This window comes from Narcine bancroftii, chromosome 8 (assembly GCF_036971445.1).
Source record: "Narcine bancroftii isolate sNarBan1 chromosome 8, sNarBan1.hap1, whole genome shotgun sequence".
Taxonomy (NCBI): domain Eukaryota; kingdom Metazoa; phylum Chordata; class Chondrichthyes; order Torpediniformes; family Narcinidae; genus Narcine; species Narcine bancroftii.
Window position 1 is genome coordinate 81968688 of NC_091476.1, and position 66470 is coordinate 82035157.

The following is a 66470-nucleotide window of genomic DNA, read 5'->3' on the forward strand; positions in this document are numbered from 1 at the left end:
CTCCTCGTGACGGGACCGGGCTTCGCTCCTCTTGACGGGACGCGGCTTCGCTCCTCGTGACGGTACGGGGCTTCGCTCCTTGTGACTGGACGGGGCTTCGCTCATCGTGACGGGACGGGGCTTCGCTCCTCGTGAAGGGATGGGGCTACGCTCCTCGTGACGGGACGGGGCTTCACTCCTCGTGACGGGACGGGTCTTCGCTCCTCGTGACGGGACGGGGCTTCCATCCTCGTGACGGGACGGGGCTTCCCTCCTCGTGACGGGACGGGGCTTCGCTCCTTGTCCCTGCCATGGGAATGTGTGACGGGAATTGGCTTCGCTCTGTGTGAAGGTATGGGGCTTCACTCTGTCTCCCCGCCCCTGGAGTGTGTGAAGGGTTCGGGTTTGCTCTGAGTCCCTGCCCCAGGTGTGTGTGAAGGGACGGGACGGGGCTTCGCTCCGTGTGACGGAAGGGACTTCGTTCCGTGTGACGGGACGGGGCTTCGCTCCGTGTGACGGGACGGGGCTTTGCTCCGTGTGACGGGACGGGTCTTCGCTCCATGTGGGACGGGACTTCGCTCGTGTGACAGGACGGTGCTTCGGTCCGTGTGACGGAAGGGACTTCGTTCCGTGTGACGGGACGGGGCTTCGCTCCGTGTGACGGGACAGGGCTTTGCTCCGTGTGACGGGACGGGTCTTCGCTCCGTGTGGGACTTTGCTCGTGTGACAGGACGGTGCTTCGGTCCGTGTCACGGGACGGGGCTGCGCTCCATGTGACGGAACGATGGCTTCTCTCCTTGTGACGTGACGGGGCATCTGTCCTCGTGACGGGACGGGGCTTCTCTCCTTGTGACGGGACGGGGCTTCGCTCCTTGTGACGGGACAGGGCTTCGCTCCGTGTGACGGGACAGGGTGAGACTTTACTCTGTGTGACGGGTCAGGGCTTTATTCTGTGTCCCTGCCTCGGGAGAGTGTGACGGGATGGTGCTTCGCTCTGTGTGACTGGACAGGACTTCACTCTGTCTCCCCGTCCCTGGAGTGTTTGACGGGACGGGGCGACCCTTTGTGTGACGGGACGTGGCGACGCTACGTGACTCCGCTCCAGCATTGTGTGATGGGATGGCGCTTCAATCTCTGTCCCTGCCCCGGGAGTGTGACGGGACGGGGCTCCAGTCCGTGTAAAGGGTCGGGGCTTCGCTCCGTGTGACGGGAGTGGACGAGGCTTTGCTCTGTGTGACGGAATGGGGATTTACTCTGTGTCCCTGCCCCGGGAGTGTGTGAAGGGTTGGGGCTTTGTTCTGTGTGACGGGATGGGTCTTCACTCTGTGTGAAGGGACGGGGCTTCTCTCTGTGTGACGTGACGGGGCTTCGCTCCTCGTGACGGTACGGGGCTTCGCTCCTCGTGATGGGACAGGGCTTTGCTCTGTGTCCCTGCCCCGGGAATGTGTGAAGGGTTGGGGCTTTGCTCTGTGTCTACACCCCAGGTATGTGTGAAGGGACGGGGCTTTGCTCTGTGTGACGGGACGGCTTTGCTCTGTGTGACGGGACGGGGCTTTGCTCTGCCTGACGGGATGGGATTTCACTCTGTGTGACGGGAAGGGGCTTCTCTCTGTGTGAAGGGACGGGGCTTCGCTCTACGTGACGGGACAGGACTTTGCTCCATGTGACGGGTCGGGGCTTCGCAGCGTGTGACGGGACGGTGCTTTGCTCCGTGTGACGGGATGTGGCTTCGATCCGTATGACGGGACGGGGCTTCGCTCTTCGTGACGGGACGCGGCTTCACTCTGTTTCACCGCCCCTGGAGTTTTTGGCGGGACGGGGCGACGCTTTGTGTGATTGGACGGGGCGATGCTACGTGCCTCCGCCCCAGCATTGTGCGACGGGATGGTGCTTCACTCTCTGTCCCTGCCCCGGGAGTGTGACGGGACGGGGATTCGCTCCGTGTGACGTATAGGTGCTTCGCTCCGTGTGACGGGAGAGGACGAGGATTTGCTCTGCGTAACGGGACAGGGCCTCGCTCTTTGTGACGGGACCGGGATTTACTCTGTGTCCCGGCCCCGTGAGTGTGTGAAGGGTTGGAGCTTTGCTCTGTGTCCCCACCCCAGGTTTGTGTGACGGGATGGGGCTTTGCTCTGTGTGACGGGACGGGGCTTTGCTCTGTGTGACGGGACGGGGCTTTGCTCTGTGTGACGGGATGGGTCTTCACTCTGTGTGAGGTGACGGGGCTTCTATCTGTGTGACGAGACGGGGCTTCGCTCCACGTGACGGGACGGGGCTTTGCTCCTCGTGACGGGACGGGGCTTCGCTCCTCGTGACGGGACGGGGCTTCGCTCTTTGTGACGGGATGGGGCTTCGCTCCTCGTGACGGGACGGGACTTCGCTCCTCGTGACGGGACGGGGCTTCGCTCCTCTTGACGGGTCGGGGCTTCGCTCCTCGTGACGGGACGGGGCTTCGCTCCTCGTGACGGGACGGGGCTTCGATCCGTATGACGGGACGGGGCTTCGCTCTGCGTGACGGGACGCGGCTTCACTCCGTTTCACCGCCCCTGGAGTTTTTGGCGGGACGGGGCGATGCTTTGTGTGATGGGACGGGGCGATGCTACGTGCCTCCGCCCCAGCATTGTGCGACGGGATGGTGCCTCACTCTCTTCCCTGCCCTGGGAGTGTGACGGGACGGGGCTTCGCTCCGTGTGACATATAGGGGCTTCGATCCGTGTGACGGGAGAGGACGAGGATTTGCTCTGCGTAACGGGACAGGGCCTCGCTCTTTGTGACGGGACCGGGATTTACTCTGTGTCCCGGCCCCGGGAGTGTGTGAAGGGTTGGAGCTTTGCTCTGTGTCCCCACCCCAGGTTTGTGTAACGGTATGGGGCTTTGCTCTGTGTGACGGGACGGGGCTTTGCTCTGTGTGACGGGACGGGGCTTTGCTCTGTGTGACGGGATGGGTCTTCACTCTGTGTGACGGGACGGGGCTTCTCTCTGTGTGACGAGACGGGGCTTCGCTCCACGTGACGGGACGGGACTTCGCTCCTCGTGACGGGACGGGGCTTCGCTCCTCGTGACGGGACGGGGCTTCGCTCCTCGTGACGGGACGGGGCTTCGCTCCGTGTGACGGAAGGGACTTCGTTGCGTGTGACGGGACGGGGCTTCGCTCCGTGTGACGGGACGGGGCTTTGCTCCGTGTGACGGGACGGGTCTTCGCTCGGTGTGGGACGGGACTTCGCTCGTGTGACAGGACGGTGCTTCGGTCCGTGTCACGGGATGGTGTTCGCTCCGTGTGACGGGACGGGGCTTCGCTCCGTGTGACGGGACGGCGCTTTCCTCTGTGTGACGGGACGGGGCTTTGCTCCGTGTTACGGGATGGGGCTGCGCTCTGTGTGACGGGACGGGGCTGCGCTTCGTGTGATGGGACGGGGCTGCGCTCCATGTGACGGGACGATGGCTTCTCTCCTTGTGACGGGACGGGGCATCTCTCCTCGTGACGGGACGGGGCTTCTCTCCTTGTGACGGGACGGGGCTTCGCTCCTTGTGACGGGACAGGGCTTCGCTCCGTGTGACGGGACAGGGTGAGACTTTACTCTGTGTGACGGGTCAGGGCTTTATTCTGTGTCCCTGCCTCGGGAGCGTGTGACGGGATGGTGCTTCGCTCTGTGTGACTGGACAGGACTTCACTCTGTCTCCCCGTCCCTGGAGTGTTTGACGGGACGGGGCGACCCTTTGTGTGATGGGACGGGGCGATGCTACGTGCCTCCGCCCCAGCATTGTGCGACGGGATGGTGCCTCACTCTCTTCCCTGCCCTGGGAGTGTGACGGGACGGGGCTTCGCTCCGTGTGACATATAGGGGCTTCGCTCCGTGTGACGGGAGAGGACGAGGATTTGCTCTGCGTAACGGGACAGGGCCTCGCTCTTTGTGACGGGACCGGGATTTACTCTGTGTCCCGGCCCCGGGAGTGTGTGAAGGGTTGGAGCTTTGCTCTGTGTCCCCACCCCAGGTTTGTGTAACGGTATGGGGCTTTGCTCTGTGTGACGGGACGGGGCTTTGCTCTGAGTGACGGGACGGGGCTTTGCTCTGTGTGACGGGATGGGTCTTCACTCTGTGTGACGGGATGGGGCTTCTCTCTGTGTGACGAGACGGGGCTTCGCTCCTCGTGACGGGACGGGGCTTCGCTCCTCGTGACGGGACGGGGCTTGCTCCTTGTGACGGGACAGGGCTTCTCTCCTCGTGACGGGACGGGGCTTCGCTCCACGTGACGGGACGGGGCTTCGCTCCTCGTGACGGGACGGGGCTTCGCTCCTCGTGACGGGACGGGGCTTCGCTCCTCGTGACGGGACGGGGCTTCGCTCTTTGTGACGGGACGGGGCTTCGCTCCTCGTGACGGGACGGGGCTTTGCTCCTCGTGACGGGACGGGGCTTCGCTCCACGTGACGGGATGGGGCTTCCCTCCTCGTGACGGGACTGGGCTTCGCTCCTCTTGACGGGACGCGGCTTCGCTCCTCGTGACGGTACGGGGCTTCGCTCCTTGTGACTGGACGGGGCTTCGCTCATCGTGACGGGACGGGGCTTTGCTCCTCGTGAAGGGACGGGGCTACGCTCCTCGTGACGGGACGGGGCTTCACTCCTCCTGACGGGACGGGTCTTCGCTCCTCGTGACGGGACGGGGCTTCCATCCTCGTGACGGGACGGGGCTTCCCTCCTCGTGACGGGACGGGGCTTCGCTCCTTGTCCCTGCCATGGGAATGTGTGACGGGAATGGGCTTCGCTCTGTGTGACGGTATGGGACTTCACTCTGTCTCCCCGCCCCTGGAGTGTGTGAAGGGTTCGGGTTTGCTCTGAGTCCCTGCCCCAGGTGTGTGTGACGGGACGGGACGGGGCTTCGCTCCGTGTGACGGAAGGGACTTCGTTCCGTGTGACGGGACGGGGCTTCGCTCCGTGTGACGGGACGGGGCTTTGCTCCGTGTGACGGGACGGGTCTTCGCTCCATGTGGGACGGGACTTCGCTCGTGTGACAGGACGGTGCTTCGGTCCGTGTGATGGAAGGGACTTCGTTCCGTGTGACGGGACGGGGCTTCGCTCCGTGTGACGGGACGGGGCTTTGCTCCGTGTGACGGGACGGGTCTTCGCTCCGTGTGGGACTTTGCTCGTGTGACAGGACGGTGCTTCGGTCCGTGTCACGGGACGGGGCTGCGCTCCATGTGACGGAACGATGGCTTCTCTCCTTGTGACGTGACGGGGCATCTCTCCTCGTGACGGGACGGGGCTTCTCTCCTTGTGACGGGACGGGGCTTCGCTCCTTGTGACGGGACAGGGCTTCGCTCCGTGTGACGGGACAGGGTGAGACTTTACTCTGTGTGACGGGTCAGGGCTTTATTCTGTGTCCCTGCCTCGGGAGAGTGTGACGGGATGGTGCTTCGCTCTGTGTGACTGGACAGGACTTCACTCTGTCTCCCCGTCCCTGGAGTGTTTGACGGGACGGGGCGACCCTTTGTGTGACGGGACGTGGCGACGCTACGTGACTCCGCTCCAGCATTGTGTGATGGGATGGCGCTTCAATCTCTGTCCCTGCCCCGGGAGTGTGACGGGACGGGGCTCCAGTCCGTGTAAAGGGTCGGGGCTTCGCTCCGTGTGACGGGAGTGGACGAGGCTTTGCTCTGTGTGACGGAATGGGGATTTACTCTGTGTCCCTGCCCCGGGAGTGTGTGAAGGGTTGGGGCTTTGTTCTGTGTGACGGGATGGGTCTTCACTCTGTGTGAAGGGACGGGGCTTCTCTCTGTGTGACGTGACGGGGCTTCGCTCCTCGTGACGGTACGGGGCTTCGCTCCTCGTGATGGGACAGGGCTTTGCTCTGTGTCCCTGCCCCGGGAATGTGTGAAGGGTTGGGGCTTTGCTCTGTGTCTACACCCCAGGTATGTGTGAAGGGACGGGGCTTTGCTCTGTGTGACGGGACGGCTTTGCTCTGTGTGACGGGACGGGGCTTTGCTCTGCCTGACGGGATGGGATTTCACTCTGTGTGACGGGAAGGGGCTTCTCTCTGTGTGAAGGGACGGGGCTTCGCTCTACGTGACGGGACAGGACTTTGCTCCATGTGACGGGTCGGGGCTTCGCAGCGTGTGACGGGACGGTGCTTTGCTCCGTGTGACGGGATGTGGCTTCGATCCGTATGACGGGACGGGGCTTCGCTCTTCGTGACGGGACGCGGCTTCACTCTGTTTCACCGCCCCTGGAGTTTTTGGCGGGACGGGGCGACGCTTTGTGTGATTGGACGGGGCGATGCTACGTGCCTCCGCCCCAGCATTGTGCGACGGGATGGTGCTTCACTCTCTGTCCCTGCCCCGGGAGTGTGACGGGACGGGGATTCGCTCCGTGTGACGTATAGGTGCTTCGCTCCGTGTGACGGGAGAGGACGAGGATTTGCTCTGCGTAACGGGACAGGGCCTCGCTCTTTGTGACGGGACCGGGATTTACTCTGTGTCCCGGCCCCGTGAGTGTGTGAAGGGTTGGAGCTTTGCTCTGTGTCCCCACCCCAGGTTTGTGTGACGGGATGGGGCTTTGCTCTGTGTGACGGGACGGGGCTTTGCTCTGTGTGACGGGATGGGGCTTTGCTCTGTGTGACGGGATGGGTCTTCACTCTGTGTGAGGTGACGGGGCTTCTATCTGTGTGACGAGACGGGGCTTCGCTCCACGTGACGGGACGGGGCTTTGCTCCTCGTGACGGGACGGGGCTTCGCTCCTCGTGACGGGACGGGGCTTCGCTCTTTGTGACGGGACGGGGCTTCGCTCCTCGTGACGGGACGGGACTTCGCTCCTCGTGACGGGACGGGGCTTCGCTCCTCTTGACGGGTCGGGGCTTCGCTCCTCGTGACGGGACGGGGCTTCGCTCCTCGTGACGGGACGGGGCTTCGATCCGTATGACGGGACGGGGCTTCGCTCTGCGTGACGGGACGCGGCTTCACTCCGTTTCACCGCCCCTGGAGTTTTTGGCGGGACGGGGCGATGCTTTGTGTGATGGGACGGGGCGATGCTACGTGCCTCCGCCCCAGCATTGTGCGACGGGATGGTGCCTCACTCTCTTCCCTGCCCTGGGAGTGTGACGGGACGGGGCTTCGCTCCGTGTGACATATAGGGGCTTCGATCCGTGTGACGGGAGAGGACGAGGATTTGCTCTGCGTAACGGGACAGGGCCTCGCTCTTTGTGACGGGACCGGGATTTACTCTGTGTCCCGGCCCCGGGAGTGTGTGAAGGGTTGGAGCTTTGCTCTGTGTCCCCACCCCAGGTTTGTGTAACGGTATGGGGCTTTGCTCTGTGTGACGGGACGGGGCTTTGCTCTGTGTGACGGGACGGGGCTTTGCTCTGTGTGACGGGATGGGTCTTCACTCTGTGTGACGGGACGGGGCTTCTCTCTGTGTGACGAGACGGGGCTTCGCTCCACGTGACGGGACGGGACTTCGCTCCTCGTGACGGGACGGGGCTTCGCTCCTCGTGACGGGACGGGGCTTCGCTCCTCGTGACGGGACGGGGCTTCGCTCCGTGTGACGGAAGGGACTTCGTTGCGTGTGACGGGACGGGGCTTCGCTCCGTGTGACGGGACGGGGCTTTGCTCCGTGTGACGGGACGGGTCTTCGCTCGGTGTGGGACGGGACTTCGCTCGTGTGACAGGACGGTGCTTCGGTCCGTGTCACGGGATGGTGTTCGCTCCGTGTGACGGGACGGGGCTTCGCTCCGTGTGACGGGACGGCGCTTTCCTCTGTGTGACGGGACGGGGCTTTGCTCCGTGTTACGGGATGGGGCTGCGCTCTGTGTGACGGGACGGGGCTGCGCTTCGTGTGATGGGACGGGGCTGCGCTCCATGTGACGGGACGATGGCTTCTCTCCTTGTGACGGGACGGGGCATCTCTCCTCGTGACGGGACGGGGCTTCTCTCCTTGTGACGGGACGGGGCTTCGCTCCTTGTGACGGGACAGGGCTTCGCTCCGTGTGACGGGACAGGGTGAGACTTTACTCTGTGTGACGGGTCAGGGCTTTATTCTGTGTCCCTGCCTCGGGAGCGTGTGACGGGATGGTGCTTCGCTCTGTGTGACTGGACAGGACTTCACTCTGTCTCCCCGTCCCTGGAGTGTTTGACGGGACGGGGCGACCCTTTGTGTGATGGGACGGGGCGATGCTACGTGCCTCCGCCCCAGCATTGTGCGACGGGATGGTGCCTCACTCTCTTCCCTGCCCTGGGAGTGTGACGGGACGGGGCTTCGCTCCGTGTGACATATAGGGGCTTCGCTCCGTGTGACGGGAGAGGACGAGGATTTGCTCTGCGTAACGGGACAGGGCCTCGCTCTTTGTGACGGGACCGGGATTTACTCTGTGTCCCGGCCCCGGGAGTGTGTGAAGGGTTGGAGCTTTGCTCTGTGTCCCCACCCCAGGTTTGTGTAACGGTATGGGGCTTTGCTCTGTGTGACGGGACGGGGCTTTGCTCTGTGTGACGGGACGGGGCTTTGCTCTGTGTGACGGGATGGGTCTTCACTCTGTGTGACGGGATGGGGCTTCTCTCTGTGTGACGAGACGGGGCTTCGCTCCTCGTGACGGGACGGGGCTTCGCTCCTCGTGACAGGACGGGGCTTGCTCCTTGTGACGGGACAGGGCTTCTCTCCTCGTGACGGGACGGGGCTTCGCTCCACGTGACGGGACGGGGCTTCGCTCCTCGTGACGGGACGGGGCTTCGCTCCTCGTGACGGGACGGGGCTTCGCTCCTCGTGACGGGACGGGGCTTCGCTCTTTGTGACGGGACGGGGCTTCGCTCCTCGTGACGGGACGGGGCTTCGCTCCTCGTGACGGGACGGGGCTTCGCTCCACGTGACGGGATGGGGCTTCCCTCCTCGTGACGGGACTGGGCTTCGCTCCTCTTGACGGGACGCGGCTTCGCTCCTCGTGACGGTACGGGGCTTCGCTCCTTGTGACTGGACGGGGCTTCGCTCATCGTGACGGGACGGGGCTTTGCTCCTCGTGAAGGGACGGGGCTACGCTCCTCGTGACGGGACGGGGCTTCACTCCTCCTGACGGGACGGGTCTTCGCTCCTCGTGACGGGACGGGGCTTCCATCCTCGTGACGGGACGGGGCTTCCCTCCTCGTGACGGGACGGGGCTTCGCTCCTTGTCCCTGCCATGGGAATGTGTGACGGGAATGGGCTTCGCTCTGTGTGACGGTATGGGACTTCACTCTGTCTCCCCGCCCCTGGAGTGTGTGAAGGGTTCGGGTTTGCTCTGAGTCCCTGCCCCAGGTGTGTGTGACGGGACGGGACGGGGCTTCGCTCCGTGTGACGGAAGGGACTTCGTTCCGTGTGACGGGACGGGGCTTCGCTCCGTGTGACGGGACGGGGCTTTGCTCCGTGTGACGGGACGGGTCTTCGCTCCATGTGGGACGGGACTTCGCTCGTGTGACAGGACGGTGCTTCGGTCCGTGTGATGGAAGGGACTTCGTTCCGTGTGACGGGACGGGGCTTCGCTCCGTGTGACGGGACGGGGCTTTGCTCCGTGTGACGGGACGGGTCTTCGCTCCGTGTGGGACGGGACTTCGCTCGTGTGACAGGACGGTGCTTCGGTCCGTGTCACGGGACGGGGCTGCGCTCCATGTGACGTAACGATGGCTTCTCTCCTTGTGACGTGACGGGGCATCTCTCCTCGTGACGGGACGGGACTTCTCTCCTTGTGACGGGACGGGGCTTCGCTCCTTGTGACGGGACAGGGCTTCGCTCCGTGTGACGGGACAGGGTGAGACTTTACTCTGTGTGACGGGTCAGGGCTTTATTCTGTGTCCCTGCCTCGGGAGAGTGTGACGGGATGGTGCTTCGCTCTGTGTGACTGGACAGGACTTCACTCTGTCTCCCCGTCCCTGGAGTGTTTGACGGGACGGGGCGACCCTTTGTGTGACGGGACGTGGCGACGCTACGTGACTCCGCTCCAGCATTGTGTGATGGGATGGCGCTTCAATCTCTGTCCCTGCCCCGGGAGTGTGACGGGACGGGGCTCCAGTCCGTGTAAAGGGTCGGGGCTTCGCTCCGTGTGACGGGAGTGGACGAGTCTTTGCTCTGTGTGACGGAATGGGGATTTACTCTGTGTCCCTGCCCCGGGAGTGTGTGAAGGGTTGGGGCTTTGTTCTGTGTGACGGGATGGGTCTTCACTCTGTGTGAAGGGACGGGGCTTCTCTCTGTGTGACGTGACGGGGCTTCGCTCCTCGTGACGGTACGGGGCTTCGCTCCTCGTGATGGGACAGGGCTTTGCTCTGTGTCCCTGCCCCGGGAATGTGTGAAGGGTTGGGGCTTTGCTCTGTGTCTACACCCCAGGTATGTGTGAAGGGACGGGGCTTTGCTCTGTGTGACGGGACGGCTTTGCTCTGTGTGACGGGACGGGGCTTTGCTCTGCGTGACGGGATGGGATTTCACTCTGTGTGACGGGAAGGGGCTTCTCTCTGTGTGAAGGGACGGGGCTTCGCTCTACGTGACGGGACAGGACTTTGCTCCATGTGACGGGTCGGGGCTTCGCAGCGTGTGACGGGACGGGGCTTCGCTCTTCGTGACGGGACGCGGCTTCACTCTGTTTTACCGCCCCTGGAGTTTTTGGCGGGACGGCGCGACGCTTTGTGTGATTGGACGGGGCGATGCTACGTGCCTCCGCCCCAGCATTGTGCGACGGGATGGTGCTTCACTCTCTGTCCCTGCCCCGGGAGTGTGACGGGACAGGGATTCGCTCCGTGTGACGTATAGGTGCTTCGCTCCGTGTGACGGGAGAGGACGAGGATTTGCTCTGCGTAACGGGACAGGGCCTCGCTCTTTGTGACGGGAGAGGAATTTACTCTGTGTCCCGGCCCCGGGAGTGTGTGAAGGGTTGGAGCTTTGCTCTGTGTCCCCACCCCAGGTTTGTGTGACGGGATGGGGCTTTGCTCTGTGTGACGGGACGGGGCTTTGCTCTGTGTGACGGGACGGGGCTTTGCTCTGTGTGACGGGATGGGTCTTCACTCTGTGTGATGGGACGGGGCTTCTCTCTGTGTGACGAGACGGGGCTTCGCTCCACGTGACGGGATGGGACTTCGCTCCTCGTGACGGGACGGGGCTTCGCTCCTCGTGACGGGACGGGGCTTCGCTCTTTGTGACGGGACAGGGCTTCGCTCCTCGTGACGGGACGGGGCTTGCTCCTCGTGATGGGACGGGGATTCTCTCCTCGTGACGGGTCGGGGCTTCGCTCCACGTGACGGGACGGAGCTTCGCTCCTCGTGACGCGACGGGGCTTCGCTCCTCTTGACGGGACGTGGCTTCGCTCCTTGTGACGGGACGGGGCTTCGCTCCTTGTCCCTGCCATGGGAGTGTGTGACGGGAAGGGGCTTCGCTCTGTATGACGGTATGGGGCTTCACTCTGTCATCCCGCCCCAGGAGTGTGTGAAGGGTTTGGGCTTTGCTGTGAGTCCCTGCCCCAGTTGTGTGTGATGGGACAGGACGGGGCATCGCTCCGTGTGATGGAAGGGCTTCGTTCCGTGTGACGGGACTGGGCTTCGCTCCGCGTGACGGGACGGGGCTTCGCTCCGTGTGACGATACGGGGCTTCGCTCCGTGTGACGGGACGGGGGTTCGCTCCGTGTGACGGGATGGGGCTTCTCTCCTAGTGACGGGACGGGGCTTCGCTCCTCGTGACGGGACGGGGCTTCGCTCCGTGTGACGGGACAGGGTGAGACTTTGCTCTGTGTGACGGGTGAGTGTTTTATTCTGTGTCCCTGCCTCGGGAGAGTGTGACGGGACGGTGCTTCGCTCTGTGTGACCTGACAGGGCTTCACTCTGTCTCCCCGTCCCTGGAGTGTTTGACGGGACGGGGCGACCCTTTGTGTGACGGGACGTGGCGACGCTACGTGTCTGCGCCCCAGCATTGTGTGACGGGATGGCGCTTCACTCTCTGTCCCTGGCACGGGAGTGTGACGGGACGGGGCTCCAGACCGTGTAAAGGGTCGGGGCTTCGCTCCGTGTGACGGGAGTGGACGAGGCTTCGCTCCGTGTGACGGGACGGGGCTTCGCTCCGCGTGACGGATCAGGACTTTGCTCTGTGTCCCTGCCCCGGGAATGTGTGAAGGGTTGTGGCTTTGCTCTGTGTCTACACCCCAGGTATTTGTGACGGGACGGTGCTTTGCTCTGTGTGACGGGACGGGCTTTGCTCTGTGTGACGGGACGGGGCTTTGATCTGCGTGACGGGACGGGGCTTTGCTCTGTGTGACGGGAAGGGGATTTGCTCTGTGTGACAGGACGGGGTTTGCTCTGTGTGACGGGATGGGTCTTCACTCTGTGTGACGGGAAGTGGCTTCTCTCTGTGTGAAGGGACGGGGCTTCGCTCTATGTGACGGGACAGGACTTTGCTCCATGTGACGGGTCGGGTCTTCGCAGTGTGTGACGGGACGGTGCTTCGGTCCATGTGACGGGTCGCGGCTTCACTCTGTTTCACCGCCCCAGGAGTTTTTGACGGGACGGGGCGACGCTTTGTGTGATGGGACGGGGCAATGCTACGTGCCTTCGCCCCAGCATTGTGCGACGGGATGGTGCTTCACTCTCTGTCCCTGCCCCGGGAGTGTGGCGGGACGGGGCTTCGCTCCGTGTGACGGATAGGGGCTTCGCTCCATGTGACGGGAGAGGACGAGGATTTGCTCTGCGTAACGGGACAGGGCCACGCTCTTCGTGACGGGACCGGGATTTACTCTGTGTCCCGGCCCCGTGAGTGTGTGAAGGGTTGGAGCTTTGCTCTGTGTCCCCACCCCAGGTTTGTGTGACGGGATGGGGCTTTGCTCTGTGTGACGGGACGGGGCTTTGCTCTGTGTGACGGGACGGGGCTTTGCTCTGTGTGACGGGACGGGGCTTCGATCCGTATGACGGGACGGGGCTTCGCTCTGCGTGACGGGACGCGGCTTCACTCTGTTTCACCGCCCTTGGAGTTTTAGGCGGGACGGGGCGACGCTTTGTGTGATGGGACGGGGCGATGCTACGTGCCTCCGCCCCAGCATTGTGCGACGGGATGGTGCCTCACTCTCTTCCCTGCCCTGGGAGTGTGACGGGACGGGGCTTCGCTCCGTGTGACATATAGGGGCTTCGCTCCGTGTGACGGGAGAGGACGAGGATTTGCTCTGCGTAACGGGACAGGGCCTCGCTCTTTGTGATGGGACCGGGATTTACTCTGTGTCCCGGCCCCGGGAGTGTGTGAAGGGTTGGAGTTTTGCTCTGTGTCCCCACCCCAGGTTTGTGTAACGGTATGGGGCTTTGCTCTGTGTGACGGGACGGGGCTTTGCTCTGTGTGACGGGACGGGGCTTCGCTCATCGTGATGGGACGGGGCTTCGCTCCTCGTGAAGGGACGGGGCTACGCTCCTCGTGACGGGACGGGGCTTCACTCCTCGTGACGGGACGGGTCTTCGCTCCTCGTGACGGGACGGGGCTTCGATCCTCGTGACGGGACGGGGCTTCCCTCCTCGTGACGGGACGGGGCTTCGCTCCTTGTCCCTGCCATGGGAGTGTGTGACGGGAATGGGCTTCGCTCTGTGTGACGGTATGGGGCTTCACTCTGTCTCCCCGCCCCTGGAGTGTGTGAAGGGTTCGGGTTTGCTCTGAGTCCCTGCCCCAGGTGTGTGTGACGGGACGGGACGGGGCTTCGCTCCGTGTGACGGAAGGGACTTCGTTGCGTGTGACGGGACGGGGCTTCGCTCCGTGTGACGGGACGGGGCTTTGCTCCGTGTGACGGGACGGGTCTTCGCTCGGTGTGGGACGGGACTTCGCTCGTGTGACAGGACGGTGCTTCGGTCCGTGTCACGGGATGGTGTTCGCTCCGTGTGACGGGACGGGGCTTCGCTCCGTGTGACGGGACGGCGCTTTCCTCTGTGTGACGGGACGGGGCTTTGCTCCGTGTTACGGGATGGGGCTGCGCTCTGTGTGACGGGACGGGGCTGCGCTTCGTGTGACGGGACGGGGCTGCGCTCCATGTGACGGGACGATGGCTTCTCTCCTTGTGACGGGACGGGGCATCTCTCCTCGTGACGGGACGGGGCTTCTCTCCTTGTGACGGGACGGGGCTTCGCTCCTTGTGACGGGACAGGGCTTCGCTCCGTGTGACGGGACAGGGTGAGACTTTACTCTGTGTGACGGGTCAGGGCTTTATTCTGTGTCCCTGCCTCGGGAGCGTGTGACGGGATGGTGCTTCGCTCTGTGTGACTGGACAGGACTTCACTCTGTCTCCCCGTCCCTGGAGTGTTTGACGGGACGGGGCGACCCTTTGTGTGACGGGACGTGGCGACGCTACGTGTCTCCGCTCCAGCATTGTGTGATGGGATGGCGCTTCAATCTCTGTCCCTGCCCCGGGAGTGTGACGGGACGGGGCTCCAGTCCGTGTAAAGGGTCGGGGCTTCGCTCCGTGTGACGGGTGTGGACGAGGCTTTGCTCTGTGTGACGGAATGGGGATTTACTCTGTGTCCCTGCCCCGGGAGTGTGTGAAGGGTTGGGGCTTTGTTCTGTGTGACGGGATGGGTCTTCACTCTGTGTGAAGGGACGGGGCTTCTCTCTGTGTGACGTGACGGGGCTTCGCTCCTCGTGACGGTACGGGGCTTCGCTCCTCGTGATGGGACAGGGCTTTGCTCTGTGTCCCTGCCCCGGGAATGTGTGAAGGGTTGGGGCTTTGCTCTGTGTCTACACCCCAGGTATGTGTGAAGGGACGGGGCTTTGCTCTGTGTGACGGGACGGCTTTGCTCTGTGTGACGGGACGGGGCTTTGCTCTGCGTGACGGGATGGGATTTCACTCTGTGTGACGGGAAGAGGCTTCTCTCTGTGTGAAGGGACGGGGCTTCGCTCTACGTGACGGGACAGGACTTTGCTCCATGTGACGGGTCGGGGCTTCGCAGCGTGTGACGGGACGGTGCTTTGCTCCGTGTGACGGGACGTGGCTTCGATCCGTGTGACGGAACGGGGCTTCGCTCTGCGTGACGGGACGCGGCTTCACTCTGTTTCACCGCCCCTGGAGTTTTTGGCGGGACGGGGCGACGCTTTGTGTGATTGGACGGGGCGATGCTACGTGCCTCCGCCCCAGCATTGTGCGACGGGATGGTGCTTCACTCTCTGTCCCTGCCCCGGGAGTGTGACGGGAAGGGGCTTCGCTCCGTGTGACGGGAGAGGACGAGGATTTGCTCTGCGTAACGGGACAGGGCCTCGCTCTTTGTGACGGGACCGGAATTTACTCTGTGTCCCGGCCCCGGGAGTGTGTGAAGGGTTGGAGCTTTGCTCTGTGTCCCCACCCCAGGTTTGTGTGACGGGATGGGGCTTTGCTCTGTGTGACGGGACGGGGCTTTGCTCTGTGTGACGGGACGGGGCTTTGCTCTGTGTGACGGGATGGGTCTTCACTCTGTGTGATGGGACGGGGCTTCTCTCTGTGTGACGAGACGGGGCTTCGCTCCACGTGACGGGATGGGACTTCGCTCCTCGTGACGGGACGGGGCTTCGCTCCTCGTGACTGGACGGGGCTTCGCTCCTCGTGACGGGACGGGGCGTCGCTCCTCGTGACGGGACGGGGCTTGCTCCTCGTGATGGGACGGGGATTCTCTCCTCGTGACGGGACGGGGCTTCGCTCCACGTGACGGGACGGAGCTTCGCTCCTCGTGACGCGACGGGGCTTCGCTCCTCTTGACGGGACGGGGCTTAGCTCCTTGTGACGGGACGGGGCTTCGCTCCTTGTCCCTGCCATGGGAGTGTGTGACGGGAAGTGGCTTCGCTCTGTATGACGGTATGGGGCTTCACTCTGTCTTCCCGCCCCAGGAGTGTGTGAAGGGTTGGGGCTTTGCTGTGAGTCCCTGCCCCAGGTGTGTGTGATGGGACGGGACGGGGCATCGCTCCGTGTGATGGAAGGGCTTCGTTCCGTGTGACGGGACGGGGCTTCGCTCCGCGTGACGTGACGGGGCTTCGCTCCGTGTGACGGGACGGGGCTTAGCTCCGTGTGACGGGACGGGGGTTCGCTCCGTGTGACGGGATGGGGCTTCTCTCCTAGTTACGGGACGGGGCTTCGCTCCTTGTGACGGGACGGGGCTTCGCTCCGTGTGACGGGACAGGGTGAGACTTTGCTCTGTGTGACGGGTGAGGGTTTTATTCTGTGTCCCTGCTTCGGGAGAGTGTGACGGGACGGTGCTTCGCTCTGTGAGACCTGACAGGGCTTCACTCTGTCTCCCCGTCCCTGGAGTGTTTGACGGGACGGGGCGACCCTTTGTGTGACGGGACGTGGCGACGCTACGTGTCTGCGCCCCAGCATTGTGTGACGGGATGGCGCTTCACTCTCTGTCCCTGGCACGGGAGTGTGACGGGACGGGGCTCCAGACCGTGTAAAGGGTCGGGGCTTCGCTCCGTGTGACGGGAGTGGACGAGGCTTCGCTCCGTGTGACGGGACGGGGCTTCGCTCCGCGTGACGGATCAGGACTTTGCTCTTTGTCCCTGCCCCGGGAATGTGTGAAGGGTTGGGGCTTTGCTCTGTGTCTACACCCCAGGTATTTGTGACGGGACGGGGCTTTGCTCTGTGTGACGGGACGGGCTTTGCTCTGTGTGACGGGACGGGGCTTTGATCTGCGTGACGGGACGGGGCTTTGCTCTGTGTGACGGGAAGGGGATTTGCTCTGTGTGACAGGACGGGGTTTGCTCTGTGTGACGGGATGGGTCTTCACTCTGTGTGACGGGAAGTGGCTTCTCTCTGTGTGAAGGGACGGGGCTTCGCTCTATGTGACGGGACAGGACTTTGCTCCATGTGACGGGTCGGGTCTTCGCAGTGTGTGACGGGACGGTGCTTCGCTCCGTGTGACGGGACGTGGCTTCGATCCGTATGACAAGACGGGGCTTCACTCTGCGTGACGGGACGCGGCTTCACTCTGTTTCACCGCCCCAGGAGTTTTTGACGGGACGGGGCGACGCTTTGTGTGATGGGACGGGGCGATGCTACGTGCCTTCGCCCCAGCATTGTGCGACGGGATGGTGCTTCACTCTCTGTCCCTGCCCCGGGAGTGTGACGGGACGGGGCTTCGCTCCGTGTGACGGATAGGGGCTTCGCTCCGTGTGACGGGAGAGGACGAGGATTTGCTCTGCGTAACGGGACAGGGCCTCGCTCTTTGTGACGGGACCGGGATTTACTCTGTGTCCCGGCCCCGGGAGTGTGTGAAGGGTTGGAGCTTTGCTCTGTGTCCCCACCCCAGGTTTGTGTAACGGTATGGGGCTTTGCTCTGTGTGACGGGACGGGGCTTTGCTCTGTGTGACGGGACGGGGCTTTGCTCTGTGTGACGGGATGGGTCTTCACTCTGTGTGACGGGACGGGGCTTCTCTCTGTGTGACGAGACGGGGCTTCGCTCCACGTGACGGGACGGGACTTCGCTCCTCGTGACGGGACGGGGCTTCGCTCCTCGTGACGGGACGGGGCTTCGCTCCTCGTGACGGGACGGGGCTTGCTCCTTGTGACGGGACAGGGCTTCTCTCCTCGTGACGGGACGGGGCTTCGCTCCACGTGACGGGACGGGGCTTCGCTCCTCGTGACGGGACGGGGCTTCGCTCCTCGTGACGGGACGGGGCTTCGCTCCTCGTGACGGGACGGGGCTTCGCTCTTTGTGACGGGACGGGGCTTCGCTCCTCGTGACGGGACGGAGCTTCGCTCCTCGTGACGGGACGGGGCTTCGCTCCACGTGACGGGATGGGGCTTCCCTCCTCGTGACGGGACCGGGCTTCGCTCCTCTTGACGGGACGCGGCTTCGCTCCTCGTGACGGTACGGGGCTTCGCTCCTTGTGACTGGACGGGGCTTCGCTCATCGTGACGGGACGGGGCTTCGCTCCTCGTGAAGGGATGGGGCTACGCTCCTCGTGACGGGACGGGGCTTCACTCCTCGTGACGGGACGGGTCTTCGCTCCTCGTGACGGGACGGGGCTTCCATCCTCGTGACGGGACGGGGCTTCCCTCCTCGTGACGGGACGGGGCTTCGCTCCTTGTCCCTGCCATGGGAATGTGTGACGGGAATTGGCTTCGCTCTGTGTGAAGGTATGGGGCTTCACTCTGTCTCCCCGCCCCTGGAGTGTGTGAAGGGTTCGGGTTTGCTCTGAGTCCCTGCCCCAGGTGTGTGTGAAGGGACGGGACGGGGCTTCGCTCCGTGTGACGGAAGGGACCTCGTTCCGTGTGACGGGACGGGGCTTCGCTCCGTGTGACGGGGCGGGGCTTTGCTCCGTGTGACGGGACGGGTCTTCGCTCCATGTGGGACGGGACTTCGCTCGTGTGACAGGACGGTGCTTCGGTCCGTGTGACGGAAGGGACTTCGTTCCGTGTGACGGGACGGGGCTTCGCTCCGTGTGACGGGACAGGGCTTTGCTCCGTGTGACGGGACGGGTCTTCGCTCCGTGTGGGACTTTGCTCGTGTGACAGGACGGTGCTTCGGTCCGTGTCACGGGACGGGGCTGCGCTCCATGTGACGGAACGATGGCTTCTCTCCTTGTGACGTGACGGGGCATCTCTCCTCGTGACGGGACGGGGCTTCTCTCCTTGTGACGGGACGGGGCTTCGCTCCTTGTGACGGGACAGGGCTTCGCTCCGTGTGACGGGACAGGGTGAGACTTTACTCTGTGTGACGGGTCAGGGCTTTATTCTGTGTCCCTGCCTCGGGAGAGTGTGACGGGATGGTGCTTCGCTCTGTGTGACTGGACAGGACTTCACTCTGTCTCCCCGTCCCTGGAGTGTTTGACGGGACGGGGCGACCCTTTGTGTGACGGGACGTGGCGACGCTACGTGACTCCGCTCCAGCATTGTGTGATGGGATGGCGCTTCAATCTCTGTCCCTGCCCCGGGAGTGTGACGGGACGGGGCTCCAGTCCGTGTAAAGGGTCAAGGCTTCGCTCCGTGTGACGGGAGTGGACGAGGCTTTGCTCTGTGTGACGGAATGGGGATTTACTCTGTGTCCCTGCCCCGGGAGTGTGTGAAGGGTTGGGGCTTTGTTCTGTGTGACGGGATGGGTCTTCACTCTGTGTGAAGGGACGGGGCTTCTCTCTGTGTGACGTGACGGGGCTTCGCTCCTCGTGACGGTACGGGGCTTCGCTCCTCGTGATGGGACAGGGCTTTGCTCTGTGTCCCTGCCCCGGGAATGTGTGAAGGGTTGGGGCTTTGCTCTGTGTCTACACCCCAGGTATGTGTGAAGGGACGGGGCTTTGCTCTGTGTGACGGGACGGCTTTGCTCTGTGTGACGGGACGGGGCTTTGCTCTGCCTGACGGGATGGGATTTCACTCTGTGTGACGGGAAGGGGCTTCTCTCTGTGTGAAGGGACGGGGCTTCGCTCTACGTGACGGGACAGGACTTTGCTCCATGTGACGGGTCGGGGCTTCGCAGCGTGTGACGGGACGGTGCTTTGCTCCGTGTGACGGGATGTGGCTTCGATCCGTATGACGGGACGGGGCTTCGCTCTTCGTGACGGGACGCGGCTTCACTCTGTTTCACCGCCCCTGGAGTTTTTGGCGGGACGGGGCGACGCTTTGTGTGATTGGACGGGGCGATGCTACGTGCCTCCGCCCCAGCATTGTGCGACGGGATGGTGCTTCACTCTCTGTCCCTGCCCCGGGAGTGTGACGGGACGGGGATTCGCTCCGTGTGACGTATAGGTGCTTCGCTCCGTGTGACGGGAGAGGACGAGGATTTGCTCTGCGTAACGGGACAGGGCCTCGCTCTTTGTGACGGGACCGGGATTTACTCTGTGTCCCGGCCCCGTGAGTGTGTGAAGGGTTGGAGCTTTGCTCTGTGTCCCCACCCCAGGTTTGTGTGACGGGATGGGGCTTTGCTCTGTGTGACGGGACGGGGCTTTGCTCTGTGTGACGGGACGGGGCTTTGCTCTGTGTGACGGGATGGGTCTTCACTCTGTGTGAGGTGACGGGGCTTCTATCTGTGTGACGAGACGGGGCTTCGCTCCACGTGACGGGACGGGGCTTTGCTCCTCGTGACGGGACGGGGCTTCGCTCCTCGTGACGGGACGGGGCTTCGCTCTTTGTGACGGGACGGGGCTTCGCTCCTCGTGACGGGACGGGACTTCGCTCCTCGTGACGGGACGGGGCTTCGCTCCTCTTGACGGGTCGGGGCTTCGCTCCTCGTGACGGGACGGGGCTTCGCTCCTCGTGACGGGACGGGGCTTCGATCCGTATGACGGGACGGGGCTTCGCTCTGCGTGACGGGACGCGGCTTCACTCCGTTTCACCGCCCCTGGAGTTTTTGGCGGGACGGGGCGATGCTTTGTGTGATGGGACGGGGCGATGCTACGTGCCTCCGCCCCAGCATTGTGCGACGGGATGGTGCCTCACTCTCTTCCCTGCCCTGGGAGTGTGACGGGACGGGGCTTCGCTCCGTGTGACATATAGGGGCTTCGATCCGTGTGACGGGAGAGGACGAGGATTTGCTCTGCGTAACGGGACAGGGCCTCGCTCTTTGTGACGGGACCGGGATTTACTCTGTGTCCCGGCCCCGGGAGTGTGTGAAGGGTTGGAGCTTTGCTCTGTGTCCCCACCCCAGGTTTGTGTAACGGTATGGGGCTTTGCTCTGTGTGACGGGACGGGGCTTTGCTCTGTGTGACGGGACGGGGCTTTGCTCTGTGTGACGGGATGGGTCTTCACTCTGTGTGACGGGACGGGGCTTCTCTCTGTGTGACGAGACGGGGCTTCGCTCCACGTGACGGGACGGGACTTCGCTCCTCGTGACGGGACGGGGCTTCGCTCCTCGTGACGGGACGGGGCTTCGCTCCTCGTGACGGGACGGGGCTTCGCTCCGTGTGACGGAAGGGACTTCGTTGCGTGTGACGGGACGGGGCTTCGCTCCGTGTGACGGGACGGGGCTTTGCTCCGTGTGACGGGACGGGTCTTCGCTCGGTGTGGGACGGGACTTCGCTCGTGTGACAGGACGGTGCTTCGGTCCGTGTCACGGGATGGTGTTCGCTCCGTGTGACGGGACGGGGCTTCGCTCCGTGTGACGGGACGGCGCTTTCCTCTGTGTGACGGGACGGGGCTTTGCTCCGTGTTACGGGATGGGGCTGCGCTCTGTGTGACGGGACGGGGCTGCGCTTCGTGTGATGGGACGGGGCTGCGCTCCATGTGACGGGACGATGGCTTCTCTCCTTGTGACGGGACGGGGCATCTCTCCTCGTGACGGGACGGGGCTTCTCTCCTTGTGACGGGACGGGGCTTCGCTCCTTGTGACGGGACAGGGCTTCGCTCCGTGTGACGGGACAGGGTGAGACTTTACTCTGTGTGACGGGTCAGGGCTTTATTCTGTGTCCCTGCCTCGGGAGCGTGTGACGGGATGGTGCTTCGCTCTGTGTGACTGGACAGGACTTCACTCTGTTTCCCCGTCCCTGGAGTGTTTGACGGGACGGGGCGACCCTTTGTGTGACGGGACGTGGCGACGCTACGTGTCTCCGCTCCAGCATTGTGTGATGGGATGGCGCTTCAATCTCTGTCCCTGCCCCGGGAGTGTGACGGGACGGGGCTCCAGTCCGTGTAAAGGGTCGGGGCTTCGCTCCGTGTGACGGGTGTGGACGAGGCTTTGCTCTGTGTGACGGAATGGGGATTTACTCTGTGTCCCTGCCCCGGGAGTGTGTGAAGGGTTGGGGCTTTGTTCTGTGTGACGGGATGGGTCTTCACTCTGTGTGAAGGGACGGGGCTTCTCTCTGTGTGACGTGACGGGGCTTCGCTCCTCGTGACGGTACGGGGCTTCGCTCCTCGTGATGGGACAGGGCTTTGCTCTGTGTCCCTGCCCCGGGAATGTGTGAAGGGTTGGGGCTTTGCTCTGTGTCTACACCCCAGGTATGTGTGAAGGGACGGGGCTTTGCTCTGTGTGACGGGACGGCTTTGCTCTGTGTGACGGGACGGGGCTTTGCTCTGCGTGACGGGATGGGATTTCACTCTGTGTGACGGGAAGGGGCTTCTCTCTGTGTGAAGGGACGGGGCTTCGCTCTACGTGACGGGACAGGACTTTGCTCCATGTGACGGGTCGGGGCTTCGCAGCGTGTGACGGGACGGTGCTTTGCTCCGTGTGACGGGACGTGGCTTCGATCCGTGTGACGGAACGGGGCTTCGCTCTGCGTGACGGGACGCGGCTTCACTCTGTTTCACCGCCCCTGGAGTTTTTGGCGGGACGGGGCGACGCTTTGTGTGATTGGACGGGGCGATGCTACGTGCCTCCGCCCCAGCATTGTGCGACGGGATGGTGCTTCACTCTCTGTCCCTGCCCCGGGAGTGTGACGGGACGGGGATTCGCTCCGTGTGACGTATAGGTGCTTCGCTCCGTATGACGGGAGAGGACGAGGATTTGCTCTGCGTAACGGGACAGGGCCTCGCTCTTTGTGACGGGACCGGAATTTACTCTGTGTCCCGGCCCCGGGAGTGTGTGAAGGGTTGGAGCTTTGCTCTGTGTCCCCACCCCAGGTTTGTGTGACGGGATGGGGCTTTGCTCTGTGTGACGGGACGGGGCTTTGCTCTGTGTGACGGGACGGGGCTTTGCTCTGTGTGACGGGATGGGTCTTCACTCTGTGTGATGGGACGGGGCTTCTCTCTGTGTGACGAGACGGGGCTTCGCTCCACGTGACGGGATGGGACTTCGCTCCTCGTGACGGGACGGGGCTTCGCTCCTCGTGACTGGACGGTGCTTCGCTCCTCGTGACGGGACGGGGCGTCGCTCCTCGTGACGGGACGGGGCTTGCTCCTCGTGATGGGACGGGGATTCTCTCCTCGTGACGGGACGGGGCTTCGCTCCACGTGACGGGACGGAGCTTCGCTCCTCGTGACGCGACGGGGCTTCGCTCCTCTTGACGGGACGGGGCTTAGCTCCTTGTGACGGGACGGGGCTTCGCTCCTTGTCCCTGCCATGGGAGTGTGTGACGGGAAGTGGCTTCGCTCTGTATGACGGTATGGGGCTTCACTCTGTCTTCCCGCCCCAGGAGTGTGTGAAGGGTTGGGGCTTTGCTGTGAGTCCCTGCCCCAGGTGTGTGTGATGGGACGGGACGGGGCATCGCTCCGTGTGATGGAAGGGCTTCGTTCCGTGTGACGGGACGGGGCTTCGCTCCGCGTGACGTGACGGGGCTTCGCTCCGTGTGACGGGACGGGGCTTAGCTCCGTGTGACGGGACGGGGGTTCGCTCCGTGTGACGGGATGGGGCTTCTCTCCTAGTTACGGGACGGGGCTTCGCTCCTTGTGACGGGACGGGGCTTCGCTCCGTGTGACGGGACAGGGTGAGACTTTGCTCTGTGTGACGGGTGAGGGTTTTATTCTGTGTCCCTGCTTCGGGAGAGTGTGACGGGACGGTGCTTCGCTCTGTGAGACCTGACAGGGCTTCACTCTGTCTCCCCGTCCCTGGAGTGTTTGACGGGACGGGGCGACCCTTTGTGTGACGGGACGTGGCGACGCTACGTGTCTGCGCCCCAGCATTGTGTGACGGGATGGCGCTTCACTCTCTGTCCCTGGCACGGGAGTGTGACGGGACGGGGCTCCAGACCGTGTAAAGGGTCGGGGCTTCGCTCCGTGTGACGGGAGTGGACGAGGCTTCGCTCCGTGTGACGGGACGGGGCTTCGCTCCGCGTGACGGATCAGGACTTTGCTCTTTGTCCCTGCCCCGGGAATGTGTGAAGGGTTGGGGCTTTGCTCTGTGTCTACACCCCAGGTATTTGTGACGGGACGGGGCTTTGCTCTGTGTGACGGGACGGGCTTTGCTCTGTGTGACGGGACGGGGCTTTGATCTGCGTGACGGGACGGGGCTTTGCTCTGTGTGACGGGAAGGGGATTTGCTCTGTGTGACAGGACGGGGTTTGCTCTGTGTGACGGGATGGGTCTTCACTCTGTGTGACGGGAAGTGGCTTCTCTCTGTGTGAAGGGACGGGGCTTCGCTCTATGTGACGGGACAGGACTTTGCTCCATGTGACGGGTCGGGTCTTCGCAGTGTGTGACGGGACGGTGCTTCGCTCCGTGTGACGGGACGTGGCTTCGATCCGTATGACAAGACGGGGCTTCACTCTGCGTGACGGGACGCGGCTTCACTCTGTTTCACCGCCCCAGGAGTTTTTGACGGGACGGGGCGACGCTTTGTGTGATGGGACGGGGCGATGCTACGTGCCTTCGCCCCAGCATTGTGCGACGGGATGGTGCTTCACTCTCTGTCCCTGCCCCGGGAGTGTGACGGGACGGGGCTTCGCTCCGTGTGACGGATAGGGGCTTCGCTCCGTGTGACGGGAGAGGACGAGGATTTGCTCTGCGTAACGGGACAGGGCCTCGCTCTTTGTGACGGGACCGGGATTTACTCTGTGTCCCGGCCCCGGGAGTGTGTGAAGGGTTGGAGCTTTGCTCTGTGTCCCCACCCCAGGTTTGTGTAACGGAATGGGGCTTTGCTCTGTGTGACGGGACGGGGCTTTGCTCTGTGTGACGGGACGGGGCTTTGCTCTGTGTGACGGGATGGGTCTTCACTCTGTGTGACGGGACGGGGCTTCTCTCTGTGTGACGAGACGGGGCTTCGCTCCACGTGACGGGACGGGACTTCGCTCCTCGTGACGGGACGGGGCTTCGCTCCTCGTGACGGGACGGGGCTTCGCTCCTCGTGACGGGACGGGGCTTGCTCCTTGTGACGGGACAGGGCTTCTCTCCTCGTGACGGGACGGGGCTTCGCTCCACGTGACGGGACGGGGCTTCGCTCCTCGTGACGGGACGGGGCTTCGCTCCTCGTGACGGGACGGGGCTTCGCTCCTCGTGACGGGACGGGGCTTCGCTCTTTGTGACGGGACGGGGCTTCGCTCCTCGTGACGGGACGGGGCTTCGCTCCTCGTGACGGGACGGGGCTTCGCTCCACGTGACGGGATGGGGCTTCCCTCCTCGTGACGGGACCGGGCTTCGCTCCTCTTGACGGGACGCGGCTTCGCTCCTCGTGACGGTACGGGGCTTCGCTCCTTGTGACTGGACGGGGCTTCGCTCATCGTGACGGGACGGGGCTTCGCTCCTCGTGAAGGGATGGGGCTACGCTCCTCGTGACGGGACGGGGCTTCACTCCTCGTGACAGGACGGGTCTTCGCTCCTCGTGACGGGACGGGACTTCCATCCTCGTGACGGGACGGGGCTTCCCTCCTCGTGACGGGACGGGGCTTCGCTCCTTGTCCCTGCCATGGGAATGTGTGACGGGAATTGGCTTCGCTCTGTGTGAAGGTATGGGGCTTCACTCTGTCTCCCCGCCCCTGGAGTGTGTGAAGGGTTCGGGTTTGCTCTGAGTCCCTGCCCCAGGTGTGTGTGAAGGGACGGGACGGGGCTTCGCTCCGTGTGACGGAAGGGACTTCGTTGCGTGTGACGGGACGGGGCTTCGCTCCGTGTGACGGGACGGGGCTTTGCTCCGTGTGACGGGACGGGTCTTCGCTCCATGTGGGACGGGACTTCGCTCGTGTGACAGGACGGTGCTTCGGTCCGTGTGACGGAAGGGACTTCGTTCCGTGTGACGGGACGGGGCTTCGCTCCGTGTGACGGGACAGGGCTTTGCTCCGTGTGACGGGACGGGTCTTCGCTCCGTGTGGGACGGGACTTTGCTCGTGTGACGGGACGGGGCTTCTCTCCTTGTGACGTGACGGGGCATCTCTCCTCGTGACGGGACGGGGCTTCTCTCCTTGTGACGGGACGGGGCTTCGCTCCTTGTGACGGGACAGGGCTTCGCTCCGTGTGACGGGATAGGGTGAGACTTTACTCTGTGTGACGGGTCAGGGCTTTATTCTGTGTCCCTGCCTCGGGAGAGTGTGACGGGATGGTGCTTCGCTCTGTGTGACTGGACAGGACTTCACTCTGTCTCCCCGTCCCTGGAGTGTTTGACGGGACGGGGCGACCCTTTGTGTGACGGGACGTGGCGACGCTACGTGACTCCGCTCCAGCATTGTGTGATGGGATGGCGCTTCAATCTCTGTCCCTGCCCCGGGAGTGTGACGGGACGGGGATCCAGTCCGTGTAAAGGGTCGGGGCTTCGCTCCGTGTGACGGGAGTGGACGAGGCTTTGCTCTGTGTGACGGAATGGGGATTTACTCTGTGTCCCTGCCCCGGGAGTGTGTGAAGGGTTGGGGCTTTGTTCTGTGTGACGGGATGGGTCTTCACTCTGTGTGAAGGGACGGGGCTTCTCTCTGTGTGACGTGACGGGGCTTCGCTCCTCGTGACGGTACGGGGCTTCGCTCCTCGTGATGGGACAGGGCTTTGCTCTGTGTCCCTGCCCCGGGAATGTGTGAAGGGTTGGGGCTTTGCTCTGTGTCTACACCCCAGGTATGTGTGAAGGGACGGGGATTTGCTCTGTGTGACGGGACGGCTTTGCTCTGTGTGACGGGACGGGGCTTTGCTCTGCGTGACGGGATGGGATTTCACTCTGTGTGACGGGAAGGGGCTTCTCTCTGTGTGAAGGGACGGGGCTTCGCTCTACGTGACGGGACAGGACTTTGCTCCATGTGACGGGTCGGGGCTTCGCAGCGTGTGACGGGACGGTGCTTTGCTCCGTGTGACGGGACGTGGCTTCGATCCGTATGACGGGACGGGGCTTCGCTCTTCGTGACGGGACGCGGCTTCACTCTGTTTCACCGCCCCTGGAGTTTTTGGCGGGACGGGGCGACGCTTTGTGTGATTGGACGGGGCGATGCTACGTGCCTCCGCCCCAGCATTGTGCGACGGGATGGTGCTTCACTCTCTGTCCCTGCCCCGGGAGTGTGACGGGACGGGGATTCGCTCCGTGTGACGTATAGGTGCTTCGCTCCGTGTGACGGGAGAGGACGAGGATTTGCTCTGCGTAACGGGACAGGGCCTCGCTCTTTGTGACGGGACCGGGATTTACTCTGTGTCCCGGCCCCGTGAGTGTGTGAAGGGTTGGAGCTTTGCTCTGTGTCCCCACCCCAGGTTTGTGTGACGGGATGGGGCTTTGCTCTGTGTGACGGGACGGGGCTTTGCTCTGTGTGACGGGACGGGGCTTTGCTCTGTGTGACGGGATGGGTCTTCACTCTGTGTGAGGTGACGGGGCTTCTATCTGTGTGACGAGACGGGGCTTCGCTCCACGTGACGGGACGGGGCTTTGCTCCTCGTGACGGGACGGGGCTTCGCTCCTCATGACGGGACGGGGCTTCGCTCTTTGTGACGGGACGGGGCTTCGCTCCTCGTGACGGGACGGGACTTCGCTCCTCGTGACGGGACTGGGCTTCGCTCCTCTTGACGGGTCGGGGCTTCGCTCCTCGTGACGGGACGGGGCTTCGCTCCTCGTGATGGGACGGGGCTTCGATCCGTATGACGGGACGGGGCTTCGCTCTGCGTGACGGGACGCGGCTTCACTCCGTTTCACTGCCCCTGGAGTTTTTGGCGGGACGGGGCGACGCTTTGTGTGATGGGACGGGGCGATGCTACGTGCCTCCGCCCCAGCATTGTGCGACGGGATGGTGCCTCACTCTCTTCCCTGCCCTGGGAGTGTGACGGGACGGGGCTTCGCTCCGTGTGACATATAGGGGCTTCGATCCGTGTGACGGGAGAGGACGAGGATTTGCTCTGCGTAACGGGACAGGGCCTCGCTCTTTGTGACGGGACCGGGATTTACTCTGTGTCCCGGCCCCGGGAGTGTGTGAAGGGTTGGAGCTTTGCTCTGTGTCCCCACCCCAGGTTTGTGTAACGGTATGGGGCTTTGCTCTGTGTGACGGGACGGGGCTTTGCTCTGTGTGACGGGACGGGGCTTTGCTCTGTGTGACGGGATGGGTCTTCACTCTGTGTGACGGGACGGGGCTTCTCTCTGTGTGACGAGACGGGGCTTCGCTCCACGTGACGGGACGGGACTTCGCTCCTCGTGACGGGACGGGGCTTCGCTCCTCGTGACGGGACGGGGCTTCGCTCCTCGTGACGGGACGGGGCTTGCTCCTTGTGACGGGACAGGGCTTCTCTCCTCGTGACGGGACGGGGCTTCGCTCCACGTGACGGGACGGGGCTTCTCTCCTCGTGACGGGACGGGGCTTCGCTCCTCGTGACGGGACGGGGCTTCGCTCCTCGTGACGGGACGGGGCTTCGCTCTTTGTGACGGGACGGGGCTTCGCTCCTCGTGACGGGACGGGGCTTCACTCCTCGTGACGGGACGGGGCTTCGCTCCACGTGACGGGATGGGGCTTCCCTCCTCGTGACGGGACTGGGCTTCGCTCCTCTTGACGGGATGCGGCTTCGCTCCTCGTGACGGTACGGGGCTTCGCTCCTTGTGACTGGACGGGGCTTCGCTCATCGTGACGGGACGGGGCTTCGCTCCTCGTGAAGGGACGGGGCTACGCTCCTCGTGACGGGACGGGGCTTCACTCCTCGTGACGGGACGGGTCTTCGCTCCTCGTGACGGGACGGGGCTTCCATCCTCGTGACGGGACGGGGCTTCGCTCCTCGTGACGGGACGGGGCTTCGCTCCGTGTGACGGAAGGGACTTCGTTGCGTGTGACGGGACGGGGCTTCGCTCCGTGTGACGGGACGGGGCTTTGCTCCGTGTGACGGGACGGGTCTTCGCTCGGTGTGGGACGGGACTTCGCTCGTGTGACAGGACGGTGCTTCGGTCCGTGTCACGGGATGGTGTTCGCTCCGTGTGACGGGACGGGGCTTCGCTCCGTGTGACGGGACGGCGCTTTCCTCTGTGTGACGGGACGGGGCTTTGCTCCGTGTTACGGGATGGGGCTGCGCTCTGTGTGACGGGACGGGGCTGCGCTTCGTGTGATGGGACGGGGCTGCGCTCCATGTGACGGGACGATGGCTTCTCTCCTTGTGACGGGACGGGGCATCTCTCCTCGTGACGGGACGGGGCTTCTCTCCTTGTGACGGGACGGGGCTTCGCTCCTTGTGACGGGACAGGGCTTCGCTCCGTGTGACGGGACAGGGTGAGACTTTACTCTGTGTGACGGGTCAGGGCTTTATTCTGTGTCCCTGCCTCGGGAGCGTGTGACGGGATGGTGCTTCGCTCTGTGTGACTGGACAGGACTTCACTCTGTCTCCCCGTCCCTGGAGTGTTTGACGGGACGGGGCGACCCTTTGTGTGACGGGACGTGGCGACGCTACGTGTCTCCGCTCCAGCATTGTGTGATGGGATGGCGCTTCAATCTCTGTCCCTGCCCCGGGAGTGTGACGGGACGGGGCTCCAGTCCGTGTAAAGGGTCGGGGCTTCGCTCCGTGTGACGGGTGTGGACGAGGCTTTGCTCTGTGTGACGGAATGGGGATTTACTCTGTGTCCCTGCCCCGGGAGTGTGTGAAGGGTTGGGGCTTTGTTCTGTGTGACGGGATGGGTCTTCACTCTGTGTGAAGGGACGGGGCTTCTCTCTGTGTGACGTGACGGGGCTTCGCTCCTCGTGACGGTACGGGGCTTCGCTCCTCGTGATGGGACAGGGCTTTGCTCTGTGTCCCTGCCCCGGGAATGTGTGAAGGGTTGGGGCTTTGCTCTGTGTCTACACCCCAGGTATGTGTGAAGGGACGGGGCTTTGCTCTGTGTGACGGGACGGCTTTGCTCTGTGTGACGGGACGGGGCTTTGCTCTGCGTGACGGGATGGGATTTCACTCTGTGTGACGGGAAGGGGCTTCTCTCTGTGTGAAGGGACGGGGCTTCGCTTTACGTGACGGGACAGGACTTTGCTCCATGTGACGGGTCGGGGCTTCGCAGCGTGTGACGGGACGGTGCTTTGCTCCGTGTGACGGGACGTGGCTTCGATCCGTGTGACGGAACGGGGCTTCGCTCTGCGTGACGGGACGCGGCTTCACTCTGTTTCACCGCCCCTGGAGTTTTTGGCGGGACGGGGCGACGCTTTGTGTGATTGGACGGGGCGATGCTACGTGCCTCCGCCCCAGCATTGTGCGACGGGATGGTGCTTCACTCTCTGTCCCTGCCCCGGGAGTGTGACGGGACGGGGATTCGCTCCGTGTGACGTATAGGTGCTTCGCTCCGTATGACGGGAGAGGACGAGGATTTGCTCTGCGTAACGGGACAGGGCCTCGCTCTTTGTGACGGGACCGGAATTTACTCTGTGTCCCGGCCCCGGGAGTGTGTGAAGGGTTGGAGCTTTGCTCTGTGTCCCCACCCCAGGTTTGTGTGACGGGATGGGGCTTTGCTCTGTGTGACGGGACGGGGCTTTGCTCTGTGTGACGGGACGGGGCTTTGCTCTGTGTGACGGGATGGGTCTTCACTCTGTGTGATGGGACGGGGCTTCTCTCTGTGTGACGAGACGGGGCTTCGCTCCACGTGACGGGATGGGACTTCGCTCCTCGTGACGGGACGGGGCTTCGCTCCTCGTGACTGGACGGTGCTTCGCTCCTCGTGACGGGACGGGGCGTCGCTCCTCGTGACGGGACGGGGCTTGCTCCTCGTGATGGGACGGGGATTCTCTCCTCGTGACGGGACGGGGCTTCGCTCCACGTGACGGGACGGAGCTTCGCTCCTCGTGACGCGACGGGGCTTCGCTCCTCTTGACGGGACGGGGCTTAGCTCCTTGTGACGGGACGGGGCTTCGCTCCTTGTCCCTGCCATGGGAGTGTGTGACGGGAAGTGGCTTCGCTCTGTATGACGGTATGGGGCTTCACTCTGTCTTCCCGCCCCAGGAGTGTGTGAAGGGTTGGGGCTTTGCTGTGAGTCCCTGCCCCAGGTGTGTGTGATGGGACGGGACGGGGCATCGCTCCGTGTGATGGAAGGGCTTCGTTCCGTGTGACGGGACGGGGCTTCGCTCCGCGTGACGTGACGGGGCTTCGCTCCGTGTGACGGGACGGGGCTTCGCTCCGTGTGACGGGACGGGGGTTCGCTCCGTGTGACGGGATGGGGCTTCTCTCCTAGTTACGGGACGGGGCTTCGCTCCTTGTGACGGGACGGGGCTTCGCTCCGTGTGACGGGACAGGGTGAGACTTTGCTCTGTGTGACGGGTGAGGGTTTTATTCTGTGTCCCTGCTTCGGGAGAGTGTGACGGGACGGTGCTTCGCTCTGTGAGACCTGACAGGGCTTCACTCTGTCTCCCCGTCCCTGGAGTGTTTGACGGGACGGGGCGACCCTTTGTGTGACGGGACGTGGCGACGCTACGTGTCTGCGCCCCAGCATTGTGTGACGGGATGGCGCTTCACTCTCTGTCCCTGGCACGGGAGTGTGACGGGACGGGGCTCCAGACCGTGTAAAGGGTCGGGGCTTCGCTCCGTGTGACGGGAGTGGACGAGGCTTCGCTCCGTGTGACGGGACGGGGCTTCGCTCCGCGTGACGGATCAGGACTTTGCTCTTTGTCCCTGCCCCGGGAATGTGTGAAGGGTTGGGGCTTTGCTCTGTGTCTACACCCCAGGTATTTGTGACGGGACGGGGCTTTGCTCTGTGTGACGGGACGGGCTTTGCTCTGTGTGACGGGACGGGGCTTTGATCTGCGTGACGGGACGGGGCTTTGCTCTGTGTGACGGGAAGGGGATTTGCTCTGTGTGACAGGACGGGGTTTGCTCTGTGTGACGGGATGGGTCTTCACTCTGTGTGACGGGAAGTGGCTTCTCTCTGTGTGAAGGGACGGGGCTTCGCTCTATGTGACGGGACAGGACTTTGCTCCATGTGACGGGTCGGGTCTTCGCAGTGTGTGACGGGACGGTGCTTCGCTCCGTGTGACGGGACGTGGCTTCGATCCGTATGACAAGACGGGGCTTCACTCTGCGTGACGGGACGCGGCTTCACTCTGTTTCACCGCCCCAGGAGTTTTTGACGGGACGGGGCGACGCTTTGTGTGATGGGACGGGGCGATGCTACGTGCCTTCGCCCCAGCATTGTGCGACGGGATGGTGCTTCACTCTCTGTCCCTGCCCCGGGAGTGTGACGGGACGGGGCTTCGCTCCGTGTGACGGATAGGGGCTTCGCTCCGTGTGACGGGAGAGGACGAGGATTTGCTCTGCGTAACGGGACAGGGCCTCGCTCTTTGTGACGGGACCGGGATTTACTCTGTGTCCCGGCCCCGGGAGTGTGTGAAGGGTTGGAGCTTTGCTCTGTGTCCCCACCCCAGGTTTGTGTAACGGAATGGGGCTTTGCTCTGTGTGACGGGACGGGGCTTTGCTCTGTGTGACGGGACGGGGCTTTGCTCTGTGTGACGGGATGGGTCTTCACTCTGTGTGACGGGACGGGGCTTCTCTCTGTGTGACGAGACGGGGCTTCGCTCCACGTGACGGGACGGGACTTCGCTCCTCGTGACGGGACGGGGCTTCGCTCCTCGTGACGGGACGGGGCTTCGCTCCTCGTGACGGGACGGGGCTTGCTCCTTGTGACGGGACAGGGCTTCTCTCCTCGTGACGGGACGGGGCTTCGCTCCACGTGACGGGACGGGGCTTCGCTCCTCGTGACGGGACGGGGCTTCGCTCCTCGTGACGGGACGGGGCTTGCTCCTTGTGACGGGACAGGGCTTCTCTCCTCGTGACGGGACGGGGCTTCGCTCTTTGTGACGGGACGGGGCTTCGCTCCTCGTGACGGGACGGGGCTTCGCTCCTCGTGACGGGACGGGGCTTCGCTCCACGTGACGGGATGGGGCTTCCCTCCTCGTGACGGGACCGGGCTTCGCTCCTCTTGACGGGACGCGGCTTCGCTCCTCGTGACGGTACGGGGCTTCGCTCCTTGTGACTGGACGGGGCTTCGCTCATCGTGACGGGACGGGGCTTCGCTCCTCGTGAAGGGATGGGGCTACGCTCCTCGTGACGGGACGGGGCTTCACTCCTCGTGACAGGACGGGTCTTCGCTCCTCGTGACGGGACGGGACTTCCATCCTCGTGACGGGACGGGGCTTCCCTCCTCGTGACGGGACGGGGCTTTTCTCCTTGTCCCTGCCATGGGAATGTGTGACGGGAATTGGCTTCGCTCTGTGTGAAGGTATGGGGCTTCACTCTGTCTCCCCGCCCCTGGAGTGTGTGAAGGGTTCGGGTTTGCTCTGAGTCCCTGCCCCAGGTGTGTGTGAAGGGACGGGACGGGGCTTCGCTCCGTGTGACGGAAGGGACTTCGTTGCGTGTGACGGGACGGGGCTTCGCTCCGTGTGACGGGACGGGGCTTTGCTCCGTGTGACGGGACGGGTCTTCGCTCCATGTGGGACGGGACTTCGCTCGTGTGACAGGACGGTGCTTCGGTCCGTGTGACGGAAGGGACTTCGTTCCGTGTGACGGGACGGGGCTTCGCTCCGTGTGACGGGACAGGGCTTTGCTCCGTGTGACGGGACGGGTCTTCGCTCCGTGTGGGACGGGACTTTGCTCGTGTGACGGGACGGGGCTTCTCTCCTTGTGACGTGACGGGGCATCTCTCCTCGTGACGGGACGGGGCTTCTCTCCTTGTGACGGGACGGGGCTTCGCTCCTTGTGACGGGACAGGGCTTCGCTCCGTGTGACGGGACAGGGTGAGACTTTACTCTGTGTGACGGGTCAGGGCTTTATTCTGTGTCCCTGCCTCGGGAGAGTGTGACGGGATGGTGCTTCGCTCTGTGTGACTGGACAGGACTTCACTCTGTCTCCCCGTCCCTGGAGTGTTTGACGGGACGGGGCGACCCTTTGTGTGACGGGACGTGGCGACGCTACGTGACTCCGCTCCAGCATTGTGTGATGGGATGGCGCTTCAATCTCTGTCCCTGCCCCGGGAGTGTGACGGGACGGGGCTCCAGTCCGTGTAAAGGGTCGGGGCTTCGCTCCGTGTGACGGGAGTGGACGAGGCTTTGCTCTGTGTGACGGAATGGGGATTTACTCTGTGTCCCTGCCCCGGGAGTGTGTGAAGGGTTGGGGCTTTGTTCTGTGTGACGGGATGGGTCTTCACTCTGTGTGAAGGGACGGGGCTTCTCTCTGTGTGACGTGACGGGGCTTCGCTCCTCGTGACGGTACGGGGCTTCGCTCCTCGTGATGGGACAGGGCTTTGCTCTGTGTCCCTGCCCCGGGAATGTGTGAAGGGTTGGGGCTTTGCTCTGTGTCTACACCCCAGGTATGTGTGAAGGGACGGGGATTTGCTCTGTGTGACGGGACGGCTTTGCTCTGTGTGACGGGACGGGGCTTTGCTCTGCGTGACGGGATGGGATTTCACTCTGTGTGACGGGAAGGGGCTTCTCTCTGTGTGAAGGGACGGGGCTTCGCTCTACGTGACGGGACAGGACTTTGCTCCATGTGACGGGTCGGGGCTTCGCAGCGTGTGACGGGACGGTGCTTTGCTCCGTGTGACGGGACGTGGCTTCGATCCGTATGACGGGACGGGGCTTCGCTCTTCGTGACGGGACGCGGCTTCACTCTGTTTCACCGCCCCTGGAGTTTTTGGCGGGACGGGGCGACGCTTTGTGTGATTGGACGGGGCGATGCTACGTGCCTCCGCCCCAGCATTGTGCGACGGGATGGTGCTTCACTCTCTGTCCCTGCCCCGGGAGTGTGACGGGACGGGGATTCGCTCCGTGTGACGTATAGGTGCTTCGCTCCGTGTGACGGGAGAGGACGAGGATTTGCTCTGCGTAACGGGACAGGGCCTCGCTCTTTGTGACGGGACCGGGATTTACTCTGTGTCCCGGCCCCGTGAGTGTGTGAAGGGTTGGAGCTTTGCTCTGTGTCCCCACCCCAGGTTTGTGTGACGGGATGGGGCTTTGCTCTGTGTGACGGGACGGGGCTTTGCTCTGTGTGACGGGACGGGGCTTTGCTCTGTGTGACGGGATGGGTCTTCACTCTGTGTGAGGTGACGGGGCTTCTATCTGTGTGACGAGACGGGGCTTCGCTCCACGTGACGGGACGGGGCTTTGCTCCTCGTGACGGGACGGGGCTTCGCTCCTCATGACGGGACGGGGCTTCGCTCTTTGTGACGGGACGGGGCTTCGCTCCTCGTGACGGGACGGGACTTCGCTCCTCGTGACGGGACTGGGCTTCGCTCCTCTTGACGGGTCGGGGCTTCGCTCCTCGTGACGGGACGGGGCTTCGCTCCTCGTGATGGGACGGGGCTTCGATCCGTATGACGGGACGGGGCTTCGCTCTGCGTGACGGGACGCGGCTTCACTCCGTTTCACTGCCCCTGGAGTTTTTGGCGGGACGGGGCGACGCTTTGTGTGATGGGACGGGGCGATGCTACGTGCCTCCGCCCCAGCATTGTGCGACGGGATGGTGCCTCACTCTCTTCCCTGCCCTGGGAGTGTGACGGGACGGGGCTTCGCTCCGTGTGACATATAGGGGCTTCGATCCGTGTGACGGGAGAGGACGAGGATTTGCTCTGCGTAACGGGACAGGGCCTCGCTCTTTGTGACGGGACCGGGATTTACTCTGTGTCCCGGCCCCGGGAGTGTGTGAAGGGTTGGAGCTTTGCTCTGTGTCCCCACCCCAGGTTTGTGTAACGGTATGGGGCTTTGCTCTGTGTGACGGGACGGGGCTTTGCTCTGTGTGACGGGACGGGGCTTTGCTCTGTGTGACGGGATGGGTCTTCACTCTGTGTGACGGGACGGGGCTTCTCTCTGTGTGACGAGACGGGGCTTCGCTCCACGTGACGGGACGGGACTTCGCTCCTCGTGACGGGACGGGGCTTCGCTCCTCGTGACGGGACGGGGCTTCGCTCCTCGTGACGGGACGGGGCTTGCTCCTTGTGACGGGACAGGGCTTCTCTCCTCGTGACGGGACGGGGCTTCGCTCCACGTGACGGGACGGGGCTTCTCTCCTCGTGACGGGACGGGGCTTCGCTCCTCGTGACGGGACGGGGCTTCGCTCCTCGTGACGGGACGGGGCTTCGCTCTTTGTGACGGGACGGGGCTTCGCTCCTCGTGACGGGACGGGGCTTCACTCCTCGTGACGGGACGGGGCTTCGCTCCACGTGACGGGATGGGGCTTCCCTCCTCGTGACGGGACTGGGCTTCGCTCCTCTTGACGGGATGCGGCTTCGCTCCTCGTGACGGTACGGGGCTTCGCTCCTTGTGACTGGACGGGGCTTCGCTCATCGTGACGGGACGGGGCTTCGCTCCTCGTGAAGGGACGGGGCTACGCTCCTCGTGACGGGACGGGGCTTCACTCCTCGTGACGGGACGGGTCTTCGCTCCTCGTGACGGGACGGGGCTTCCATCCTCGTGACGGGACGGGGCTTCCCTCCTCGTGACGGGACGGGGCTTCGCTCCTTGTCCCTGCCATGGGAATGTGTGACGGGAATGGGCTTCGCTCTGTGTGACAGTATGGGGCTTCACTCTGTCTCCCCGCCCCTGGAGTGTGTGAAGGGTTCGGGTTTGCTCTGAGTCCCTGCCCCAGGTGTGTGTGACGGGACGGGACGGGGCTTCGCTCCGTGTGACGGAAGGGACTTCGTTCCGTGTGACGGGACGGGGCTTCGCTCCGTGTGACGGGACGGGGCTTTGCTCCGTGTGACGGGACGGGTCTTCGCTCCATGTGGGACGGGACTTCGCTCGTGTGACAGGACGGTGCTTCGGTCCGTGTGACGGAAGGGACTTCGTTCCGTGTGACGGGACGGGGCTTCGCTCCGTGTGACGGGACGGGGCTTTGCTCCGTGTGACGGGACGGGTCTTCGCTCCGTGTGGGACGGGACTTCGCTCGTGTGACAGGACGGTGCTTCGGTCCGTGTCACGGGACGGGGCTGCGCTCCATGTGACGGAACGATGGCTTCTCTCCTTGTGACGTGACGGGGCATCTCTCCTCGTGACGGGACGGGACTTCTCTCCTTGTGACGGGACGGGGCTTCGCTCCTTGTGACGGGACAGGGCTTCGCTCCGTGTGACGGGACAGGGTGAGACTTTACTCTGTGTGACGGGTATGGGCTTTATTCTGTGTCCCTGCCTCGGGAGAGTGTGACGGGATGGTGCTTCGCTCTGTGTGACTGGACAGGACTTCACTCTGTCTCCCCGTCCCTGGAGTGTTTGACGGGACGGGGCGACCCTTTGTGTGACGGGACGTGGCGACGCTACGTGACTCCGCTCCAGCATTGTGTGATGGGATGGCGCTTCAATCTCTGTCCCTGCCCCGGGAGTGTGACGGGACGGGGCTCCAGTCCGTGTAAATGGTCGGGGCTTCGCTCCGTGTGACGGGAGTGGACGAGGCTTTGCTCTGTGTGACGGAATGGGGATTTACTCTGTGTCCCTGCCCCGGGAGTGTGTGAAGGGTTGGGGCTTTGTTCTGTGTGACGGGATGGGTCTTCACTCTGTGTGAAGGGACGGGGCTTCTCTCTGTGTGACGTGACGGGGCTTCGCTCCTCGTGACGGTACGGGGCTTCGCTCCTCGTGATGGGACAGGGCTTTGCTCTGTGTCCCTGCCCCGGGAATGTGTGAAGGGTTGGGGCTTTGCTCTGTGTCTACACCCCAGGTATGTGTGAAGGGACGGGGCTTTGCTCTGTGTGACGGGACGGCTTTGCTCTGTGTGACGGGACGGGGCTTTGCTCTGCCTGACGGGATGGGATTTCACTCTGTGTGACGGGAAGGGGCTTCTCTCTGTGTGAAGGGACGGGGCTTCGCTCTACGTGACGGGACAGGACTTTGCTCCATGTGACGGGTCGGGGCTTCGCAGCGTGTGACGGGACGGTGCTTTGCTCCGTGTGACGGGACGTGGCTTCGATCCGTATGACGGGACGGGGCTTCGCTCTTCGTGACGGGACGCGGCTTCACTCTGTTTCACCGCCCCTGGAGTTTTTGGCGGGACGGGGCGACGCTTTGTGTGATTGGACGGGGCGATGCTACGTGCCTCCGCCCCAGCATTGTGCGACGGGATGGTGCTTCACTCTCTGTCCCTGCCCCGGGAGTGTGACGGGACGGGGATTCGCTCCGTGTGACGTATAGGTGCTTCGCTCCGTGTGACGGGAGAGGACGAGTATTTGCTCTGCGTAACGGGACAGGGCCTCGCTCTTTGTGACGGGACCGGGATTTACTCTGTGTCCCGGCCCCGTGAGTGTGTGAAGGGTTGGAGCTTTGCTCTGTGTCCCCACCCCAGGTTTGTGTGACGGGATGGGGCTTTGCTCTGTGTGACGGGACGGGGCTTTGCTCTGTGTGACGGGACGGGGCTTTGCTCTGTGTGACGGGATGGGTCTTCACTCTGTGTGAGGTGACGGGGCTTCTATCTGTGTGACGAGACGGGGCTTCGCTCCACGTGACGGGACGGGGCTTTGCTCCTCGTGACGGGACGGGGCTTCGCTCCTCGTGACGGGACGGGGCTTCGCTCTTTGTGACGGGACGGGGCTTCGCTCCTCGTGACGGGACGGGACTTCGCTCCTCGTGACGGGACGGGGCTTCGCTCCTCTTGACGGGTCGGGGCTTCGCTCCTCGTGACGGGACGGGGCTTCGCTCCTCGTGACGGGACGGGGCTTCGATCCGTATGACGGGACAGGGCTTCGCTCTGCGTGACGGGACGCGGCTTCACTCCGTTTCACCGCCCCTGGAGTTTTTGGCGGGACGGGGCGACGCTTTGTGTGATGGGACGGGGCGATGCTACGTGCCTCCGCCCCAGCATTGTGCGACGGGATGGTGCCTCACTCTCTTCCCTGTCCTGGGAGTGTGACGGGACGGGGCTTCGCTCCGTGTGACATATAGGGGCTTCGCTCCGTGTGACGGGAGAGGACGAGGATTTGCTCTGCGTAACGGGACAGGGCCTCGCTCTTTGTGACGGGACCGGGATTTACTCTGTGTCCCGGCCCCGGGAGTGTGTGAAGGGTTGGAGCTTTGCTCTGTGTCCCCACCCCAGGTTTGTGTAACGGTATGGGGCTTTGCTCTGTGTGACGGGACGGGGCTTTGCTCTGTGTGACGGGACGGGGCTTTGCTCTGTGTGACGGGATGGGTCTTCACTCTGTGTGACGGGACGGGGCTTCTCTCTGTGTGACGAGACGGGGCTTCGCTCCTCGTGATGGGACGGGGCTTCGCTCCTCGTGACGGGACAGGGCTTCGCTCCATGTGACTGGATGGGGCTTCCCTCCTCGTGACGGGACTGGGCTTCGCTCCTCTTGACGGGACGCGGCTTCGCTCCTCGTGACGGTACGGGGCTTCGCTCCTTGTGACTGGACGGGGCTTCGCTCATTGTGACGGGACGGGGTTTCGCTCCTCGTGAAGGGACGGGGCTACGCTCCTCGTGACGGGACGGGGCTTCGCTCCTCGTGAAGGGACGGGGCTACGCTCCTCGTGACGAGACGGGGCTTCACTCCTCGTGACGGGACGGGTCTTCGCTCCTCGTGACGGGACGGGGCTTCGCTCCACGTGACGGGACGGAGCTTCGCTCCTCGTGACGCGACGGGGCTTCGCTCCTCTTGACGGGACGTGGCTTCGCTCCTTGTGACGGGACGGGGCTTCGCTCCTTGTCCCTGCCATGGGAGTGTGTGACGGGAAGGGGCTTCGCTCTGTATGACGGTATGGGGCTTCACTCTGTCATCCCGCCCCAGGAGTGTGTGAAGGGTTTGGGCTTTGCTGTGAGTCCCTGCCCCAGTTGTGTGTGATGGGACAGGACGGGGCATCGCTCCGTGTGATGGAAGGGCTTCGTTCCGTGTGACGGGACTGGGCTTCGCTCCGCGTGACGGGACGGGGCTTCGCTCCGTGTGACGATACGGGGCTTCGCTCCGTGTGACGGGACGGGGGTTCGCTCCGTGTGACGGGATGGGGCTTCTCTCCTAGTGACGGGACGGGGCTTCGCTCCTCGTGACGGGACGGGGCTTCGCTCCGTGTGACGGGACAGGGTGAGACTTTGCTCTGTGTGACGGGTGAGTGTTTTATTCTGTGTCCCTGCCTCGGGAGAGTGTGACGGGACGGTGCTTCGCTCTGTGTGACCTGACAGGGCTTCACTCTGTCTCCCCGTCCCTGGAGTGTTTGACGGGACGGGGCGATCCTTTGTGTGACGGGACGTGGCGACGCTACGTGTCTGCGCCCCAGCATTGTGTGACGGGATGGCGCTTCACTCTCTGTCCCTGGCACGGGAGTGTGACGGGACGGGGCTCCAGACCGTGTAAAGGGTCGGGGCTTCGCTCCGTGTGACGGGAGTGGACGAGGCTTCGCTTCGTGTGACGGGACGGGGCTTCGCTCCGCGTGACGGATCAGGACTTTGCTCTGTGTCCCTGCCCCGGGAATGTGTGAAGGGTTGGGGCTTTGCTCTGTGTCTACACCCCAGGTATTTGTGACGGGACGGTGCTTTGCTCTGTGTGACGGGACGGGCTTTGCTCTGTGTGACGGGACGGGGCTTTGATCTGCGTGACGGGACGGGGCTTTGCTCTGTGTGACGGGAAGGGGATTTGCTCTGTGTGACAAGACGGGGTTTGCTCTGTGTGACGGGATGGGTCTTCACTCTGTGTGACGGGAAGTGGCTTCTCTCTGTGTGAAGGGACGGGGCTTCGCTCTATGTGACGGGACAGGACTTTGCTCCATGTGACGGGTCGGGTCTTCGCAGTGTGTGACGGGACGGTGCTTCGGTCCATGTGACGGGTCGCGGCTTCACTCTGTTTCACCGCCCCAGGAGTTTTTGACGGGACGGGGCGACGCTTTGTGTGATGGGACGGGGCAATGCTACGTGCCTTCGCCCCAGCATTGTGCGACGGGATGGTGCTTCACTCTCTGTCCCTGCCCCGGGAGTGTGGCGGGACGGGGCTTCGCTCCGTGTGACGGATAGGGGCTTCGCTCCATGTGACGGGAGAGGACGAGGATTTGCTCTGCGTAACGGGACAGGGCCACGCTCTTCGTGACGGGACCGGGATTTACTCTGTGTCCCGGCCCCGTGAGTGTGAGAAGGGTTGGAGCTTTGCTCTGTGTCCCCACCCCAGGTTTGTGTGACGGGATGGGGCTTTGCTCTGTGTGACGGGACGGGGCTTTGCTCTGTGTGACGGGACGGGGCTTTGCTCCTCGTGACGGGACGGGGCTTCGATCCGTATGACGGGACGGGGCTTCGCTCTGCGTGACGGGACGCGGCTTCACTCTGTTTCACCGCCCTTGGAGTTTTAGGCGGGACGGGGCGACGCTTTGTGTGATGGGACGGGGCGATGCTACGTGCCTCCGCCCCAGCATTGTGCGACGGGATGGTGCCTCACTCTCTTCCCTGCCCTGGGAGAGTGACGGGACGGGGCTTCGCTCCCTGTGACATATAGGGGCTTCGCTCCGTGTGACGGGACAGGACGAGGATTTGCTCTGCGTAACGGGACAGGGCCTCGCTCTTTGTGATGGGACCGGGATTTACTCTGTGTCCCGGCCCCGGGAGTGTGTGAAGGGTTGGAGCTTTGCTCTGTGTCCCCACCCCAGGTTTGTGTAACGGTATGGGGCTTTGCTCTGTGTGACGGGACGGGGCTTTGCTCTGTGTGACGGGACGGGGCTTCGCTCATCGTGACGGGACGGGGCTTCGCTCCTCGTGAAGGGACGGGGCTACGCTCCTCGTGACGGGACGGGGCTTCACTCCTCGTGACGGGACGGGTCTTCGCTCCTCGTGACGGGACGAGGCTTCGATCCTCGTGACGGGACGGGGCTTCCCTCCTCGTGACGGGACGGGGCTTCGCTCCTTGTCCCTGCCATGGGAGTGTGTGACGGGAATGGGCTTCGCTCTGTGTGACGGTATGGGGCTTCACTCTGTCTCCCCGCCCCTGGAGTGTGTGAAGGGTTCGGGTTTGCTCGGAGTCCCTGCCCCAGGTGTGTGTGACGGGACGGGACGGGGCTTCGCTCCGTGTGACGGAAGGGACTTCGTTGCGTGTGACGGGACGGGGCTTCGCTCCGTGTGACGGGACGGGGCTTTGCTCCGTGTGACGGGACGGGTCTTCGCTCGGTGTGGGACGGGACTTCGCTCGTGTGACAGGACGGTGCTTCGGTCCGTGTCACGGGATGGTGTTCGCTCCGTGTGACGGGACGGGGCTTCGCTCCGTGTGACGGGACGGCGCTTTCCTCTGTGTGACGGGACGGGGCTTTGCTCCGTGTTACGGGATGGGGCTGCGCTCTGTGTGACGGGACTGGGCTTCGCTCCTCTTGACGGGACGCGGCTTCGCTCCTCGTGACGGTACGGGGCTTCGCTCCTTGTGACTGGACGGGGCTTCGCTCATTGTGACGGGACGGGGTTTCGCTCCTCGTGAAGGGACGGGGCTACGCTCCTCGTGACGGGACGGGGCTTCGCTCCTCGTGAAGGGACGGGGCTACGCTCCTCGTGACGAGACGGGGCTTCACTCCTCGTGACGGGACGGGTCTTCGCTCCTCGTGACGGGACGGGGCTTCCCTCCTCGTGACGGGACGGGGCTTCGCTCCTTGTCCCTGCCATGGGAATGTGTGACGGGAATGGGCTTCGCTCTGTGTGACAGTATGGGGCTTCACTCTGTCTCCCCGCCCCTGGAGTGTGTGAAGGGTTCGGGTTTGCTCTGAGTCCCTGCCCCAGGTGTGTGTGATGGGACGGGACGGGGCTTCGCTCCGTGTGACGGAAGGGACTTCGTTCCGTGTGACGGGACGGGGCTTCGCTCCGTGTGACGGGACGGGGCTTTGCTCCGTGTGACGGGACGGGTCTTCGCTCCATGTGGGACGGGACTTCGCTCGTGTGACAGGACGGTGCTTCGGTCCGTGTGATGGAAGGGACTTCGTTCCGTGTGACGGGACGGGGCTTCGCTCCGTGTGACGGGACGGGGCTTTGCTCCGTGTGACGGGACGGGTCTTCGCTCCGTGTGGGACGGGACTTCGCTCGTGTGACAGGACGGTGCTTCGGTCCGTGTCACGGGACGGGGCTGCGCTCCATGTGACGTAACGATGGCTTCTCTCCTTGTGACGTGACGGGGCATCTCTCCTCGTGACGGGACGGGGCTTCGCTCCTTGTGACGGGACAGGGCTTCGCTCCGTGTGACGGGACAGGGTGAGACTTTACTCTGTGTGACGGGTCAGGGCTTTATTCTGTGTCCCTGCCTCGGGAGAGTGTGACGGGATGGTGCTTCGCTCTGTGTGACTGGACAGGACTTCACTCTGTCTCCCCGTCCCTGGAGTGTTTGACGGGACGGGGCGACCCTTTGTGTGACGGGACGTGGCGACGCTACGTGACTCCGCTCCAGCATTGTGTGATGGGATGGCGCTTCAATCTCTGTCCCTGCCCCGGGAGTGCGACGGGACGGGGCTCCAGTCCGTGTAAAGGGTCGGGGCTTCGCTCCGTGTGACGGGAGTGGACGAGGCTTTGCTCTGTGTGACGGAATGGGGATTTACTCTGTGTCCCTGCCCCGGGAGTGTGTGAAGGGTTGGGGCTTTGTTCTGTGTGACGGGATGGGTCTTCACTCTGTGTGAAGGGACGGGGCTTCTCTCTGTGTGACGTGACGGGGCTTCGCTCCTCGTGACGGTACGGGTCTTCGCTCCTCGTGATGGGACAGGGCTTTGCTCTGTGTCCCTGCCCCGGGAATGTGTGAAGGGTTGGGGCTTTGCTCTGTGTCTACACCCCAGGTATGTGTGAAGGGACGGGGCTTTGCTCTGTGTGACGGGACGGCTTTGCTCTGTGTGACGGGACGGGGCTTTGCTCTGCGTGACGGGATGGGATTTCACTCTGTGTGACGGGAAGGGGCTTCTCTCTGTGTGAAGGGACGGGGCTTCGCTCTACGTGACGGGACAGGACTTTGCTCCATGTGACGGGTCGGGGCTTCGCAGCGTGTGACGGGACGGTGCTTTGCTCCGTGTGACGGGACGTGGCTTCGATCCGTATGACGGGACGGGGCTTCGCTCTTCGTGACGGGACGCGGCTTCACTCTGTTTCACCGCCCCTGGAGTTTTTGGCGGGACGGGGCGACGCTTTGTGTGATTGGACGGGGCGATGCTACGTGCCTCCGCCCCAGCATTGTGCGACGGGATGGTGCTTCACTCTCTGTCCCTGCCCCGGGAGTGTGACGGGACAGGGATTCGCTCCGTGTGACGTATAGGTGCTTCGCTCCGTGTGACGGGAGAGGACGAGGATTTGCTCTGCGTAACGGGACAGGGCCTCGCTCTTTGTGACGGGAGCGGAATTTACTCTGTGTCCCGGCCCCGGGAGTGTGTGAAGGGTTGGAGCTTTGCTCTGTGTCCCCACCCCAGGTTTGTGTGACGGGATGGGGCTTTGCTCTGTGTGACGGGACGGGGCTTTGCTCTGTGTGACGGGACGGGGCTTTGCTCTGTGTGACGGGATGGGTCTTCACTCTGTGTGATGGGACGGGGCTTCTCTCTGTGTGACGAGACGGGGCTTCGCTCCACGTGACGGGATGGGACTTCGCTCCTCGTGACGGGACGGGGCTTCGCACCTCGTGACTGGACGGGGCTTCGCTCCTCGTGACGGGACGGGGCGTCGCTCCTCGTTACGGGACGGGGCTTGCTCCTCGTGATGGGACGGGGATTCTCTCCTCGTGACGGGACGGGGCTTCGCTCCACGTGACGGGACGGAGCTTCGCTCCTCGTGACGCGACGGGGCTTCGCTCCTCTTGACGGGACGTGGCTTCGCTCCTTGTGACGGGACGGGGCTTCGCTCCTTGTCCCTGCCATGGGAGTGTGTGACGGGAAGGGGCTTCGCTCTGTATGACGGTATGGGGCTTCACTCTGTCATCCCGCCCCAGGAGTGTGTGAAGGGTTTGGGCTTTGCTGTGAGTCCCTGCCCCAGTTGTGTGTGATGGGACAGGACGGGGCATCGCTCCGTGTGATGGAAGGGCTTCGTTCCGTGTGACGGGACTGGGCTTCGCTCCGCGTGACGGGACGGGGCTTCGCTCCGTGTGACGATACGGGGCTTCGCTCCGTGTGACGGGACGGGGGTTCGCTCCGTGTGACGGGATGGGGCTTCTCTCCTAGTGACGGGACGGGGCTTCGCTCCTCGTGACGGGACGGGGCTTCGCTCCGTGTGACGGGACAGGGTGAGACTTTGCTCTGTGTGACGGGTGAGTGTTTTATTCTGTGTCCCTGCCTCGGGAGAGTGTGACGGGACGGTGCTTCGCTCTGTGTGACCTGACAGGGCTTCACTCTGTCTCCCCGTCCCTGGATTGTTTGACGGGACGGGGCGATCCTTTGTGTGACGGGACGTGGCGACGCTACGTGTCTGCGCCCCAGCATTGTGTGACGGGATGGCGCTTCACTCTCTGTCCCTGGCACGGGAGTGTGACGGGACGGGGCTCCAGACCGTGTAAAGGGTCGGGGCTTCGCTCCGTGTGACGGGAGTGGACGAGGCTTCGCTTCGTGTGACGGGACGGGGCTTCGCTCCGCGTGACGGATCAGGACTTTGCTCTGTGTCCCTGCCCCGGGAATGTGTGAAGGGTTGGGGCTTTGCTCTGTGTCTACACCCCAGGTATTTGTGACGGGACGGTGCTTTGCTCTGTGTGACGGGACGGGCTTTGCTCTGTGTGACGGGACGGGGCTTTGATCTGCGTGACGGGACGGGGCTTTGCTCTGTGTGACGGGAAGGGGATTTGCTCTGTGTGACAAGACGGGGTTTGCTCTGTGTGACGGGATGGGTCTTCACTCTGTGTGACGGGAAGTGGCTTCTCTCTGTGTGAAGGGACGGGGCTTCGCTCTATGTGACGGGACAGGACTTTGCTCCATGTGACGGGTCGGGTCTTCGCAGTGTGTGACGGGACGGTGCTTCGGTCCATGTGACGGGTCGCGGCTTCACTCTGTTTCACCGCCCCAGGAGTTTTTGACGGGACGGGGCGACGCTTTGTGTGATGGGACGGGGCAATGCTACGTGCCTTCGCCCCAGCATTGTGCGACGGGATGGTGCTTCACTCTCTGTCCCTGCCCCGGGAGTGTGGCGGGACGGGGCTTCGCTCCGTGTGACGGATAGGGGCTTCGCTCCATGTGACGGGAGAGGACGAGGATTTGCTCTGCGTAACGGGACAGGGCCACGCTCTTCGTGACGGGACCGGGATTTACTCTGTGTCCCGGCCCCGGGAGTGTGTGAAGGGTTGGAGCTTTGCTCTGTGTCCCCACCCCAGGTTTGTGTAACGGTATGGGGCTTTGCTCTGTGTGACGGGACGGGGCTTTGCTCTGTGTGACGGGACGGGGCTTCGCTCATCGTGACGGGACGGGGCTTCGCTCCTCGTGAAGGGACGGGGCTACGCTCCTCGTGACGGGACGGGGCTTCACTCCTCGTGACGGGACGGGTCTTCGCTCCTCGTGACGGGACGAGGCTTCGATCCTCGTGACGGGACGGGGCTTCCCTCCTCGTGACGGGACGGGGCTTCGCTCCTTGTCCCTGCCATGGGAGTGTGTGACGGGAATGGGCTTCGCTCTGTGTGACGGTATGGGGCTTCACTCTGTCTCCCCGCCCCTGGAGTGTGTGAAGGGTTCGGGTTTGCTCGGAGTCCCTGCCCCAGGTGTGTGTGACGGGACGGGACGGGGCTTCGCTCCGTGTGACGGAAGGGACTTCGTTGCGTGTGACGGGACGGGGCTTCGCTCCGTGTGACGGGACGGGGCTTTGCTCCGTGTGACGGGACGGGTCTTCGCTCGGTGTGGGACGGGACTTCGCTCGTGTGACAGGACGGTGCTTCGGTCCGTGTCACGGGATGGTGTTCGCTCCGTGTGACGGGACGGGGCTTCGCTCCGTGTGACGGGACGGCGCTTTCCTCTGTGTGACGGGACGGGGCTTTGCTCCGTGTTACGGGATGGGGCTGCGCTCTGTGTGACGGGACGGGGCTGCGCTTCGTGTGACGGGACGGGGCTGCGCTCCATGTGACGGGACGATGGCTTCTCTCCTTGTGACGGGACGGGGCATCTCTCCTCGTGACGGGACGGGGCTTCTCTCCTTGTGACGGGACGGGGCTTCGCTCCTTGTGACGGGACAGGGCTTCGCTCCGTGTGACGGGACAGGGTGAGACTTTACTCTGTGTGACGGGTCAGGGCTTTATTCTGTGTCCCTGCCTCGGGAGCGTGTGACGGGATGGTGCTTCGCTCTGTGTGACTGGACAGGACTTCACTCTGTCTCCCCGTCCCTGGAGTGTTTGACGGGACGGGGCGACCCTTTGTGTGACGGGACGTGGCGACGCTACGTGTCTCCGCTCCAGCATTGTGTGATGGGATGGCGCTTCAATCTCTGTCCCTGCCCCGGGAGTGTGACGGGACGGGGCTCCAGACCGTGTAAAGGGTCGGGGCTTCGCTCCGTGTGACGGGTGTGGACGAGGCTTTGCTCTGTGTGACGGAATGGGGATTTACTCTGTGTCCCTGTCCCGGGAGTGTGTGAAGGGTTGGGGCTTTGTTCTGTGTGACGGGATGGGTCTTCACTCTGTGTGAAGGGACGGGGCTTCTCTCTGTGTGACGTGACGGGGCTTCGCTCCTCGTGACGGTACGGGGCTTCGCTCCTCGTGATGGGACAGGGCTTTGCTCTGTGTCCCTGCCCCGGGAATGTGTGAAGGGTTGGGGCTTTGCTCTGTGTCTACACCCCAGGTATGTGTGAAGGGACGGGGCTTTGCTCTGTGTGACGGGACGGCTTTGCTCTGTGTGACGGGACGGGGCTTTGCTCTGCGTGACGGGATGGGATTTCACTCTGTGTGACGGGAAGGGGCTTCTCTCTGTGTGAAGGGACGGGGCTTCGCTCTACGTGACGGGACAGGACTTTGCTCCATGTGACGGGTCGGGGCTTCGCAGCGTGTGACGGGACGGTGCTTTGCTCCGTGTGACGGGACGTGGCATCGATCCGTGTGACGGAACGGGGCTTCGCTCTGCGTGACGGGACGCGGCTTCACTCTGTTTCACCGCCCCTGGAGTTTTTGGCGGGACGGGGCGACGCTTTGTGTGATTGGACGGGGCGATGCTACGTGCCTCCGCCCCAGCATTGTGCGACGGGATGGTGCTTCACTCTCTGTCCCTGCCCCGGGAGTGTGACGGGACGGGGATTCGCTCCGTGTGACGTATAGGTGCTTCGCTCCATATGACGGGAGAGGACGAGGATTTGCTCTGCGTAACGGGACAGGGCCTCGCTCTTTGTGACGGGACGGGGCTTCGCTCCTTGTCCCTGCCATGGGAGTGTGTGACGGGAAGGGGCTTCGCTCTGTATGACGGTATGGGGCTTCACTCTGTCTTCCCGCCCCAGGAGTGTGTGAAGGGTTGGGGCTTTGCTGTGAGTCCCTGCCCCAGGTGTGTGTGATGGGACGGGACGGGGCATCGCTCCGTGTGATGGAAGGGCTTCGTTCCGTGTGACGGGACGGGGCTTCGCTCCGCGTGACGGAACGGGGCTTCGCTCCGTGTGACGGGACGGGGCTTCGCTCCGTGTGACGGGACGGGGGTTCGCTCCGTGTGACGGGATGGGGCTTCTCTCCTAGTTACGGGACGGGGCTTCGCTCCTTGTGACGGGACGGGGCTTCGCTCCGTGTGACGGGACAGGGTGAGACTTTGCTCTGTGTGACGGGTGAGGGTTTTATTCTGTGTCCCTGCTTCGGGAGAGTGTGACGGGACGGTGCTTCGCTCTGTGAGACCTGACAGGGCTTCACTCTGTCTCCCCGTCCCTGGAGTGTTTGACGGGACGGGGCGACCCTTTGTGTGACGGGACGTGGCGACGCTACGTGTCTGCGCCCCAGCATTGTGTGACGGGATGGCGCTTCACTCTCTGTCCCTGGCACGGGAGTGTGACGGGACGGGGCTCCAGACCGTGTAAAGGGTCGGGGCTTCGCTCCGTGTGACGGGAGTGGACGAGGCTTCGCTCCGTGTGACGGGACGGGGCTTCGCTCCGCGTGACGGATCAGGACTTTGCTCTTTGTCCCTGCCCCGGGAATGTGTGAAGGGTTGGGGCTTTGCTCTGTGTCTACACCCCAGGTATTTGTGACGGGACGGGGCTTTGCTCTGTGTGACGGGACGGGCTTTGCTCTGTGTGACGGGACGGGGCTTTGATCTGCGTGATGGGACGGGGCTTTGCTCTGTGTGACGGGAAGGGGATTTGCTCTGTGTGACAGGACGGGGTTTGCTCTGTGTGACGGGATGGGTCTTCACTCTGTGTGACGGGAAGTGGCTTCTCTCTGTGTGAAGGGACGGGGCTTCGCTCTATGTGACGGGACAGGACTTTGCTCCATGTGACGGGTCGGGTCTTCGCAGTGTGTGACGGGACGGTGCTTCGCTCCGTGTGACGGGACGTGGCTTCGATCCGTATGACAAGACGGGGCTTCACTCTGCGTGACGGGACGCGGCTTCACTCTGTTTCACCGCCCCAGGAGTTTTTGACGGGACGGGGCGACGCTTTGTGTGATGGGACGGGGCGATGCTACGTGCCTTCGCCCCAGCATTGTGCGACGGGATGGTGCTTCACTCTCTGTCCCTGCCCCGGGAGTGTGACGGGACGGGGCTTCGCTCCGTGTGACGGATAGGGGCTTCGCTCCGTGTGACGGGAGAGGACGAGGATTTGCTCTGCGTAACGGGACAGGGCCACGCTCTTCGTGACGGGACCGGGATTTACTCTGTGTCCCGGCCCCGTGAGTGTGTGAATGGTTGGAGCTTTGCTCTGTGTCCCCACCCCAGGTTTGTGTGACGGGATGGGGCTTTGCTCTGTGTGACGGGACGGGGCTTTGCTCTGTGTGACGGGACGGGGCTTTGCTCTGTGTGACGGGATGGGTCTTCACTCTGTGTGAGGGGACGGGGCTTCTATCTGTGTGACGAGACGGGGCTTCGCTCCACGTGACGGGACGGGGCTTTGCTCCTCGTGACGGGACGGGGCTTCGCTCCTCGTGACGGAATCGCTCTTCGTGACGGGACGGGGCTTCGCTCCTCGTGACGGGACGGGACTTCGCTCCTCGTGACGGGACGGGGCTTCGCTCCTCTTGACGGGTCGGGGCTTCGCTCCTCGTGACGGGACGGGGCTTCGCACTTTGTGTTGGGAGGGGGCTTCGCTCTTTGTGACGGGACGGGGCTTCGCTCTGTGTGACGGGACAGGGCTTCGCTCTTTGTGATGGGACGCGGCTTTACTCTGTGTCCCCGCCCTAGCTTTGTATGATGGGACAGGGCGTCACACCGTGTGATGGGAAGGGGCTACGCTACGTGAGACGGGTCGTGGCATGGCTCCCTGTGATGGGTCGGGCTTCGCTGCGTGTGACGGGACGGGGCTTCGCTCCACGTGACGGGTCAGGGCTTCGCTCTGTGTGACGGGACGGGGCTTTGCTCGGTGTGATGGGACGTGGCTTCGCTCGGTGTAACGGGACGTGACTTTGCTCGGTGTGACGGGACGGGGCTTCGCTCGGTGTGACGGGACGGGGCTTCGCTCATTGTGACGGGACGGGGCTTCGCTCTTTGTGACGGGAGGGGACGGTGCTTCTCTCTTTATGACGGTACGGGGCTTCTCTCCTCGTGACGGTAGGCGGCTTCTATCCTTGTACCGGGACGGGGCGTCTCTCCTTGTGACGGGGCGGGGCTTCTCTCCTCGTGATGGGACGCAGCTTCTCTCCTAGTGACAGGACGGGTTTTGCTCTTTGTGACGGGAGGGGCTTCGCTCTTTGTGTCGGGACGGGGCTTCGCTCTTTGCGAAGGGACGGGGTTTCGCTCTTTGTGACGGGATGGGGCTTCGATCTTCGTGACGGGACGGGGCTTCGCTCTGTGTGACAGGACGTGGCTTTGCTCGGCGTGACGGGACGGGGCTTCGCTCTGTGTGACTGGAAGGGGCTTCGCTCGGTGTGACGGGACGGGGCTTTGCTCGGTATGACGGGACGGGGCTTCGCTCGGCGTGACCGGACGGTGCTTCGCTCTGTGTGACAGAACAGGGATTTGCTCTGTGTGATGGGATGGGGCTTTGCTCTGAGTGATGGTAATGGACTTCACTCTGTCTCCCCGCCCAGGAGTGTGTGAAAGATTGGGGCTTAGCTCTGTGTCCCCGCCCCAGGTGTGTGTGACATGACGGGACATTGCTCTGTTTGACGGGAAGGGGCTTTGATCTCTGTGACGGGTCGGGGCGAGGCTTTGCTCTTTGTGACGGGACGGTGCTAGGCTTTGCTCTGTGTGGCTGGACAGGGCTTCGCTCTTTGTCACGGGACTGGGCTTTACTGTGTGTCCCTGCCCCGGTAGGGTGTGACGGGTTGGGGCTTTGCTCTGTGTCCCCGCCCCAGGTTTGTATGATGGGACGGGGCGTCACACCGTGCGACAGGAAGGGCCTACGCTCCATGTGACGGGTCGGGGCTTCGCTCCCTGTGACGTGTCGGGGCTTCACTGCGCGTGACGGGACGGGGCTTCGCTCCGCGTGACGGGACGGCTCTTCGCTCTGTATGATGGGCTCGGTCTTCACTCTGTGTGACGGGACGGGGCTTCTCACTGTGTGATTGGACGGGGCTTCGTTCTCGTGACGGGACGGGGCTTCGCACTTTGTGTCGGGACGGGGCTTCGCTCTTCGTGACGGGACGGGGATTCGGTCTTTGTGACGGAGTGTGTGATGGGACGGGGCTTCACTGCGCGTGACGGGACTGGGCTTTGCTCGGCGTGACGGGACGGTGCTTTGCTCGGTGTGATGGGACGGTGCTTCCCTCCTCGTGACGGGACGGGGCTTCGCTCCTTGTCCCTGCCATGGGAGTGTGTGACGGGAATGGGCTTCGCTCTGTGTGACGGTATGGGGCTTCACTCTGTCTCCCCGCCCCTGGAGTGTGTGAAGGGTTCGGGTTTGCTCGGAGTCCCTGCCCCAGGTGTGTGTGACGGGACGGGACGGGGCTTCGCTCCGTGTGACGGAAGGGACTTCGTTGCGTGTGACGGGACGGGGCTTCGCTCCGTGTGACGGGACGGGGCTTTGCTCCGTGTGACGGGACGGGTCTTCGCTCGGTGTGGGACGGGACTTCGCTCGTGTGACAGGACGGTGCTTCGGTCCGTGTCACGGGATGGTGTTCGCTCCGTGTGACGGGACGGGGCTTCGCTCCGTGTGACGGGACGGCGCTTTCCTCTGTGTGACGGGACGGGGCTTTGCTCCGTGTTACGGGATGGGGCTGCGCTCTGTGTGACGGGACGGGGCTGCGCTTCGTGTGACGGGACGGGGCTGCGCTCCATGTGACGGGACGATGGCTTCTCTCCTTGTGACGGGACGGGGCATCTCTCCTCGTGACTGGACGGGGCTTCTCTCCTTGTGACGGGACGGGGCTTCGCTCCTTGTGACGGGACAGGGCTTCGCTCCGTGTGACGGGACAGGGTGAGACTTTACTCTGTGTGACGGGTCAGGGCTTTATTCTGTGTCCCTGCCTCGGGAGCGTGTGACGGGATGGTGCTTCGCTCTGTGTGACTGGACAGGACTTCACTCTGTCTCCCCGTCCCTGGAGTGTTTGACGGGACGGGGCGACCCTTTGTGTGACGGGACGTGGCGACGCTACGTGTCTCCGCTCCAGCATTGTGTGATGGGATGGCGCTTCAATCTCTGTCCCTGCCCCGGGAGTGTGACGGGACGGGGCTCCAGACCGTGTAAAGGGTCGGGGCTTCGCTCCGTGTGACGGGTGTGGACGAGGCTTTGCTCTGTGTGACGGAATGGGGATTTACTCTGTGTCCCTGCCCCGGGAGTGTGTGAAGGGTTGGGGCTTTGTTCTGTGTGACGGGATGGGTCTTCACTCTGTGTGAAGGGACGGGGCTTCTCTCTGTGTGACGTGACGGGGCTTCGCTCCTCGTGACGGTACGGGGCTTCGCTCCTCGTGATGGGACAGGGCTTTGCTCTGTGTCCCTGCCCCGGGAATGTGTGAAGGGTTGGGGCTTTGCTCTGTGTCTACACCCCAGGTATGTGTGAAGGGACGGGGCTTTGCTCTGTGTGACGGGACGGCTTTGCTCTGTGTGACGGGACGGGGCTTTGCTCTGCGTGACGGGATGGGATTTCACTCTGTGTGACGGGAAGGGGCTTCTCTCTGTGTGAAGGGACGGGGCTTCGCTCTACGTGACGGGACAGGACTTTGCTCCATGTGACGGGTCGGGGCTTCGCAGCGTGTGACGGGACGGTGCTTTGCTCCGTGTGACGGGACGTGGCTTCGATCCGTGTGACGGAACGGGGCTTCGCTCTGTGTGATGGGACGGGGCTTCTCTCTGTGTGACGAGAAGGGGCTTCGCTCCACGTGACGGGATGGGACTTCGCTCCTCGTGACTGGACGGGGCTTCGCTCCTCGTGACGGGACGGGGCGTCGCTCCTCGTGACGGGACGGGGCTTGCTCCTCGTGATGGGACGGGGATTCTCTCCTCGTGACGGGACGGGGCTTCGCTCCACGTGACGGGACGGAGCTTCGCTCCTCGTGACGCGACGGGGTTTCGCTCCTCTTGACGGGACGGGGCTTCGCTCCTTGTGACGGGACGGGGCTTCGCTCCTTGTCCCTGCCATGGGAGTGTGTGACGGGAAGGGGCTTCGCTCTGTATGACGGTATGGGGCTTCACTCTGTCTTCCCGCCCCAGGAGTGTGTGAAGGGTTGGGGCTTTGCTGTGAGTCCCTGCCCCAGGTGTGTGTGATGGGACGGGACGGGGCATCGCTCCGTGTGATGGAAGGGCTTCGTTCCGTGTGACGGGACGGGGCTTCGCTCCGCGTGACGGAACGGGGCTTCGCTCTGTGTGACTGGACAGGACTTCACTCTGTCTCCCCGCCCCAGGTTTGTATGATGGGACGGGGCGTCACACCGTGCGACAGGAAGGGCCTACGCTCCATGTGACGGGTCGGGGCTTCGCTCCCTGTGACGTGTCGGGGCTTCACTGCGCGTGACGGGACGGGGCTTCGCTCCGCGTGACGGGACGGCTCTTCGCTCTGTATGATGGGCTCGGTCTTCACTCTGTGTGACGGGACGGGGCTTCTCACTGTGTGATTGGACGGGGCTTCGTTCTCGTGACGGGACGGGGCTTCGCACTTTGTGTCGGGACGGGGCTTCGCTCTTCGTGACGGGACGGGGATTCGGTCTTTGTGACGGAGTGTGTGATGGGACGGGGCTTCACTGCGCGTGACGGGACTGGGCTTTGCTCGGCGTGACGGGACGGTGCTTTGCTCGGTGTGATGGGACGGTGCTTTGCTCGGTGAGACTAGAAGGGGCTTTGCTCAGTGTGACGGGACTGGGCTTTGCTCGATGTGACTGGACGGGGCTTTGCTCGGTGTGATGGGACGGGGCTGTGCTCGGTGTGACGGGACGGCTCTTCGCTCTGTGTGATGGGCTCGGTCTTCACTCTGTGTGACGGGACGGGGCTTCTCACTGTGTGATGGGACGGGGCTTCGTTCTCGTGACGGGACGGGGCTTCGCACTTTGTGTCGGGACGGGGCTTCGCTCTTCGTGACGGGACGGGGATTCGGTCTTTGTGACGGAGTGTGTGATGGGACGGGGCTTCACTGCGCGTGACGGGACTGGGCTTTGCTCGGCGTGACGGGACGGTGCTTTGCTCGGTGTGACGGGACGGTGCTTTGCTCGTTGAGACTAGAAGGGGCTTTGCTCAGAGTGACGGGACTGGGCTTTGCTCGATGTGACTGGACGGGGCTTTGCTCGGTGTGATGGGACGGGGCTGTGCTCGGTGTGACGGGACGGGGCTTTGCTCTGTGTGACGGGACGCGGCTTCTCTCGGTGAGACGGGACGGGGCTTCGCTCTTTGTGACAGACCGGGGCTTCACTCTTTGTGACGGGATGGGGCTTCGCTCTTTGTGACGGGACGGGGCTTCTCTCCTTGTGACGGGACGGGGCTTCGCTCATTGTGACGGGACGGGGCTTCGCTCTTTGTGACGGGACTGGGCTTCACGCTGTGTCGCTGCCATGGGAGTGTGTGACGGGAAGGGGCTTCGCTCTGTATGAACGGTATGGGGCGAGGCTTTGCTCTGTGTGACGGGATGGGGCTTTGCTCTGAGTGATGGTAATGGACTTCACTCTGTCTCCCCGCCCAGGAGTGTGTGAAAGATTGGGGCTTAGCTCTGTGTCCCCGCCCCAGGTGTGTGTGACATGACGGGACATTGCTCTGTTTGACGGGAAGGGGCTTTGATCTCTGTGACGGGTCGGGGCGAGGCTTTGCTCTTTGTGACGGGACGGTGCTAGGCTTTGCTCTGTGTGGCTGGACAGGGCTTCGCTCTTTGTCACGGGACTGGGCTTTACTCTGTTTCCCTGCCCCGGTAGGGTGTGACGGGTTGGGGCTTTGCTCTGTGTCCCCGCCCCAGGTTTGTATGATGGGACGGGGCGTCACACCGTGCGACAGGAAGGGCCTACGCTCCATGTGACGGGTCGGGGCTTCGCTCCCTGTGACGTGTCGGGGCTTCACTGCGCGTGACGGGACGGGGCTTCGCTACGCGTGACGGGACGGCTCTTCGCTCTGTGTGATGGGCTCGGTCTTCACTCTGTGTGACGGGACGGGGCTTCTCACTGTGTGATGGGACGGGGCTTCGTTCTCGTGACGGGACGGGGCTTCGCACTTTGTGTCGGGACGGGGCTTCGCTCTTCGTGACGGGACGGGGATTCGGTCTTTGTGACGGAGTGTGTGACGGGACGGGGCTTCACTGCGCGTGACGGGACTGGGCTTTGCTCGGCGTGACGGGACGGTGCTTTGCTCGGTGTGACGGGACGGTGCTTTGCTCGGTGAGACTAGAAGGGGCTTTGCTCGGTGTGACGGGACTGGGCTTTGCTCGATGTGACTGGACGGGGCTTTGCTCGGTGTGATGGGACGGGGCTGTGCTGGGTGTGACGGGACGGGGCTTTGCTCTGTGTGACGGGACGCGGCTTCTCTCGGTGAGACGGGACGGGGCTTCGCTCTTTGTGACAGACCGGGGCTTCACTCTTTGTGACGGGATGGGGCTTCGCTCTTTGTGACGGGACGGGGCTTCTCTCCTTGTGACGGGACGGGGCTTCTCTCCTTGTGACGGGATGGGGCTTTGCTCTTTGTGACGTGACTGGGCTTCACGCTGTGTCGCTGCAATGGGAGTGTGTGACGGGAAGGGTCTTCGCTCTGTATGAACGGTATGGGGCGAGACTTTGCTCTGTGTGACTGGAAGGGGCTTCGCTCGGTGTGACAGACCGGGGCTTCACTCTTTGTGACGGGACGGGGCTTCGCTCTGTGTGACAGAACAGGGATTTGCTCTGTGTGACGGGATGGGGCTTTGCTCTGAGTGATGGTAATGGACTTCACTCTGTCTCCCCGCCCAGGAGTGTGTGAAAGATTGGGGCTTAGGTCTATGTCCCCGCCCCAGGTGTGTGTGACATGACGGGACATTGCTCTGTTTGACGGGAAGGGGCTTTGATCTCTGTGACGGGTCGGGGCGAGGCTTTGCTCTGTGTGACGGGACGGTGCTAGGCTTTGCTCTGTGTGGCTGGACAGGGCTTCGCTCTTTGTCACGGGACTGTGCTTTACTGTGTGTCCCTGCCCCGGTAGGGTGTGACGGGTTGGGGCTTTGCTCTGTGTCCCCGCCCCAGGTTTGTATGATGGGACGGGGCGTCACACCGTGTGACAGGAAGGGCCTACGCTCCATGTGACGGGACGGGGCTTCGCACCGTGTGCCAGGACGCGGCCTTGCTCCGTGTGAGGGGACGTGGTTTCCACCGTGTGACGGGATGCGGCTTCGCTCCGTGTGACGGGAAGGCGCTTCGCTCCGTGTGCTAGGATGCGGCCTTCCTCCGTGCAAGGCACGGGGTTTTGTTCCCCGTGACGGGATGGAGCTTCGCTCTGTGTGACGGGAGTGGAGGAGGCTTTGCTCTGAGTGACGGGACAGGGCATCGCTCTTTGTGACGGGTTGGGGCTTTACTCTGTGTCCCTGCCCCGGTGGGTTGGGGCTTTGCTCTGTGTCCCCGCCCCAGGTTTGTATGATGGGACGGGGCGTCACACCGTGCGACAGGAAGGGCCTACGCTCCATGTGACGGGTCGGGGCTTCGCTCCCTGTGACGTGTCGGGGCTTCACTGCGCGTGACGGGACGGGGCTTCGCTCCGCGTGACAGGACGGCTCTTCGCTCTGTGTGATGGGCTCCGTCTTCACTCTGTGTGACGGGACGGGGCTTCTCACTGTGTGATGGGACGGGGCTTCGTTCTCGTGACGGGACGGGGCTTCGCACTTTGTGTCGGGACGGGGCTTCGCTCTTCGTGACGGGACGGGGATTCGGTCTTTGTGACGGAGTGTGTGATGGGACAGGGCTTCACTGCGCGTGACGGGACTGGGCTTTGCTCGGCGTGACGGGACGGTGTTTTGCTCGGTGTGACGGGACCGTTCTTTGCTCGGTGAGACTAGAAGGGGCTTTGCTCGGTGTGACGGGACTGGGCTTTGCTCGATGTGACTGGACGGGGCTTTGCTCGGTGTGATGGGACGGGGCTGTGCTCGCTGTGACGGGACGGGGCTTTGCTCTGTGTGACGGGACGCGGCTTCTCTCGGTGAGACGGGACGGGGCTTCGCTCTTTGTGACAGACCGGGGCTTCACTCTTTGTGACGGGATGGGGCTTCGCTCTTTGTGACGGGACGGGGCTTCTCTCCTTGTGACGGGACGGGGCTTCTCTCCTTGTGACGGGATGGGGCTTTGCTCTTTGTGACGGGACTGGGCTTCACGCTGTGTCGCTGCCATGGGAGTGTGTGACGGGAAGGGGCTTCGCTCTGTATGAACGGTATGGGGAGAGGCTTTGCTCTGTGTGACGGGAAGGGGCTTTGCTCGGCGTGACGGGACGGGGCTTCGCTCTGTGTGACGGGACGGTGCTTCGCTCTGTGTGAGGGGACGGGGCTTCGCTCTTTGTGACGGGACGGGGCTTCGCACTTTTTGTCGGGACGGGTCTTCGCTCTTTGTTACAGGACGTGACTTCGCTCTGTGTGACGGGACGTGGCTTTGCTCGGTGTGACGGGACGGGGCTTCGCTCTGTGTGACTGGAAGGGGCTTCGCTCGGCGTGACGGGACGGGGCTTCGCTCCGTATGACGGGACGGGGCTTCGCTCGGCGTGACGGGACGGGGCTTCACTACGTGTGACGGGACGGGACTTCGCTCCGTGTGCCAGGACGGGATTTTCTCTGCGTGACGGGACGGGGCTTCGCTCCCTGTGACGTGTCGGGGCTTCACTGCGCGTGACGGTACGGGGCTTCGCTCCGCGTGACGGGACGGCTCTTCGCTCTGTGTGATGGGCTCGGTCTTCACTCTGTGTGACAGGACGGGGCTTCTCACTGTGTGATGGGACGGGGCTTCGTTCTCGTGACGGGACGGGGCTTCGCACTTTGTGTCGGGACGGGGCTTCGCTCTTCGTGACGGGACGGGGATTCGGTCTTTGTGACGGAGTGTGTGACGGGACGGCGCTTCACTGCGCGTGACGGGACTTGGCTTTGCTCGGCGTGACGGGACGGTGCTTTGCTCGGTGTGACGGGACGGTGCTTTGCTCGGTGAGACTAGAAGGGGCTTTGCTCGGTGTGACGGGACTGGGCTTTGCTCGATGTGACTGGACGGGGCTTTACTCGGTGTGATGGGACGGGGCTGTGCTCGGTGTGACGGGACGGGGCTTTGCTCTGTGTGACGGGACGCGGCTTTGCTCGGTGTGACGGGACGGGGCTTCGCTCTTTGTGACAGACCGGGGCTTCACTCTTTGTGACGGGATGGGGCTTCGCTCTTTGTGACGGGACGGGGCTTCTCTCCTTGTGACGGGACGGGGCTTCTCTCCTTGTGACGGGATGGGGCTTTGCTCTTTGTGACGGGACTGGGCTTCACGCTGTGTCGCTGCCATGGGAGTGCGTGACGGGAAGGGTCTTCGCTCTGTATGAACGGTATGGGGCGAGGCTTTGCTCTGTGTGGCGGGACAGGGCTTCGCTCTTTGTGACGGGACGGGGCTTTACTGTGTGTCCCTGCCCCGGTAGGGTGTGACGGGTTGGGGCTTTGCTCTGTGTCCCCGCCACAGGTTTGTATGATGGGACGGGGCGTCACACCGTGTGACGGGAAGGGGCTACGCTCCGTGTGACGGGTCGGTGCTTGGCTCCCTGTGACGGGACGGGGCTTCGCTGCGTGTGAGGGGACGGGGTTTCGCTCTGTGTGACGGGACGGGGCTTTGCTCCGTGTGCCAGGACGCGGCCTTGCTCCGTGTGAGGGGATGGGGTTTCCTCCGTGTGACGGGACGTGGCTTGCTCCGTGTAAGGCACGGCGCTTTGTTCCGAGTGACAGCTTCGCTCTTTGTGACGGGACGGGGCTTCTCTCTGTGTGACGGGACGGGGCTTTGCTCGCTGTAACGGGACGGGGCTTTGATCGCTGTAACGGGACGGGGCTTTGCTCGGCGTGACGGGACCGTGCTTCGCTCGGTGTGACAGGACGGGGCTTCGCTCGGTGTGACGGGACGGGGCTTCGCTCCGTGTGACGGGACGGGGCTTCGCTCTGTGTGACGGAATAGGGATTTGCTCTGTGTGACCGGACGGGGCTTTACTCTGAGTGATGGTAATGGACTTCACTCTGTCTCCCCGCCCAGGAGTGTGTGACGGGAAGGGGCTTTGCTCTCTGTGAGGGGACGGTGCTAGGCTTTGCTCTGTGTTGCGGTACGGGGCTTCGCTCCCTGTGATGGGTCGGGGCTTCGCTGCGAGTGACGGTATGGGGCTTCGCTCGGTGTGACGGGACGGGGCTTCGCTCGGTGTGACGGGACGGCGCTTCGCTCCGTGTGACACGACGGGGCTTCGCTCCGTGTGCAAGGACGCGGCCTTGCTCCGTGTGAGGGGACGGGGTTTCGTCCGTGTGACGGGACGTGGCTTGCTCCGTGTAAGGCACGGGGCATTGTTCCGATTGACGGGACGCAGCTTCGCTCTGTGTGACGGGAGTGGACGAGGCTTTGCTCTGTGTGACCGGACAGGGATTCACAATTCGTGACGGTACGGGGCTTCGCTCTTTGTAACGGGACGGGGCTTCGCTCTGTGTGACGGGACAGGAGTTTGCTTGGCGTGACGGGACGGGGCTTCGCTCGGTGTGACGGGACGGGGCTTCGCTCGGTGTGACGGGACGGGGCTTCGCTCGGTGTGACCGGACGGGGCTTCGCTCCGTGTGACGGGACGGGGCTTCGTTCTGTGTGACGGAACAGGGATTTGCTCTGTGTGACTGGACGGGGCTTTACTCTGAGTGATGGTAATGGACTTCACTCTGTCTCCCCGCCCAGGAGTGTGTGAAGGATTGGGGCTTTGCTCTGTGTCCCCGTCCCAGATGTGTGTGACGAGACGGGACATTGCTCTGTTTGACGGGAAGGGGCTTTGCTCTCTGTGACGGGTCGGGGCGAGGCTATGCTCTGCGTGACGGGACGGTGCTAGGCTTTGCTCTGTGTGGCGGACAGGGGTTCGCTCTTCGTGACGGGACGGGGCTTTACTCTGTGTCCCTGCCCCGGTAAGGGTGTGACGGGTTGGGGCTTTGCTCTGTGTCCCCGCCCCAGGTTTGTATGATGGGACGGGGCGTCACACCGTGTGAAGGGAAGGGGCTACGCTCCGCGTGACGGGTCGGGGCTTCGCTCCCTGTGACGGGTCGGGGCTTGCTGCGCGTGACGGGACGGTGCTTCGCTCTGCATGACGGGACGGGGCTTCGCTCTGTGTGACGGGACGGGGCTTTGCTCTGTGTGACGGGCTGGGTCTTCACTCTGTGTGACGGGAAGGGGCTTTCCTGGGTGTGACAGGACGGGGCTTTGCTCGGCGTGACGGGACTGGGCTTTGCTCGTCGTGACGGGACGGGGCTTTGCTCGGTGTGACAGGACGGTGCTTTGCTCGGTGAGACTGGAAGGGGCTTTGCTCGGTGTGACGGGACGGAGATTTGCTCGGTGTGACCGGACGGGGTTTGCTCGGTGTGACGGTACGGGTGTGCCAGGACGCGGCCTTGCTCCGTGTGAGGGGACGTGGTTTCCTCCGTGTGAGGGGACGTGGTTTCCTCCGTGTAACGGGACGGCGCTTCGCTCCGTGTGACAGGACGGGGCTTCGCTCGGTGTGCCAGGACGCGGCCTTGCTCCGTGTGCCAGGACGCGGCCTTGCTCCGTGTGAGGGGACGGGGTTTCCTCCGTGTGACGGGATGTGGTTTGCTCCGTGTAAGGCACGGGGCTTTGCTCGGTGTGACTGGAAGGGGCTTTGCTCGGTGTGACGGAACGGGGCTTTGCTCGGTGTGACGGGACGGGGCTTCGATCTTTGTGACAGGACGGGGCTTCGCTCTGTATGACGGGACGGGGATTTGCTCTGGGTGACGGGACGGGGCTTTACTCTGAGTGATGGTAATGGACTTCACTCTGTCTCCACGCCCAGGAGTGTGTGAAGGATTGGGGCTTTGTTCTGTGTCCCCGCCCCAGGTGTGTGTGACATGACGGGACATTGCTCTGTTTGACGGGAAGGGGCTTTGCTCTCTGTGACGGGTCGGGGCGAGGCTATGCTCTGTGTGACGGGACGGTGATAGGCTTTGCTCTGTGTGGCGGGACAAGGGATACCTCTTTGTGACGGGTCGGGGCTTCGCTGCGCGTGACGGGACGGGGCTACGCTCTGCGTGACGTGACGGGGCTTCGCTCTGTGTGACGGGACAGGGCTTCGCTCTGTGTGACGGAATGGGGCGAGACTTTGCTCTGTGTGACAGGACGGGGCTTTGCTCTGTGTGCTGGTAATGGACTTCACTCTGTCTCCCCTCCCAGTAGTGTGTGCAGGATTGGGGCTTTACTCTGTGTCCCCGTCCCAGGTGTGTGTGACGTGACGGGACATTGCTTTGTGTGACGGGAAGGGGCTTTGCTCGGCGTGACGGGACGGGGATTCGCTCTGCGTGACGGGACGGTGCTTCGCTCTGTGTGACGGGACGGGGCTTCGCTCTTTGTGACGGGACGGGGCTTCGCACTTTTTGTCGGGACGGAGCTTCGCTCTTTGTTACAGGACGGGGCTTCGCTCTTTGTGACGATACGGGGCTTCGCTCTTTGTGACGGGACGGGGCTTCGCTCTGTGTGACGGGACGGGGCTTTACTCTGTGTCCCTGCCCCGGTAGGGTGTGACGGGTTGGGGCTTTGCTCTGTGTCCCCGCCCCAGGTTTGTATGATGGGACTGGGCGTCACACGGTGTGACGGGACGGGGTTTCACGCTTGTGAAGGGACGTGGCTTCGCTCTTGTGACGGGAAGGGGCTTTACTCTGTGTCCCTGCCCCGGTAGGGTGTGACGGGTTGGGGCTTTGCTCTGTGTGACGGGACGTGGCTTTGCTCGGTGTGACGGGACGTGGCTTTGCTCGGTTTGACGGGACGTGGCTTTGCTCGGTGAGACTAGAAGGGGCTTTGCTCGGTGTGACGGGACGGGGCTTTGCTCGACGTGACGGGACGGGGCTTCGCTCGGTGTGACGGGACGGGGCTTCGCTCATTGTGACGGGACGGGGCTTCGCTCTTTGTGACGGGAGGGGACGGTGCTTCTCTCTTTATGACGGTACGGGGCTTCTCTCCTCGTGACGGTACGCGGCTTCTATCCTTGTGACGTGAGGGGGCTTCTCTCCTTGTGACGGGACGCGGCTTCTCTCCTTGTTACGGGACGGGGCGTCTCTCCTTGTGACGGGGCGGGGCTTCTCTCCTCGTGATGGGACGCGGCTTCTCTCCTAGTGACGGGACGGGCGTTGCTCTTTGTGACGGGAGGGGCTTCGCTCTTTGTGTCGGGACGGGGCTTCGCTCTTTGTGAAGGGACGGGGTTTCGCTCTTTGTGACGGGATGGGGCTTCGCTCTTTGTGACGGGACGGGGCTTCGCTCTGTGTGACAGGACGTGGCTTTGCTCGGCGTGACGGGACGGGGCTTCGCTCTGTGTGACTGGAAGGGGCTTCGCTCGGTGTGACGGTCGGGGCTTTGCTCGGTATGACGGGACGGGGCTTCGCTCGGCGTGACGGGACGGGGCTTCGCTCTGTGTGACAGAACAGGGATTTGCTCTGTGTGACGGGATGGGGCTTTGCTCTGAGTGATGGTAATGGACTTCACTCTGTCTCCCCGCCCAGGAGTGTGTGAAAGATTGGGGCTTAGCTCTGTGTCCCCGCCCCAGGTGTGTGTGACATGACGGGACATTGCTCTGTTTGACGGGAAGGGGCTTTGATCTCTGTGACGGGTCGGGGCGAGGCTTTGCTCTGTGTGACGGGACGGTGCTAGGCTTTGCTCTGTGTGGCTGGACAGGGCTTCGCTCTTTGTCACGGGACTGGGCTTTACTGTGTGTCCCTGCCCCGGTAGGGTGTGACGGGTTGGGGCTTTGCTCTGTGTCCCCGCCCCAGGTTTGTATGATGGGACGGGGCGTCACACCGTGTGACAGGAAGGGCCTACGCTCCATGTGACGGGACGGGGCTTCGCACCGTGTGCCAGGACGCGGCCTTGCTCCGTGTGAGAGGACGTGGTTTCCACCGTGTGACGGGACGCGGCTTCGCTCCGTGTGACGGGAAGGCGCTTCGCTCCGTGTGCTAGGATGCGGCCTTCCTCCGTGCAAGGCACGGGGTTTTGTTCCCCGTGACGGGATGGAGCTTCGCTCTGTGTGACGGGACAGGGCATCGCTCTTTGTGACGGGTTGGGGCTTTACTCTGTGTCCCTGCCCCGGTGGGTTGGGGCTTTGCTCTGTGTCCCCGCCCCAGGTTTGTATGATGGGACGGGGCGTCACACCGTGCGACAGGAAGGGCCTACGCTCCATGTGACGGGTCGGGGCTTCGCTCCCTGTGACGTGTCGGGGCTTCACTGCGCGTGACGGGACGGGGCTTCGCTCCGCGTGACAGGACGGCTCTTCGCTCTGTGTGATGGGCTCGGTCTTCACTCTGTGTGACGGGACGGGGCTTCTCACTGTGTGATGGGACGGGGCTTCGTTCTCGTGACGGGACGGTGCTTCGCACTTTGTGTCGGGACGGGGCTTCGCTCTTCGTGACGGGACGGGGATTCGGTCTTTGTGACGGAGTGTGTGATGGGACAGGGCTTCACTGCGCGTGACGGGACTGGGCTTTGCTCGGCGTGACGGGACGGTGCTTTGCTCGGTGTGACGGGACCGTGCTTTGCTCGGTGAGACTAGAAGGGGCTTTGCTCGGTGTGACGGGACTGGGCTTTGCTCGATGTGACTGGACGGGGCTTTGCTCGGTGTGATGGGACGGGGCTGTGCTCGCTGTGACGGGACGGGGCTTTGCTCTGTGTGACGGGACGCGGCTTCTCTCGGTGAGACGGGACGGGGCTTCGCTCTTTGTGACAGACCGGGGCTTCACTCTTTGCGACGGGATGGGGCTTCGCTCTTTGTGACGGGACGGGGCTTCTCTCCTTGTGACGGGACGGGGCTTCTCTCCTTGTGACGGGATGGGGCTTTGCTCTTTGTGACGGGACTGGGCTTCACGCTGTGTCGCTGCCATGGGAGTGTGTGACGGGAAGGGGCTTCGCTCTGTATGAACGGTATGGGGAGAGGCTTTGCTCTGTGTGACGGGAAGGGGCTTTGCTCGGCGTGACGGGACGGGGCTTCGCTCTGTGTGACGGGACGGTGCTTCGCTCTGTGTGAGGGGACGGGGCTTCGCTCTTTGTGACGGGACGGGGCTTCGCACTCTTTGTCGGGACGGGTCTTCGCTCTTTGTTACAGGACGTGACTTCGCTCTGTGTGACGGGACGTGGCTTTGCTCGGTGTGACGGGACGGGGCTTCGCTCTGTGTGACTGGAAGGGGCTTCGCTCGGCGTGACGGGACGGGGCTTCGCTCCGTATGACGGGACGGGGCTTCGCTCGGCGTGACGGGACGGGGCTTCACTACGTGTGACGGGACGGGACTTCGCTCCGTGTGCCAGGACTGGATTTTCTCTGCGTGACGGGACGGGGCTTCGCTCCCTGTGACGTGTCGGGGCTTCACTGCGCGTGACGGGACGGGGCTTCGCTCCGCGTGACGGGACGGCTCTTCGCTCTGTGTGATGGGCTCGGTCTTCACTCTGTGTGACGGGACGGGGCTTCTCACTGTGTGATGGGACGGGGCTTCGTTCTCGTGACGGGACGGGGCTTCGCACTTTGTGTCGGGACGGGGCTTCGCTCTTCGTGACGGGACGGGGATTCGGTCTTTGTGACGGAGTGTGTGACGGGACGGGGCTTCACTGCGCGTGACGGGACTTGGCTTTGCTCGGCGTGACGGGACGGTGCTTTGCTCGGTGTGACGGGACGGTGCTTTGCTCGGTGAGACTAGAAGGGGCTTTGCTCGGTGTGACGGGACTGGGCTTTGCTCGATGTGACTGGACGACGCTTTACTCGGTGTGATGGGACGGGGCTGTGCTCGGTGTGACGGGACGGGGCTTTGCTCTGTGTGACGGGACGCGGCTTTGCTCGGTGTGACGGGACGGGGCTTCGCTCTTTGTGACAGACCGGGGCTTCACTCTTTGTGACGGGATGGGGCTTCGCTCTTTGTGACGGGACGGGGCTTCTCTCCTTGTGACGGGACGGGGCTTCTCTCCTTGTGACGGGATGGGGCTTTGCTCTTTGTGACGGGACTGGGTTTCACGCTGTGTCGCTGTCATGGGAGTGTGTGACGGGAAGGGTCTTCGCTCTGTATGAACGGTATGGGGCGAGGCTTTGCTCTGTGTGGCGGGACAGGGCTTCGCTCTTTGTGACGGGACGGGGCTTTACTGTGTGTCCCTGCCCCGGTAGGGTGTGACGGGTTGGGGCTTTGCTCTGTGTCCCCGCCACAGGTTTGTATGATGGGACGGGGCGTCACACCGTGTGACGGGAAGGGGCTACGCTCCGTGTGACGGGTCGGTGCTTGGCTCCCTGTGACGGGACGGGGCTTCGCTGCGTGTGAGGGGACGGGGTTTCGCTCTGTGTGACGGGACGGGGCTTTGCTCCGTGTGCCAGGACGCGGCCTTGCTCCGTGTGAGGGGATGGGGTTTCCTCCGTGTGACGGGACGTGGCTTGCTCCGTGTAAGGCACGGCGCTTTGTTCCGAGTGACAGCTTCGCTCTTTGTGACGGGACGGGGCTTCTCTCTGTGTGACGGGACGGGGCTTTGCTCGCTGTAACGGGACGTGGCTTTGATCGCTGTAACGGGACGGGGCTTTGCTCGGCGTGACGGGACCGTGCTTCGCTCGGTGTGACAGGACGGGGCTTCGCTCGGTGTGACGGGACGGGGCTTCGCTCCGTGTGACGGGACGGGGCTTCGCTCTGTGTGACGGAATAGGGATTTGCTCTGTGTGACCGGACGGGGCTTTACTCTGAGTGATGGTAATGGACTTCACTCTGTCTCCCCGCCCAGGAGTGTGTGAAGGATTGGGGCTTTGCTCTGTGTCCCCGCCCCAGGTGTGTGTGACGTGACTGGTCATTGCTCTGTGTGACGGGAAGGGGCTTTGCTCTCTGTGAGGGGACGGTGCTAGGCTTTGCTCTGTGTTGCGGTACGGGGCTTCGCTCCCTGTGATGGGTCGGGGCTTCGCTGCGAGTGACGGTATGGGGCTTCGCTCGGTGTGACGGGACGGGGCTTCGCTCGGTGTGACGGGACGGCGCTTCGCTCCGTGTGACACGACGGGGCTTCGCTCCGTGTGCAAGGACGCGGCCTTGCTCCGTGTGAGGGGACGGGGTTTCCTCCGTGTGACGGGACGTGGCTTGCTCCGTGTAAGGCACGGGGCATTGTTCCGATTGACGGGACGCAGCTTCGCTCTGTGTGACGGGAGTGGACGAGGCTTTGCTCTGTGTGACCGGACAGGGATTCACAATTCGTGACGGTACGGGGCTTCGCACTTTTTGTCGGGACGGAGCTTCGCTCTTTGTTACAGGACGGGGCTTCGCTCTTTGTGACGATACGGGGCTTCGCTCTTTGTGACGGGACGGGGCTTCGCTCTGTGTG

At 63.5% G+C, this 66470-nt stretch overlaps 6 protein-coding genes across 6 annotated transcripts; all 6 read right to left on the reverse strand.

The window, feature by feature from the left end:
* Positions 1-2619: 2619 nt before the first annotated feature.
* LOC138742070 (proteoglycan 4-like) lies at positions 2620-7021 on the reverse strand. The gene is made up of 9 exons (XM_069896262.1): positions 7004-7021; positions 6039-6226; positions 5491-5629; positions 4823-5325; positions 4403-4674; positions 3911-4049; positions 3652-3829; positions 3023-3558; positions 2620-2908 (listed from the first exon to the last, which is right to left on the reverse strand). Exons 1-9 carry the CDS (start codon positions 7019-7021, stop codon positions 2620-2622), a joined length of 2262 nt encoding a protein of 753 aa, XP_069752363.1.
* A 19-nt stretch (positions 7022-7040) lies between these two features.
* Positions 7041-12416, reverse strand: LOC138742071 (proteoglycan 4-like). Its single transcript, XM_069896263.1, has 10 exons — positions 12287-12416; positions 11863-12059; positions 10337-10602; positions 9917-10055; positions 9260-9751; positions 8824-9070; positions 8332-8470; positions 8073-8250; positions 7444-7979; positions 7041-7329 (listed from the first exon to the last, which is right to left on the reverse strand). Exons 1-10 carry the CDS (start codon positions 12414-12416, stop codon positions 7041-7043), a joined length of 2613 nt encoding a protein of 870 aa, XP_069752364.1.
* A 1130-nt stretch (positions 12417-13546) lies between these two features.
* Positions 13547-18786, reverse strand: LOC138742072 (uncharacterized). The gene is made up of 10 exons (XM_069896264.1): positions 18697-18786; positions 18045-18603; positions 17661-17902; positions 17139-17277; positions 16889-17057; positions 16340-16451; positions 15768-16258; positions 14704-14952; positions 14284-14422; positions 13547-14086 (listed from the first exon to the last, which is right to left on the reverse strand). Exons 1-10 carry the CDS (start codon positions 18784-18786, stop codon positions 13547-13549), a joined length of 2730 nt encoding a protein of 909 aa, XP_069752365.1.
* Positions 18787-20318: 1532 nt separating this feature from the next.
* Positions 20319-24968, reverse strand: LOC138742073 (serine/arginine repetitive matrix protein 5-like). Its single transcript, XM_069896265.1, has 10 exons — positions 24825-24968; positions 24303-24441; positions 24053-24221; positions 23504-23615; positions 22932-23422; positions 22188-22376; positions 21843-22091; positions 21423-21561; positions 20722-21257; positions 20319-20607 (listed from the first exon to the last, which is right to left on the reverse strand). The coding sequence occupies exons 1-10, from the start codon at positions 24966-24968 to the stop codon at positions 20319-20321; spliced, it is 2457 nt and encodes an 818-aa protein (XP_069752366.1).
* Positions 24969-25204: 236 nt separating this feature from the next.
* Positions 25205-28252, reverse strand: LOC138742074 (uncharacterized). Its single transcript, XM_069896266.1, has 6 exons — positions 28109-28252; positions 27467-27700; positions 27128-27370; positions 26435-26622; positions 25887-26025; positions 25205-25684 (listed from the first exon to the last, which is right to left on the reverse strand). The coding sequence occupies exons 1-6, from the start codon at positions 28250-28252 to the stop codon at positions 25205-25207; spliced, it is 1428 nt and encodes a 475-aa protein (XP_069752367.1).
* On the reverse strand, positions 28249-38979 carry LOC138742075 (serine/arginine repetitive matrix protein 2-like). Its single transcript, XM_069896267.1, has 20 exons — positions 38786-38979; positions 38588-38726; positions 38214-38371; positions 37657-37841; positions 37436-37595; positions 36215-37026; positions 35775-36016; positions 35133-35366; positions 34794-35036; positions 34101-34288; positions 33553-33691; positions 32491-33387; positions 31945-32083; positions 31695-31863; positions 31146-31257; positions 30574-31064; positions 29830-30018; positions 29485-29733; positions 29065-29203; positions 28249-28899 (listed from the first exon to the last, which is right to left on the reverse strand). The coding sequence occupies exons 1-20, from the start codon at positions 38977-38979 to the stop codon at positions 28249-28251; spliced, it is 5730 nt and encodes a 1909-aa protein (XP_069752368.1).
* Positions 38980-66470: the final 27491 nt, after the last annotated feature.

Coding starts and splice junctions, on each gene's coding strand:
- LOC138742070 (XM_069896262.1), bottom strand. Junction 5,326..5,490: donor CAATGCTGGAGCGGAGTCAC/GTAGCGTCGCCA, acceptor CCCGTCACACAG/AGTAAAGTCTCACCCTGTCC. Junction 2,909..3,022: donor GTCACGAGGAGCGAAGCCCC/GTCCCGTCACGA, acceptor CCCGTCACACAG/AGCAAAGCCCCGTCCCGTCA.
- LOC138742071 (XM_069896263.1), bottom strand. CDS start 12,416: ATGGACCGAAGCACCGTCCCGTCACACACTGCGAAGACCCGACCCGTC. Junction 9,752..9,916: donor CAATGCTGGAGCGGAGTCAC/GTAGCGTCGCCA, acceptor CCCGTCACACAG/AGTAAAGTCTCACCCTGTCC. Junction 8,471..8,823: donor GGGAAGCCCCATCCCGTCAC/GTGGAGCGAAGC, acceptor CCCGTCACACAG/AGCAAAGCCCCGTCCCGTCA.
- LOC138742072 (XM_069896264.1), bottom strand. CDS start 18,786: ATGCTGGAGCGGAGTCACGTAGCGTCGCCACGTCCCGTCACACAAAGG. Junction 16,259..16,339: donor AAGCCCCGACCCTTTACACG/GTCTGGAGCCCC, acceptor GCTGGGGCGCAG/ACACGTAGCGTCGCCACGTC. Junction 14,953..15,767: donor TCCTGGGGCGGGAAGACAGA/GTGAAGCCCCAT, acceptor CCCGTCACGCAG/AGCGAAGCCCCGTTCCGTCA.
- LOC138742073 (XM_069896265.1), bottom strand. CDS start 24,968: ATGAGCGAAGCCCCGTCCAGTCACAAGGAGCGAAGCCCCGTACCGTCA. Junction 22,377..22,931: donor TCCTGGGGCGGGAAGACAGA/GTGAAGCCCCAT, acceptor GCCGGGACACAG/AGTAAATTCCGGTCCCGTCA. Junction 21,562..21,842: donor AAGCCGTCCCGTCACACAGA/GCAAAGCCCCGT, acceptor TCCGTCACACAG/AGCAAAGCCTCGTCCACACC.
- LOC138742074 (XM_069896266.1), bottom strand. CDS start 28,252: ATGAGCGAAGCCCCGTCCAGTCACAAGGAGCGAAGCCCCGTACCGTCA. Junction 27,371..27,466: donor ACGGAGCGAAGCCCCGTCCC/GTCACACTCCCA, acceptor CATCACACAAAG/CGTCGCCCCGTCCCGCCAAA. Junction 25,685..25,886: donor CAATGCTGGAGCGGAGTCAC/GTAGCGTCGCCA, acceptor CACGGAGCGAAG/CCCTGTCCCGTCACAAGGAG.
- LOC138742075 (XM_069896267.1), bottom strand. CDS start 38,979: ATGAGCGAAGCCCCGTCCAGTCACAAGGAGCGAAGCCCCGTACCGTCA. Junction 34,289..34,793: donor GCCCCGTCCCGTCACAAAGA/GCGAAGCCCCGT, acceptor AATCACACAAAG/CGTCGCCCCGTCCCGCCAAA. Junction 30,019..30,573: donor TCCTGGGGCGGGAAGACAGA/GTGAAGCCCCAT, acceptor GCCGGGACACAG/AGTAAATTCCGGTCCCGTCA.